Source organism: Lactuca sativa, chromosome 5 (assembly GCF_002870075.4).
Source record: "Lactuca sativa cultivar Salinas chromosome 5, Lsat_Salinas_v11, whole genome shotgun sequence".
In the NCBI taxonomy this organism is placed as follows: domain Eukaryota; kingdom Viridiplantae; phylum Streptophyta; class Magnoliopsida; order Asterales; family Asteraceae; genus Lactuca; species Lactuca sativa.
The window spans coordinates 135,073,139-135,145,227 of NC_056627.2; the positions used below are offsets into that span (position 1 = coordinate 135,073,139).

Genomic DNA, 72,089 nt, shown 5'->3' on the forward strand with positions numbered 1-72,089 from the left:
CCCAAGTGTGATGCCTCAAACAAGTCACAAACACCATGAAAAAGTGGAAGATAATGAGAGAGAGGTTAGGCACACCAAAAATCGGCTATACTCTTCATGGAATACACAAGTCACAATTTTAGGGTTTAGGGAATACATATATAGTGTAGAATTCCAAGAGTCATATGCAAACCCTAATCCTTACACTTAGGCATATAATCCAATAACTCATATGGACTAACTCTTCATGGACTCTCACATAAACTTAGTCCATCATGGATCAATATCCCAAACCATATGTATCACTGATTTACATAATCAGTCCCCGTTAATTTAATTAGTCTCTTCTGATCACTAAATTAATTGTTGATCAATACTAATTAAATAATATGATTTATCAATTAATATATTATACTTATAATATATTAATAAATCACAATTAACCTCTTTCTCAAATATCCATCCTATCAAATTGTCCTGGTGAAGGCAAGCCAAAATGGACCATGTTACCCTCGGGTCAAGTACATACCAATTATAGTTATGGGCTTAGACACCTAATCCGAAAGTCTCCTACTTGGATAAGTCTAATAACTATAACTGCAAGTACGACTTAAAAACCGACTAGCAATCGTAGCTCTCAAAAAGGCGATGTCGAACTCTGACACGTCCATTAGATAAAGGATCATATATTCCTCCATTCTACAAGATATCGTATGAACTGAGACATGGATTATAATCATTCTCTCTATTCATGTGTTGTTTCCCGATTTCCGATTTATGATGACTGAATAACTGAACAAATCAAATCAGTCCAGGCTTGGCCAAGCGCTTAAGGTGTGATCACTAAATCATCGAGGGGCCCATAGATATTGCTTTTATCCCTTTTACAGTAAAAGGAACGGATAAACTTCGACTCATATGCTTGCTCTATTTAGTCATCAAATCACACACAATAATGCATTTTATAACACCAAGTTACTAGTGTGTTTACATATCATCAATGTGCAACCGACTTGTAAACTGCAACTATATGTCTCCGTTTCAACAATATAAGATATTATCGTCTCACTAATCACTTGTGATAAAATCCATGAAGTGATTCAGATGAGTGTGGGTTTAATCCAATACTCAAATCTTATTACAGGAATAATCATGAACACTACAACAAACTTTGCTATGTCTAAACACTTTATACAATCTACAGACGAATTCATGACAGTCTTACCTCATTACCTACTTTCAAAGTATGATTGACTGTGGATGTTTGAGTAATCTTATTATTCAAGAAGTCAAAACATGTGAAGTGAAACACAAGAATAATTGAATTTAATATGGTTCAAAACTTTTGAATATAAATAGAACACATTTTATTTAATCACCGTATTGATTACACATTATTCATTGTATAATGTTTCGATTAATCAACTTAATACTTGAATTAAAACAATAGTTATCCCATGCTCCAAGCATGCACACTGTGTTTATATATGGTCCTTACATTGTGAAATAGATCAATTGAAAACATTTCAATGATGCTCATTTCACAATTCCAAATCCTTATTACTTAGTGTAAGAATACCTAATTCTTGTCACTATAAGAGTGTGTTAGATTCTAAACTATCATGTAATGTATCTTTTGTAATGTCGAGGTACCAAAGTCACATAGACTTTACCAATGATATTTCAAAACTTTCCATTGCAGATTGATAACAAAATAATTCCAAGGAAGCGAAGTCTGAAATTCAAAGTACATTCCTTTGAACATCCTTCTTGCATAAAGGTTTCTAACCTACACATAGATTCTTAATATCCAAGTCCCATTATGAAACATATGACAATGCATTATTAATAGAATTCTATCTATTCATAATAACGTCAATATGGTCAATCCATTACTATACTTCCAACTGTCCTTAAGCAACCAATACTTACCGAACCTTAGATTGTCATTGACAGTTGTTTAACCACTTTAGTCATTTCCGGTTCTAGTCCTTTTCCCTCTTAATGCCCTAGGTATTTGGAAAATTATAACACGTGAATATTATAACATATGCAATCGATCCTATATCCAAAGCATATGGGACACGATTCATAATGTCTTACATAAAGACATGATACTTAACTAGTCTTTTGCTATAATATTTCCATATATAGAATTTCCAATGTTTAACCACTTCAACATGGTATTCATATATGCTCATGACTAAGCTTGATTAATACTTCAATCTAAACTTTTAGATTCGAAATGAAGTATAGGTATCCTCTCCCTTACTAAAGCGAAACGACTTTTCAACATTTGCAACTTTGCAAATTAGAACTTTGTTTCATATAAATAGTATTGCTAATTTGCAACACTTACCATAATAATTATGCTCCCACTAGGATAAAAATTATTTTGTTACTAGCATAACATTTATGCTCCCACTAGCTTTGACATTTATCCAAAATCAGCCGGACTTCAAGAAATCAGTACTTTATTGACTCTCTTACCAAAGTTCAGATTTCTGATACGAGATGATTTGATAAGCCTTTATCTAAGCTCATACACCTTTTATTAGAAAGCCCATATGTGTGTCTAAACTATTTAAGAATTTACAACAATAAGTTCCATATGTTCAAGCTATTTATCACTTCTCACAAATTCGAACTATGAAGAGGGAAGTCGTAATCATAATCGAATTTGAGAACGAAATTAACACAACTGATATCTCCTTAAAATCTACTTAGTGAAAGCGTTTCCTCACAATCATTTTCATGAATTAGAGAGAAACCTTATGTAACTAAGATTTTATGGTGTATGCATTCCTATCCATGCGAAACTGTCATTTACAGCCATTATCATTAGATAAGGTCAATGGCAGATTCAAACTGATATGGACTGAAACTGTTCAATCTTAATTTCTTGCCACTTGGCAGCACAACGGCCTACCATCTCTTCCAAGTTGTTTAGCAACTCACCTATACCGGTCAATGAACTTTCACTGATCAAGGCGCTTTGCCTTATGTAAACAGTTGATAACACATATAACTCACATGCATAGTCAAATTTTAACTGGAACGGGCATAGAAACAAGAATATGTCAACATGATAGGTTATGAACCTCAAGTCGTGTGCTAGTAATAAATAATAGGCTTACTTCTGATTAGTTCCTGAAACTTTTCAAGACCTTTACGGCTCCCACTGACCTCTTGACATATACGATTCTCTTGTCAAGAAACATTTCTTGACAAACAAATATTCAAGAGTTAGTGCGGATTCTTATCAAGAATGTCACTTTATATAATTTGTCTCAGTTGGTCTTTGTCTTATCCAAGACATCACAACTACCAATCTTAAATGTGTATGAGTAAGAAAACTTTTCTACACCATGTTTTATGATGTGTTATAAACCCACTTACAATATGTCACTCAAGACACAATCTTGGAGTATAACTCTATAAGACTTGATTTTGGAACGAAGTATGACTAACCTTCTTGATTTAACCATGTCAACAATTTCCGATACCTCTTCTTAGTCATGTGTGACAACCCGTAAATTTCTATCTTGTAAAGTCAACCCAATCAACCAAAAGTCAGACTTATTCTTATTGCCTTTTAGCCTTGTTAAAGGTCATTTTAATGAGTTCTAAGCCTAGTACACTTAAGGATTGAGTGTTATGAAGTATTAGCTCGAGATCAGAAGGCTACACTCGATCCAGAAAACCCAACACAAGAGGTTCACGACCGTAAACTCTGTTCATGGTCGTGAACACTCTTGTAGCCGTGAACCACCCTCCATATATAAGAGATTGCTTCATTTTTTCTTCATTTCTCCAAACTCCAACCGTGAACTACCCATTCTCTCTTAAGTATCATCCAAGAAAAGCTCTCATTTCACTCCAAAAACGTAAGTGTCTCATCCTTATTCTTGATCATGCTTAGGAACCCCTTTGTTCTAGCCTTGATTCATCACTCTTTGTCACCATCTTCAATATTTTCAAGATCTTGAAGGGTTTACAGCCATAAACCCTTCATAAGGGCCGTAAACCCTTCATACGATCTTTGGCCGTAAACCCTCCTAAGGTAGTGAACTCTTAGAGTTTGGTCGCGAGCTCCTTGGGACTAATCACATGTGATCCTAATACTCAAATGAGAGTGTTTCCTAGTTCCTAAGGTTGTTTCCCTTACATGTTAGTTGTTTTAAACACTAATTATATACATATATGTATCAATATATGTCATTTAGGACTTGTTTGTGCCTCGGGACTTCATTCGTGGAATTTCTCATCCTTACTCGAATCTTTAAGTTGAATCACCCACATAAGGTGAGTTCATACCCCTATAACCAATCTTTAAAATGTTTTAGATGCTTTTAAGGAGGGGGAGGGGGAATACAAGTTGAACACAATGATATTGTGTAAATATTTACCTGTGATAACCATCACATTAAATGATTTCTTATGCTTTTTTAAGTGATCAAATTAATTCAAAAACTCTTTTAAGTTATGTTACTTTATTGTTTATAAAACTCTATTTTTAAAGTACAAGCGTAACTCAGTAAATAATCGAGTCTTTTCTACAAATCAGGGAAAGTACAAAACAAACATATTAGTAAACTATAATAGGTATAGTTTAGGGGTTCAGAACATCCTATAACTAGAACAGGGAGGAACATACTAAAAAAGAACAGGAAGGAACATACGAACAAGAACAAGAAGGAACATATGATAACAAGAACAAGATAACAATAATGTGAAACCACTACTTCACGACATAACAATATACTTGTTTATGTCGCGTTTTGTAACCAGATTCTCCTGGAGAGCGAGAGCGGACATGTGTGTATAGATCGATACAGGACTGACTATCCCGCATCCCGACTGTTCGCTACAGTTTGGCCGGCAGGCCAAGGGGTGACAAATGTCACATCAGTTTCAATGCCAGCAGTTTGTCGTGTTAAACACTTGTCAATCAGTATGGTTATAACCACCTCACATTTTAACCTTAATTAACAAATTGGTTTTAAGGTAGTTACTGCTTCAGTAGTTACTTTATACAAAATTAATGTACACTTTCATTTTCCCATTACATTCATATAGTAATCTTCTCACATAAGAGGTAATGCAAACTATTTTCTAGTAAAGATAGTCTTAAACTAGGGAAAACATACATCATTACAAAAGACACACAAAACAATCGAGTGTTAGTACATTCAGTTAGAAGGGTACCCATAATGCTAACTTTATGATTCCTTAGTGGATACATTTGGGATATATATTAATCGGATCCGACAGACAGTAGGATGGGTGCTTTTCGTTTCATTTCCTGTTCCTTGTTTGGATGTGGGCTTAGAGCAGATTCACACAGTCTACTATCTATTCGATCTTAGCTATATATATATATATATATATATATATATATATATATATATATATATATATATATATATAGATCCTGTATACACCAAGTAATCATAAGGAGTATCAGGTATGGGTCAGGTCATTGCAAACAAATTCAATATACCGTTTTCTAGTACAAAACATACTTTTCAGATAGAACATTTAGTAGGCTAAACTAGAAACTTATCAGTAAAAGGTTTAATTCATTTTATTAAATTAGTATAACTTAAAGGACGTCTAGTGGTTAATTCTATAATTCCTTAGTTTATACATCAAGGTTATATATAATTAATATCTGATAGGCAGTTGGATGTGTTCTTTCCGCCGTACTTCCTGTTCCTTGTTTGGTTGTGGGCTTAGGGCATATTCACCCATTTAACTGTCCGTTCGATATTAGATTATATATAGCTAGTATTAACTAATTTATTATAGAAGGAACTATTGTGGTTACCATTTTTACTAAAGGAAATATATGATTTTCTTAAAGAATGTTTTCATCAAATATAAAGAACTATTAAAGTTAACTCCATAAGTACCAAATGAATACGCTAGAGTTGTATATAATGAAGATCTAACAAACAATGGGATGTGTACTTTCCGCCTTACTTCTTGTTCATTGTTTGGTTGTGGGCTTAGGGAAGATTCACACAATCGATTTTTTGTTTACTCTAGATTGTATATAACTTGTATCCATTTAGTACGCATAAAGGAATTGTAGAGTCATTTTCACTTATCATTCATCACATCAGAACATATAGGATTTTCTAAAGGAACAGGCGAACTTTTCCAAAGAACTTACAGTTTACTTTTCATCACTAAAATACTTATGAACTCACCATCTTAAATGTTGATATACTCTTTCAAAATAACTTGTATTCTTAGGAAACTAGTAGACAGGTACGCGCACCGGATTCAAAAGATGGAGTATAGTAGCTTCATGTCTTGTTTTGTTATTTACTTTTGGAGTCAATATTTTGTGAATCACATACTTTTTAAACACTTTAATATTAATGGAATGGTTGTTTGTTACTATGATTACTATGATGCATGTGTTGTGATACTACATATTACATCCTCCGCCCTCGAATGTTTCCGCTGTTCCGGTTTGGGGGTGTGACAGATTGGTATCAAAGCATTGTTTATAGTGAACTAAGTATATCAACATATAAAAGATATACAACTATAAATACAATGGGGCCGAAGTGCTTTGACTAAAACTATATTTTAAAATATAACAATATTTTATAAAAAAAAATACATACATGCTTATACATATATACATATTAGAACAAGTCTCACAAGAAGAACAGAACATAAGTATTTAAAGGTTGGACACTGTGGTCAAACCTGGGTAGTTATGTAATCATATATGGGATCAATATAGCCTGATCAACTATATTTATTTGAGATATGACCAACATGTGTTTGGGAGTGATGTGGTGTTGCAACAATCTTAAAACTTACCTAACTCTATTCAAGGGATTTCTAGATCAGAACATAAAGTTAAAATACTATAGGAGTATTTTATGATACTATAAGACAACAACAAGTTTAAAACATACCAAGTTCATTACATTAAAATACTATAGGAGTATTTTAGGCACTATATAAATAACTTATGTGATAATTTAAAGACCCTTCTGGTAGGTCTATAATTCTGGAGTGTGTACTTCCAAGGTTTTAAATAATTGAGATTTTATGGACTTAGAATTTGTGATCTGTGCTTTACTTCCTGTTCCTTGTTTGGTTGTGGTTTTAGAGTAGGATCACTTATTCAGATGTCTATTATATCTTAAATTATATACAACTTGTACACACTGCATTGACCCAGAAAGGATCACCCCATAATGTTTCACTTAATCTCATAGATTCTTTAGACACTTCCATTCTCGTACGACAAACCCAGATAGATGTAACCACTCCATCATAGCAGTCAGCAGAGGAGTCAAGGAGGAACAAAAATATTCAAGAGGAGTTTTCTAGGGAAGGATCAGTCGAAGAAACTAAAACTTCCTATGCGTCACACAAATAAATAATAACCTTAGTTGACTTAGTGAGCTAGTGAATACACTACTCACACTATGTGTTAGGATTATTCCTATTTCATGCAGTCGGTAACGGATATTCATAAACTTTATTTTATATAGACTTCCTTTATGAATTTTTTCCAGAACCCTATGAAAGTCACAACTAGATACATTCAGAACTAGGGTAACTTAGTCATTCAACTTTCGGCTTATAACCTCTGCTATAGACTTAATTCCATTTCATCTTTGTATTCTTTTTAGCAAAATATGCCTCACGGTAGACCTATAAGGCGTGTAGTCAATAGCACAACATGGAATCCACCACCAAAATTCGATCCTGTTGCGCAAGTAGTACCAGCGGATCTGGTAGCGGTAACCACTTAACTAACCCAGAGTTACCCACGGACACCTAAGGGAGTGTTCGTATAAGGACTTCATGAACTACAAACCCAAATCCTTTAATGGAAATGGGGTAGTCATTTCTCTGATGCGATGGTTCGAGAAAACAGAGTCGGTCTTCGAAATCTGTTTGTGCCCAGAAGGGAGCAAAGTGAAGTTTGTTGCCTACACCTTCTTCGATAGGGCCCTAACATGGTGGAATAGCCATGTTAAGTCGCTGACCCTATCATTGGATAACTCGATAGGTTGGGAGAACCTAAAAGAGATGATGTTGGAAGAATACTGCCCAAGGGACGAAGTTCAAAAGCTGGAACAAGAACTATGGGAGCATACCATTGTCGACTCAGACATAGTGGCCTATACTGACAGGTTTAGCGACCTTGCAGCACTATGCCTCGGGATGGTTACCCCGAAGAGTAAGAAGATAGAAAAGTAGAGATGGGGGTTATCTCCCTCGGTTCAAGGGGATGTACTATCTTCTAACCCAACAACCTTCAATAGCGCCAAACGCCTAGCCCAGCGACTCATTGACCATGGAGTCCGCCATGGCATGGTGTCCCTGTTCCTGAGCCTTCAAAGGGAGGGGACTATAAACAAAAGTCGGGGAATAAGAGGAAGGAGCGAACAACACAGGAAACCCTGCAGGAGCAACAAATGGTTATTGTATACGCCGCCACAACACCTGCTACTCTAGCACCTGCCAGTCGATATGCTGGAACTCTCTAGAAGTGTGGAAAGTGTAACTGCCACCACACAAGAGTATGGGGCACACTGCCCGTTTCTACAGGGTGCCGGCACAACCGATCTCCCAATTCCCCGGAGAAGAAATAAACCATACCTGCTATGGCCGTGGTGAGACTAAGCATTATAAGAGGGACTACTCGATAACGAGGAACTCAGGCGCAGATGGACGAATTTTGATGATCACCGTAGGAGAAACTACCCCAGAATCACCAGCGAACAGTGGTATGTCTTCGAAATGAAAATTACTTTAAAATTTAATTTACATTTAATATAAGATTAAAAATTGGGGAAAATTTTAAAAGTAATTATAATAACTCACTCGTCTGAACAAGTCACAACATTCATAAGAGAACTAAAGATCCGTACAGGTGAGCTATGATGGCTAAGTATGTACATCAGGGTTGTGCATAGCTAAGATTTTGCAGGTTTAGAATGAGTGATTCTGCCTCATTTTCTGTTCCTTGTTTGGTTGTGGATTTAGGTTAGAGTCACTCAGTCGACCATCTTATTCATCTTAATTATACATAACTTGTATATGTCAGACGATCATAGAGGTACCGAGGAGGATCATAATAAAAAGTATCGGCACTAGTTATCAAAGCACTTCCACTGTTAGTACTCGCTCATTACGGTACGATTTATGGCAGTGGTAATATCAAGGAGAAAACTGAAAGCACTAGAAAGTCTACATAGAATACATTGTCGAGCACACTTAGGATACACCATCGTATAACAAACATTTCTTTCAAATCGGCCTAACATTTGTATCTGTAAAAAGTCCATTGTCATCAGTCGTCATGGATTGGTGTGGTCGTCACCATACCAAGTTCATTGTGTTTCGAAAACCCAATGCCTTAACCGACAAATTAATGAAACCCTCATCATTCGTAACGACAACCCGACCTAGACCTCGATATTGTCTCTTGTTTTCTAAACCCCGAAGTACTCATGCGAGGAGTACCTTGCCCTCCGAAAACTTGCCACCGTATACTCAGCAGACTTCTCGAACTACCACTCGTCCAACAGATCAAGTTCAAGCATAGAGTCTAAGGAAGAATACAACCCACCTATCACTATTAAGTGTATACGCGAGAGTGGTATGTAATTATGATTATGTAGATTTAGTATGTGTGTTTCCGCCCTATCTCTTGTTCCTTGTTTGGTTGTGGACCTGGGGCAGAGTCGCACATCTGACCATCTTACTCATCTTAATTATATACGACTTTTATACACGAGGTGATGATAGATGGACCAGGTATGAATCTTATCATGAGCGTAAGGGCAAAGTTGCCCAGGTCTACGAGTGGGTATTCTACCATTCAGAGGAGCACAACCCCAGTAGTACTGCTAAGAAAGCTAATTTCGGGACAAAATTCCATCTAACAGGGGGATCATGTGACAACCCGTAAATTTCTATCTTGTAAAGTCAATCCAATCAACCAAAAGTCATACTTATTTCTATTGCCTTTTAGCCTTGTTAAAGGTAATTTTAATGAGTTCTAAGCCTAGTACACTTAAGGATTGAGTGTTATGAAGTATTAGCTCGATATCAGAAGGCTGCACCCGATCCAGAAAACCCAACACAAGAGGTTCACGACCGTAAACCCTGTTCACGGCCATGAACACTCTTATAGCCGTGAACCACCCTCCATATATAAGAGATTGCTTCATTTTTTCTTCATTTCTCCAAACTCCAGCCGTGAACTACCCATTCTCTCTCAAGTATCATCCAAGAAAAGCTCTCATTTCACTCCAAAAACGTAAGTGTCTCATCCCTATTCTTGATCATGCTTAGGAACCCCTTTGTTTTATCCTTGATTCATCATTCTTTGTCACCATCTTCAAGATCTTGAAGGGTTTACAGGCGTAAGCCCTTCATAAGGGTCGTAAACCCTTCATAGGATCTTGGGCCGTAAACCCTCCCAAGGCCGTGAACTCTTCGAGTTTGGCCATGAACTCCTTGTGATCAATCACATGTGATCCTAACACTCCATTGAGAGTGTTTCCTAGTTCCTAAGGTTGTTTCCCTTACATGTTAGTTGTTTTAAACACTTAATTATATACATATATGTATCAATATGTCATTTAGGACTCATTTGTGCCTTGGGACTTCATTCGTGGAAATTCTCATCCTTACTTGAATCGTCAAATTGAATCACCCATATAAGGTGAGTTCATACCCCTATAATCAATCTTTTAAATGTTTTAAATGCTTTTAAGGAGGGGGAGGGGGAATACAAGTTGAACACAATGATATTGTGTAAATATTTACCTGTGATAACCATCACATTAAATGATTTCTTATGCTTTTGTAAGTGATCAAATTAATTCAAAAACTCTTTTAAGTTATGTTACTTTATTGTTTATAAAACTCTGTTTTTAAAGTAAAAGCATAACTCGGTAAATAATCGAGTCTTTTCTACAAATCAGGGAAAGTACAAAACAAACATATTAGTAAACTATAATAGGTATAGTTTAGGGGTTCATAACATCCTATAACTAGAACAGGGAGGAACATACTAAAAAAGAACAGGAAGGAACATACGATAACAAGAACAAGATAACAATAATGTGAAAGCACTACTTCACGGTATAGAAATATACTTGTTTATGTCGTGTTTTGTAACCAGAGTCTCTTGGAGAGAGAGCGGACATGTGTGTATAGATCTATACGGGACTGACAATCCCGCATCCCGACTGTTCGCTACAGTTTGGCCAGCAGGCCAAGGGGTGACAAATGTCATATCAGTTCCGAAGCCAGCAGGTCGTCGTGTTAAACACTCGTCAATCAGTATGGTTATAACCACCTCACATTTTAACCTTAGTTAACAAATTGGTTTTAAGGTAGTTAGTGCTTCATTAGTTACTTTATATAGCATTACTGTACACTTTCATTTTCCCATTACATTCATATAATGATCTTCTCACATAAATGGTAATGCAAACTATTTTTTAGTAAAGATAATCTTAAACTTGGGAAAACATACATCATTACAAAAGACACACATAACATTCGAGTGTTAGTACATTCAGTTAGAAGGGGACCTAAATGCTAACTTTATGATTCCTTAGTGGATACATCATGGATATATATTAATCGGATCCAATAGACAGTAGGATGTGTGCTTTTCACTTCATTTCCTGTTCCTTGTTTGGTTGTGGGCTTAGAGCAGATTCACCCAGTCTACTATCTATTCTTAGCTATATATATACATATATATATATATATATATATATATATATATATATATATATATATATATATATATATATATATATATATATATCCTGTATACACCAAGTAACCATAAGGAGTATCAAGTATGGGTCAGGTCATAGTAAACAAATTCAATATACCGTTTTCTAGTACAAAAACATACTTTTCAGATAGAACATTTAGTAGGCGAAACTAGAAAGTTATCAGTAAAAGGTTTAATTCATTTTATTAAATCAGTATAACTTTGTAGAGTCATTTTGTTGTAAAAGTCGAAGTGGCTATGTCTTTGTAATATTCGCATTTTAGTTATTTTACTAAGTCATTTATATGTGAAACCTTAATGTTTAGACTTAGTATATTTTTTGTACACTCAGGTTCCCTATAAATAGGGACTGAGGTTAGAAGTAGAGGACAACTTTTTGCAACTCAAATATCCTTCGGCTTATTTCATGTAATCAGTCTTTCTCAATACAAGATCTGATTAATATTTACTCTTCGTGTTCTTATTTCATAATGATTCAATTCATAATTGCATTCATAATCTCGATAACAATTCTCTACAATTGGTATCAGAGCAGGATTCAAACTGCATCGATCTGATTTTCGTGTTAGAATCATTTGCTTTTTGAGTTACAACTTTACTCAAAATTTTCCGCGCATTTTGGTTTTGAAAATCAAATTTGATCTTCAAATTTGAATTGATTATGTCTTTGAATTGTTTAGTCGAGTAATCGATCAGTGATTTGTGATCAATTCAATTGATCAATTCTCAATTTCATCAAGTTTTTCAAGCTTTCTGAAAATTTATGTGTTCATCAATGGCGAACTTCAACATGAATACAATGACTTCCTTCTCTCACTTGCTTGGTTCCTCAACCAAAATTCCGATGTTAATTCCAGAATATTATGATCAGTGGGCTGATAGATTGGAAGATTACTTAAATGGAATTGATGAAGAACTTTGGAATTGTATCGATGGAACAGTGCAAGCTCCTGCTAATGTTCAACCAATTGGTCCCTCTGCTGCATCTGCTAAAGTTGCTGATCAAGAAAAACGGTTGAAGAATAATGAAAAGAGGTGCATGAGGGAACTAAGAGGTGCTCTTCCTCCCGTGGTTTATAACTACATTCGTAGTTGTAAAACAGCAAAGGAGATCTGGAACACTCTAAAAGAGAAGTATCAAGGTAGCGAAAAGACGAAGATCAACTCTGTGAAGCAATGTCTAGTTGAACTGAAGGAATTCAGACAAAAGGATGCTGAAACTCTTGAAAATTACTATGATCGTCTGAATGAGCTTATGTTTCGTTGCAATAGGTATGGAATCACTAGGTCTCTCATGGAGTTCAATTTAACTTTCATTATGGGTCTTCGCAAGGAATGGCGAAGTATGAGCATGATGATTAAGAATCAACAGAGTTTTGATACAACTCATTTGAATGATCTCTACAATTAGCTGAAAACACATGAAATTGAAGTTTCAGAAATGTATGAAGAATCAAAACTGAGTATTGGAGGTCCTTTGGCTCTAGTTTCAAAGGTATCTGAAGTTGATGTGAATGAAAAAGATGATTCAGATAATGAAGGATTTCTGATGAATTCGGATGATGAAGCTGTGGTATTCTACTCAAACAATAGAGTTAAGAAAATTTTCAAGAAGCCATTTAATCCAAAAGGAAAGGATATTGATGCGAAGAGTGGAGTCACAAAAACTGGAGGAGAGGAGAGGAAGAAAATGGAGAAAGCTGAGGAAAAATCAAAAGATGCGAAAGAAGTAAAGAAGCTGAAGGGTGACTCAGGAATTTACTGTCACTATTGCAATGGTGCGAATCACTTCGCAGCTGATTGCATGTTGCGAAAGAAAGAAGAAAAGAAGGAGAAAATTAAAGATGAAGCATACTATTCTGAAAAGATTGAAGAGATACGTGCTAAGACCAAAGGAGTGTCTTTGGTTGCGAAAGGTGAAACTGATGATGAAAAGAGTGGTACGTATCAGATCTGGTCTTCAGGATCTGATGATGAGGAAATGAGGCATCCCACACATGGAGCCATGTTCGCAAGTTTTGAAGATTGCGAAGAGGAAATTTCAGGGAGGTGCTTCGTATCCAAATCTACGGACAAATCACCCATGACCACCCAGGTACGTCTTATACTTGAATCTTTTAATATTCCTTTATCTGCTTATGATGCTGAACTCACTTCATTTGATGATATTGTGGCTTATTTTGATTTTGTAATTGTGTCTGCTAGTACTGAAGCTCAAAAAATAAATATGCAACTAGGAGAGACACGAAGAGAATTAGAAATAAAAAGAAGCAGAATAGACAAACTTGAATTACAACTCAAAAATGTAAATTGTGATAGGGATAATCTTACAAATGATGTTAGGTTATTGCTTGCACAAAGGAACATATATTGTAATTCAGCCAAAATATTGTATGCAAAATTAACTGCTTTACATCATTCTTCGGATATTAGCAAAGAACAACATAGGAAACTTTTACCTTTTCTTGAATATGAACGTGAAAAAGTTGATGTTGTTTCTTATGATTGTGAAAGTACAATTGCTCAATTTAACAAAATACCTGATGATAGATATGCATATGGTATTGTCAAAATTAATGAATTCTTGAATGCTGATGAGTTGGTTGATATTGTCAATGAAAGTTTGACAAAGAGTGAACAAGTGAAAATTCTAAAGAAAATTGAAAGTTCAACTCTTGATTCTCAACTCAATTATGTTGATGTCAATGACAATTCAGATAATGTGAGTGAGATCAGTGAAATTGAAGAAGAAGAAGATTTTGATTGTTCTAAATTGTCAATCATTAATATCACATCTAAGATCAAAGGTAAAGAAATAATAGTTGATTCAATAGTTAAGGATGAAACTGATAAATCTTCAACTTCGCAACATTGTACCTTTGATAATGTGGAGGTTGAAAGCTGAAAAACTGATGAAAATGAGGAAAACAATGAAGGTGTGAAAGATTCACCTAAGACATATCCAAGAGTTGTTGTGAATCAAGTGTTTGATAATACAAAAGAATTTGACAAAATTCTAAATGAAAAAGGTGCACATTATTTGGAAACCAACACAATGGTCTATCCAAATTTTAAATGTACAGATGACATCATTTTTCCAAATCAAGTTTTTGTCACAACTGGAAATGTTGAGAACATTAAACCTGAATTCATCAAAATGGTTGAAAATGATAATCAAAAGTCATCAACCGCAGGGTTCTTTTCAAATCAAAATACCGAAGAAAAAAATTTAACGAAATTTTTTTATGTTTTTCAAGAGAAAAAGCCATCACAAAAATGGGTGGCTAAAGGTGAAAATTCAAACAAAGTTTTTGAAAAAATTGAGAAATCAAAGGCTGAAGTAAAATTAAATTCTCATGAATTTAAATTGATGGTTGGAAATTACTCAACATAAAATAATGTTTCAAAAAGAAAAGCAAGAAAGGCAATTTTCTGGCAAGTTGTGTCTAATGATAAGCCAAAAGTTGAAAACGAACAAATTTTGAAACCAAAATCATCAAACTTTCAAAGCAAAAACAAACAAAAAGATACAAGTTTTCACAGACCAATAAATTCTGTTGATAAAATTTCATTGGTTCGCAAATATGACAACAATCGAACATTTGAGACTTCACAAAAATTTGTGAACAATAAAAAGTTTCGAAATGTTGGAAAATTCACGAATACTTCATCACCTTTGAACAATTCTAATAAAGCTAAAGTGAAATTTTTACCAAAACAACCAAATTTTCCAAATCCTTCAAATTCACAACCAACCAAAGTTTCATACTCAAAAGGAAAATCTGATGTCCGTACAATCAATCGTTGGCTTGAAGGAAAAGGCAGAAAATATCAAAGTGCGAAGTTTTCAGAGCAACAAATCAAGAATGCATTTGACAAGTTCGCAAATAATTCTTCCACTGCTAGTTCATCATCTCATCATTCACAAGTTCCCGTTCAAAAATGGAAATCAATTATCAAAAATGCAAATGTTGTGAAGGATAAGATTACAATCAATGGAAATCCAAAACTATTGAATGACTATATTTCAATATCTAGATTTGATGATGTTGATATAACAGATTCTATCACAAACAAAGTGAAAATATGGTTTTTAAATTCAAAGAATTTGTTTCATTCTACTAATGATGGACCCAACAAGTCTTGGGTTCCTAAATTTTTCCAATAAATGCAGGCGATGTGTGACGAGAAATATGATACGAAATGGTATATTGATAGTGGTTGCTCTCATCATATGACTGAAAGAAAGGAAAACTTGCGAGATTATAGAAGCTTGGAAAATGCTGGAGTAGTCAAATTTGGGAATAATCACAAGTGTCAAGTGAAAGGCTATGGGAAAGTCACAAATGGACAATTCACTGTAAACAGAGTTGCTTATGTTGAAGGACTTCAACATAATTTGATAAGTGTGTCACAACTTGTTGTTGGTACTGGAAACCAAGTTGTATTTAATGAAGAAGGAAGTATCATTTCAAATGCGAAATCAAATGAAGTACTTCTCAAATCCAAAAGATATGGTGATATGTTTACACTGGACATCAAACCAATTGTGGGAAAACCTGTTGTATGTTTACTATCAAAAGCATCTAATGATGTCAGCTGGCTTTGGCATAGAAGATTGTCACACTTGAACTTTCGCAATATTAACAAACTTGTCACTGAAGATTTAGTTCGAGGGTTACCTGTACTAAAATTTGACAATGATTCTTTGTGTGCAGCTTGCGAACAAGGAAAACAACATAGAAAAGGTCATCCGATTGTGATCGATTCAAAAATCGTAGAACCATTGGAACTTCTTCACATTGACTTATGTGGACCGTCGACTGTTGCTACAATCAATAAAAAGCGGTACATTTTTGGTTATTGTAGATGATTTTTCTTGATTCACATGGGTATTTTTTCTCAGGTTAAAATCTGAAGTTGCTCAGATGATGATTGATTTTATCAAAAAGATTGAGCTTAGTCTGAAAAAGAATGTTCGCAAAATTAAAAGTGATAATGGTTCTGAGTTTAAAAATCAAATTCTTGATTCTTTTCTCACAAGCAAAGGCATTTCGCATAATTTCTCATCACCATATACTCCGCAACAAAATGGAGTTGTTGAAAGAAGAAATCGATCTCTATGCAAAGCAGCTAGAACCATGTTAACATATGCGGATCTTCCTCAATATCTATGGGCTGAAGCAGTTTCAACTACATGTTTTACTCAGAATCGATCTTTCATTCATCGAAGATTCAATATTACTCCATATGAAATAATCAATAATAGGAAACCTAATGTCAAATTCTTTCATGTTTTTGGTTGCAGGTGTTTTATCATGAATCTCAAAGACAATTTGTCCAAGTTTCAAGCTAAAGCTGATGAAGGCATATTCTTAGGATATTCGCACAATTCAGTGGCATACAGAGTGCTCAACAGAAGAACAAGAAAAATTGAAGAAACTTTCAATTTAACATTTGATGATTACTATCTTAAACAAACGGATAGTAAATTTGAAAATAAATCAATACTCGTTGATTCAAATACTCAAATTGATAATTCTGAAATAAATGATTTTGATTATGACTTAATTTTCGGAATTCCTGACAGGGCAATTGATGCGGAAAATAATGCTCCTGATAATCAAACATCAACATCTTGGAAACATACTGATGATTCGACAATTACTACAACGTCAACATCTTGCGAAAGTGTGCTTGATGTTCGTATGGAGGGGAGCGTTCACAAAATCAACAAGAATATCAAGTTGAGGGGGATCATTCGCATAATCAACAGGAACATCATTTTGAGGGGGAGCATGATGAAACACAGACAATTAATCTTGATGAAAATGATGAGTTTCATGAACTAAATGATAATTTTTCTGTTGCAGGATCTAAAAATGAAGATATATATGAAGATGCACCATTGGAATTTGATCCTAATTTTCCACCACGTCAGAAATGGACAAGAAATCATCCAAAAGATCAGGTAATTGGTAATCCACAAGATGGTGTGTTGACAAGTGCTCAAATTCGTGCGAAAAATGAGATACTGAATGCGAACCAAGAACTATGTATGTTTAATGTCTTTATTTCGAAAATAGAGCCAAAGACAGTGAAGGATGCTATGGAACACTCAGATTGGGTTGTTGCTATGCAATCTGAACTGGCTGAATTTGAACGAAACAAGGTTTGGAGATTAATTCCTAAACCTTCTAATGTTTCGATTGTCGGATTAAAATGGATTTTTAAAAATAAAACCGACAAAGATGACAATATTATTCGAAATAAAGCTAGACTAGTGGTTAAAGGGTATTCTCAACAAGAAGGAATAGACTATGAAGAAACATTTGCTCCTGTTGCGAGACTCAAAGCAATTCTCATATTTTTAGCATATGCAGCACACAAAGACTTTGATGTTTATCAAATGGATGTTAAGTGTGCTTTCTTAAATGGAGAACTTGAAGAAACAGTGTATGTTGAACAACCACCAGGATTTATAAACGAGGAACATCCTAATCATGTCTACATTCTTGAGAAAGTTGTTTATGGGTTAAAACAAGCACCGAGAGCCTGGTATGAAACTCTTACAAATTTCTTGAAACAATCTAAATTTAAACAAGGATCAGTTGACCCTACTTTGTTTCTCAAGAAAATTGGGAATCATCTTATGCTTGTTCAAATTTATGTTGATGATATTATTTTTGGCTCAATTGACCCAACATTGTCAATTGCATTTGAAAATCTAATGAAAAGTCAATTTGAAATGAGCATGATGGGAAAAATTAATAATTTTCTTGGATTGAATATAAGACAGAACAGGGATGGAATCTTAATCAATCAAGAAAAATATACGAAGAACTTGCTTGAAAAGTTTGGAATGACAAATAGCACGAAACTAAGAGTACCAATGACAGTGGGTACAATATTAACTCCTTCGTTAGATGCTCCTGATGTTGATTTAACATTATATCGAAGCATGATAGGGTCTTTATTGTACTTAACTGCAAGTAAACCTGATATTACGTTTTCGGTTTGTAATTATGCTAGATATCAAGCTAATCCCAGAGAACCTCATTTGACTGCAGTGAAAAATATTTTTCGCTATCTTAAGGGTACAATTTCGTTAGGACTTTGGTATCCTTCGAAATCTGGATTTTTCATTCAAGCTTTTTCAGATTCAGATCTAAGAGGATGTACTTTGGATAGGAAAAGTACAAGTGGTGGATGTCAATTGTTGGATGGAAAGTTGGTAAGTTGGCAATCAAAGAAACAAACTTGTGTTGCAATTTCAACTGTTGAGGATGAATACATTGCTGCTGCTGCTTGCACTTCGCAAATCATTTGGATTCAGAGTCAACTTCGTGATTATGCAATCAAGATGAAACAGATTCCCTTGTATTGTGATTCGCAAAGTGCAATTCGCATTTATCATAATCCAGTACAACATTCAAAGACAAAAAACATTGCTCTTCGATATCATTTTATCAAAGATCATGTGGAAGATGGGAATATTGAAATTCATTTTGTTAAAACAACTGAACAACTTGCTGATATTTTTACAAAACCTCTTGATGAAAAATCATTTGTTAGAATTTTAGCAGGGTTGGGGATGATTGATGCGAATTCAGTTCCAAAAACTCAAGCATGAAAGTCTCGTTCAGCAGTTATGAGTCAAACTTGTTCAGATGTTACTGTTCATCTAGAGGCTTTGCATGGCTTCGCATCCACATCTTTTCACATTTGCGATCATAACAACTAAGGTTAGGTTTACAATTCATTTTGTAGTTTTTAATTTTTGAAAAATCAAAAATCCAAAAAGATTTTAATTTTTTTTGTTTTTGAAAAATTAAAAATCCAAAAAGATTTTATTTTGTTATGTTTTTAATTTTGAAAAATTCAAAAATCACAAAAATATTTTTTTGTTGTTCTTTAAATATTGTGTGCTGAGAACTTAGTACAGGGCTTAATGCGAAGAGGTCATGCTTAGGTGTTTCTACGGGAAGGTATCAAATTTTTTTAAAACTAGTTAGGATGTCCCTAGAAGCATGCTGCTATATGTAGACCAAAAGCCTCAACAAGACTCTATGTGTGAGAAAAGAAAGCCTTAATGAAATTATCTCATGAAAATTTCTTCACAAAAGGCTTATATTCGCATAAGTCAAAAGAGCTACCTTACTCTTCTCAAATGAGTTAAGAGTTTTCTGTTTTGTCCATTATAACAGAGGTACACTTCGATTCTTAACCAATCTTTTTATACCAAACAATTCTTTCAATCCGAATTTTCGAAGAGATTTGTCCTTGAGGTCTTTGATCAAACCAATCAAAACCTAGACAAATCACAAGTCTGTGTTTATGATCTAACATCATGAGACCGTGATGGAAGTGAAACCCAAATATCATAAACCTTAAGGAATTGACGGGGAACATCGTTCCAGATTTTAACGAAACCTTTGTTTCAGTATCAAAATTTCGAAACTCCAAATCATATTCAATTCGTATGTGTGGTCTTGATCAAACATTCGCAACCCACGATGTTTGTTACCCAACAAGATCCAGTTAAAAAAATTTTGAATATGATTTCTGTGTGAGTTTTATTCACAAATCCTAGTCATGATAAATATTTTCAAAAGCCAACTTGTCACTGACTACACTAGTCAAACAAGTAATTTCATTTACAGTTTCTCACCTTATGTTAAGGCTGATATGTAATGAAATTTGAAATCAACCCAAAATATCTTTTAAAAGAAGCCCTTCGATACTTATCAACAAGTATTCGATTGTAATTCACGGGAAACTACACAAGCTTTTGATTGTCTCTATTGATGATTAACGAAGCAACCTTTGCCTGGGGTTTAACTGCATTCATGTCAAATTAAATTTTTGACATCACAGAATTCCAATTTTTTTTTTGTTTCTCATCTTATTTTGTTGACACAATGCACACACGAAATCCTTGAGGTTCTGAGTAAAACCAACTCAGGCTGATGATTTCGCAAATCTGGCATATGACTTCACTTTACATCCCAAAAGTGAAAGAGCCTTGCCTCCACGCGAAGGGTTTTAACGGTTCAGATTCTATAACGGGAAACTTGACAGGCTGTGTACTCAAGATGGTTGGTATTCTATCCGGTTTTCAAGGAGATGGGACAGTTACTTTTTACAGCATGCTTATCTTTTACAGTATTGATCTGATTTTCAAGGTGCCACATCGGATAACATTAAATGCATCCCGCTTTAATTTCAAATCAATTTTGGGTAACCTATAAAAAGGGGATCAAGAACACTATATACGGTTACGCGAACAAAATTCTCACAAACCTACAAAGATTCAAACTTCTTCATCTTCATCCTTTCTTTCAAACCCTAGAAATGGCAGGAACTCAATCCAACACTGATGAAGTTCTTTCTCAATCCCTGATGAAAATCCAAAGCACAAATTATCAGGTTGATCCGAATGTTTCTTCTTATCCCGAAGAATTGAAGATGCTTATCTTTGCTCTGAAACGATCCTCTCTGGCCATTGCAATGTTCAAATCTTTCTCAGTTCCGATGACTTGGTTGTCATTGGCTGCATCTTCTACTTCTCACAACTTCACCATAGATGTCATAACCTTCAACCTCATCAACAACAAACGGGTGAAACTCACGAAGAAGATGTTCGTTGAGTTTTTGGAAATTCCCAACAACCCTCCATTTTTCAAACCCGTTAATTCTCAAATCATCCATATGTTTAATGAAATGGGTCATCAACCAGAGCTTGAGAAGATAAGTGACTTTCAAAAGTCTGGGTTGCCGTGCATATGGAATTTCTTATTTGGAATTTTTCTCCGATGCCTAACAGGAAGAACAATTGGTCTGGATAGAGGGCGAATGGAAGTATATGCCATGGTTATGGGCTTGTACTACGATATCAGTGTCGATTATGCAACCTAGTTGTGGAAGGAATTTGTCAAGAGTCTAGAAAACACAAACTCTGAAAAAGGAATTTCGTGTGCGAGGTACTGGAGTTTGATTCTAGAAAAGGTGTATGGAAGAGAAGGGATTGCTGTCCATGAGGATGTTGAAGTTGCTGAATTCTCTTTATATCATTTTCCGAAGGTAGTAGAAGATGATGATGCAATTTTTACTCATGTTGCTCGCATTCCAGATGCAATGCTTCGCAAGGTCTCTCAAACTCACAAGGTCTTAGTGAGATATTTGAAAACAATTGATCAATCGGTGCAAACTGGAGTGTTATTAGAGGTTGTTGCATCATCAAAGAAGAAGAAATCTACAAAGAAGGATGCGAAAGGTCCGTCTTCGCAACAGGCTCCGAATGCAGATGTTCATATTGAAGAAACTTCATCTCAATCGAAGAAAGAAACAATACCTTCCAAGTCTGGGGTATTGAAAAAGATTCGCAAGACTGAGGTGAGCAGTAAAGGAGTTACAATTCGCAGTATTCCAGCTCCGGTCTCTCTAGGAAAGAAAAGGCAAAGAGTTGAAGACGTTGCAAAAAACATGCAACGTACTCTAACAAAAAGACGGAAGCTGGTGGTTCGAAATGAATCGTCTGATGAAGAGATAGTTCCAGAAACTCCACCGGTGACGTCTACGGTAAATGTTTCCTTACCCATCATTTCCGTTCAACCTACTTCGCAAATATCTACCACCACTCCACTCACAGAACCACTTGAAATAGTCACTACCGAATCAATTTCTGAGGAGGTACCTATTTCTGATACGGTTGTCAACGTATCTGATACGGGGGCACCTATCACAAGTGTTGATACAACAATGCCCATCAGCCTACCAATTACCTTTCCCATTTCCACTATCACTGTTTCCACCTCATTACCACCTTTTTCACTCCCAACATCTACACTCACCTCATCTTCGATATTTGACCATGTTTTGAAACACCATTTCACCACTCTATTTCCTTCGCAATCACCTGAAACTCCTCACCATACATAGCACATGTCCGATGATGAAACGGAAGGAGGAGGTTTCGGAGGAACCTTTGAGGTGTTACACTTTGACTCTGAAGAGGAGGAAATACCGGATCACATGCTTATGTCTGGTATACAGTTCAAGATTTTGAATCGCAAGTTGAATGTGATTATTCAATCACAAGCAGACTCAGGGTCTAAATCTTCTATGTCCGTGGTAGAAGTGGAATACTTGATCAAGGAGGCTGAAAAGCATATTCTTGAAAAAGTTGATCAAGTGGACAAAAATACAGAGCTTCGCATTCAAGCTCAAGGGAGTACATTTTCGGGTGTAGTAAAGGAGTTAAAAGCTGTCACAAAAGAACGACATGTTCTATTTGTACAAGATGTGAAGAAGGTAAGACAGGACGTAAATTTCAAGATTCATGAATTGAAGAATGAGATTGCGAAGGAGCTTAAGGATATTCATTCTCAACATATTGAAGTCCAGAAGCAGGTTGATGTGGTGGCTACTGAACTCAACAAGGTTGTTACTGTCCCTATTCTTGAAGCTAACCACAAAGAGACCAAAGAGAAATTTGATCAACTTCTTAAGATGGTAACTGAGCTCAAACAGGTGGTTTCGCAATCTTCACCACAACAAATCCTTACCCCTGAGTTCTTGTCTCTGAAGGTTAATACTTTAGAGCAAGCAATTCAGAAAGCATTAGCACCCATCGCAAATTTCACTTCTTTACTCCCAAAGAATGCCCCACCTGCTTTCACAGGGGTGCAAGGGGGAGAGACGGGTAAAGAAGATGCGAAGACGGTTGGGAAAGTTATTTCGACCCAACTCAAGACAACTCTTCCTACATTCACAATGCCTGTTTCCTCGACAATTTTGACCACGAGACCAATAGCCAAAGGTATATCCATTGGGTCAAAAGAAGGAGAGAGTTCAAGTGCGAAACCTCCAACTGATGACGTGGGAAAAGGGAAGGGCATTGCATACGAAAAGTCTAAGGAGGAGAAGAAAGCTGAAGCTGAAGCAGAGATTGAGCGAATAAGGAAGGTACAGAGCATTATGAGGCTCAGGGTTGGTGATCCTCCCACAATGAACAAAGGTGATCCTGAAAAGCTTTATTCATATGAAACAATTGAATCAAAGGTTGTGGGGGTAGAGATGTACGAATTTGAGAAGAAGCTTAAGGTGAGCTATGATATTGTTGATTCGGACAAATGCCAACTGGATTTTCTGATAAATGAGATGCTCTTCATTACTGCACAATATAAGATCAATGAGAAGTTTGACAATGTTGATGATTATATACACATGAAAATCAGATTTCATGTTGTATTGGCGAAGAATCCGGAGGAAGTGTGGTCTTTAATGAAAATAAAGAAAGTGCTAACTATCAAGAAAGACGCAATGTTCGAAGATATGCTACAAAATTTTCGATATTTTGTCATGCGAGCTGATGACAAACAATACGACTTCACCATTGCTGATTTTCCTCTGATGAATTGCTATGATCTAATTCAAGTAGCAATGATTTTGAAGCATATGGAGGATCACAAGCTCAAGGGCTCAGAGACAAAAGTGTTCAGAGTCGGCTTCGCACATATCAAAGTCTTCATTGATAGTTATTACGATTGCTTAGCAATGACTGATGAAGAATTAGCCACGAGCTTGGGGAGAAAGGTGACAGTTCCCTGGGAAACCACATTGACCCAGTAAGTATTATCAAAATATTCTGATGGGGAAATTGCCTTAAACCTTTTGGCATGGTGTTCTCAGGAAGGGATACAAAGGGTAAACCTAAGAAGTTTTTGTTCAAGGTCTCTGAGATAGAAAGATATACCTCTGCGCAATATACGAACTTTATTGTTCGTATGAACAATTGCAAGAGAAACAATAAAGGAGACAAGAAGGTGCTGAAGAAGGTGATCAACTGGTATTCCGAAGTGTGAAAGGCTATCCACTCAGCTGTTCAGAGGCTTATATCTGAATAGCTTCGACTGTTTACAAAGGGGGAGATTGTAGAGTCATTTTGTTGTAAAAGTCGAAGTGGCTATGTCTTTGTAATATTCGCATTTTAGTTATTTTACTAAGTCATTTATATGCGAAACCTTAATGTTTAGACTTAGTATATTTTTTGTACACTTAGGTTCCCTATAAATAGGGACTGAGGTTAGAAGTAGAGGACAACTTTTTGCAACTCAAATATCCTTCTGCTTATTTTGTGTAATCAGTCTTTCTCAATATAAGATCTGATTAATATTTACTCTTTGTGTTCTTATTTCATAATGATTCGATTCATAATTGCATTCATAATCTCGATAACAATTCTCTACAAACTTAAAGGACCTCTAGTGGTTAATTCTATAATACCTTAGTTTATACATCAAGGTTATATATAATTAATATCCGATAGGCAGTTGGATTTTATTAAATCAGTATAACTTAAAGGACCTCTAGTGGTTAATTCTATAATACCTTAGTTTATACATGAAGGTTATATATAATTAATATCCGATAGGCAGTTGGATGTGTGCTTTCCGACTTACTTCCTGTTCCTTGTTTGGTTGTGGGCTTAGGGCATATTCACCCATTTAACTGTCCATTCAATATTAGATTATATATAGCTAGTATAAACTAAGTGATTAAAGAAGGAACTATTGTAGTTATCATTTTTACTAAAGGTAATATAAGATTTTCTTAAAGAATGTTTTCATCAAATATAAAGAACCATTACATTTAACTTTGTAAGTACCAAATGAATACACCAGGGTTGTATACAATGAAGATCTAACAAATAATGGGATGTGCGCTTTCCGCCTTACTTCCTACTCCTTGTTTGGTTGTGGTCTTAGGGCAGATTCACACAATCGATTGTCTTTTTACTCTGGATTCCATATATGTCACAACTAGAAATTTTGTGTCTTGTAATCACTACACTCAAGAAAAATGTAGAATCAAAAACTTAAGAGCATGTATGATGCTTACTCTATGACAAGAAAATTTCAATCCAATACACCATACAAGTACTGCAAATAGTCAACAAGCAATTGGAAACCCTAGAAGTCCTTGTTTAGGTCCATTTTGGACTAGGACTTTCTTATTGGACTCAATGGACCAATAAGCTTCCAATTTGACTATCATGGGCTTAGAACCTTTAAATGAGCTCTAATTGGAACCACTTTCATTTATTTCAACATTTTGGGCCATATTGGGCCTAGAATGGAATAAATTAAATATTATGAACCATTATGAACCATAATTAACCAAAACTAGCCTAACAAAGTATAAAAATCACACTTATATTTTATAGGGCCAACAATCATCAAACCTAACTCTAATATGTGCTTAGGGGCATTAAAGCCCAATACTCTCTTTTTTCTTTCAAAATCTCAGCCCAAAGCCCAAATCCAAGGGTGAAGAGTTGACTTATGGATTGCCACCTCATTATTATCTCTTGGTTCTCCATGCAACATATCTCATTCTTCCATGCATCTTATCCCATATATTCATGCATACATCACTTCAAGATCTCTCTTCTTCTCCCTCTCTCTCATTCTCGGCCGAACACACACACATACACTCACAAAAATTCATTTCATCCTCTCTAAGTTTTGAAGAACATCTCCTCCCTCCTTCTTCTAAATTTTCGAGATTTAAGGTCATTCCAAGGAGATTTTTCACAAGGACTACCATCCAAGGTAAGTTTATACTTAAATCTATGATCTAGGTTCCTTGATTTATCAAACATCTCATCTTAACTCATAAAAATTTATGGTCTAACTCCCTAGAACCATCTAAGTCCGAAAATCTCCTCAAGAAGTTGCTAGGGCCGAAAACAACATCAAACTTCTTCCCTTCTCCTCCAAAACCGAAACTACAACTCAAGGTGAGCTTCATACCCCCTATTTTTCGGTTTTTATAAGTTTTGGGTGGGGGGTGGGGGAGGAATACAAGCAAATGTGTAGATCTATGAGTATATGTATGCTTTGTATGATTTCTATGTTTATTTACATGTTCTTATGTGATTGTGGTGTTGAAACTAGTCAAAAAGTCCTCAAAATCGAGATTTGTATTAGGATGTATGAATCAAGTATTAAACATATTATTACCCACAAATCATTTCTAGAAAAATAACCAAGTTGGTTAAGATGAACTCCTTGGGCTAAAAATCCCATTTTTGGACTCAAAATGTTAAAAATATAAGGTTAAAGGGCCCAAAATGACAAAATACAAATTCTGATGGATGAAATGAGTCAAAACAGTTTCAATAATGTATTTTTCTGGAAATATTCTCTTTGAAGGATTAAAAGTGAAATTTTTAAGCATAATGGGCCAAAAATGAATTTTTCGGCCCAATAAAGCCCAATATGCGAGATTTTCAAATTAGAGGGGATGAAAATGTATTTTTCTGTAAAACAGGGGACTACTAGTGCTCCAAGTCCATTTCAAGGGTTAAAAATGCTTCTAATATTTAAAAGGGACCAAAGATGCAAAAATTTTCTACTTTGGGCCAAAAGTGTAAAAATTGCGAAAACAAGGGTTTCAGCCGAGAAAAATTTCATTTGATGGACTAAAACTGTTTTTCAAATAACTTTGAGCTGAAAAATAACTTTTCTACAAGTTTTGATACTAAAGTGTCAAGAAAAATGGTTTGAGGACTAAAATAGAAATTTTTTTTTACAAAGGGTTAAAAGTGTAAATTATCCAAAAGAAAGGGGCTGCAAAAATGAAATATTCTAATGTTTTAAACAATAAATCCGACATGATGAAATACTAGCACCTCGACTATCGGCGAATTATAATACACCTTCAACACCAAAAATCGTTATCAAACAAATTGATTCGGTCTCGAATCAATAATGAATCCGAAATTACTAACACGACGAAACTTCAATACACACGCGGAAATTTCAGGAAGTCAATACACACGTGGGAATACACCAGACGTCGATACACCGTCTTTGGGCCCGAAAGTTTCAAATCGTGTTTGTTGGGCCTAGCTAGCCCAATGACATGATCTTTAGGCCCGAAGGAAACTCGCTTACATGTAGTTGGGTCTTATATGACCTAATTTCGTGTAAAAGGACTTTTACAGGCTTTGTGCTGTTGGACCCCAAGGGCCCTCTGGTGCTGCTAGTAAAGTCGAGAATTCACCAAATGCGAGTCGGGCTAAGGGCCCTTTGCATTCACAATAGCCTTGAACGACTTACGGAAGATATCGGGGCTTCGCACCCTCTTTTCCTCCTCGGTTGTGGGGCTACGAGAAGTCCGGGTGATTGGATTAAGTGAATAGTGCGAGCGACGCCTAAGGGATCGTTTGTATGGTTGTAAACTAGTCATTTTCATTAATGTGTGTTTATAACAATTCACAATCCACAATTAATCCAACGTCACCGGGACTCAACGAATACACCCATCGTAACGAAATAACAAGATATAAATCATTTGATGTAAAGTATCAGGAAAACATCGGGTTTTCCTAGGGTTTTCAATTAATACACCTACGAGTTACATACCGAGTTTTACAAATTGTACTTTTACATTTATAGAAACCAACAAGCATACTTACGGATCTTCACACTTTTTATACTATGCTCTTTTCAGAAAATATCGGATTTTCTGGTGATTTTCAAAACAATACAAACCACTATATTTCAAACATTACTTATGAACTCACCAACATTTCATATGTTGACCGTTTTCAAAATACTTGTATTCTCAGGTAACAGGTAAATCGAAAAGGAAATATGTATTCAGTAACGTCTTGTTGTTGTTTTAAATAGTATCGAACAATGTACTTTTTGGGCATGTAATATTATGGATCAATGTACCGAATGTAAACGCTACCAGTTGTAATATTCCAATGCTTGGTAATGTATGATGTTATGTTTCATGTATATTCATTGTGATGGTATTCAATTGAGTCACAATAGCCCTCGGACGTTTCCGCCGCCTGGTTTGGGGGTGTGACAGGTTGGTATCAGAGCTCTGTTTATAGTGAACTAGCATATCTAACCATACATTGATATGCAACTATAAACCAAAAGAGGGACTAACATAACTCTGAACAAAACAAGTATAATACAACAATAAAACACCTTTGCTTGCATTAGGAATAAGGAACATAACGTCGAACCAAACAAAATAATGCTAGTATATCGGTTAATTCAGGACTGTTCTTAGTGGTACCAAGGAGTGGATGTAGCCTGATCAACTACATTCTCTCCAAAGTATAACTAACACACGTTCTGATGAGATCATGATAACTAGGGAACCTAAAAACTATACCCCTTTATCACCAAAAAGAGAACGCCTGCTTAGTCTGTACAATAGTTGTAGCATCCTAGGAATAATGTTAGCATATTTACATACTCACGCAGACAGCATGGTTGGTTTTCATCACCCTGGAGACCCTTATTTCCCTAATCAGGGGAATAACTGATGGTTAGAGAAAGAGCCTGAGGAAGACCCCGAAGAGGAATCTAACGGGGAACCGGAGGCTGGAGTCGAAGGCGAGCCTGCCGAACCAGAAGAAGACGAAGGGAACTTTGAGGAGGAACCCGATGACAGTGAAGGGGGTGATTCGGACACGGAGTCCGAAGTCATCAACCCCCCTTACCCGATCAGGGTGCCTGCTTACCGTGTGGGCCCCACTGGTCCTACCCCTCCCTGGGGTATTGATCTTTGGAGATGGAGCAGACAGCAGGGACAGCGACCCCCGTTCGGCATGTCGCACGAATTCTTTGACCTGAGGGACGGAGGACTGGCCGACCGAGCCCTACCTATCATGGTGAGACGATTACGGAACACCGGCGATCTTGCTCAGGGCACTGTTGATCAGGTACGCCAGCTGTGGACTAGGGTCGAACGTGCGGAACAGGAGACACGTGACGTCCTTCAGGAGTTTCACATGAGGCTGGTAAGGTGGGAGTCTCGACTCCATGACGCAGAACGACTGGTGGCTTGTCTTCAGGGAGCATCCACATCCTCGGCACCACCTCCGGACGCAGCTCATCGCGGTTAGGGATAGACTTATCTTAGTAGGTCATTAGGAACTATGCTATGTACCCCGACTCTATGTTTAAGTGACTACACTACTCATAGATCCGTTATGCTATCGAACTAGTGTCACTCATGTATGCTCTTACGAGCAACTTTTTCATATATCAAATGCGGATAATATTAGTATATTACAAATTGCTATGTGTTGAGAATCTATGATTGTATGTTAAATGGTAGGAGTGTTTAAGTTCGTACCTTGCACCTAGCCAGTAGGGTCACAACCTCCCAGAAACCCCAAACACTCAACATCTTTCCGTTTCATGACAGAAAGATGCCTCACCGACCTACTCGCGGAAACCCTGGACCAACCCCACCCGAAGTTGACTCCACTGCATTCCAGGCGGCCGTGTCCGCTGCGGTCACCGCAGCTATGGCACAACTTCACCAAAGGAATAACGGAGGAGGCAACGGGCAAGGGGCCGGGAGTTCGAACAACGGGATGAATCAAGGACCCACCAAAACATGTACCTACAAGGACTTCACAAACGCCAAACCACAAACTTTTAACGGTACTGGAGGGGTGATCACTCTGAAGCGATGGATCGAGAAGGTGGAATCGGTATTCGAGATATGCGATTGTCCTGAGGAGATGAAAGTGAAGTTCGCAGCCTGCACTTTTGTCGATCAAGCGCTCACTTGGTGGAACGGACACGTGGAAGCCATGACACTCCTTGTAGCCAACTCCATGTCGTGGTCGGAAATGAAAGAAATGTTGATGGTTGAATACTGTCCACGAGGTGAGATTCAGAAAATGGAGCAAGAGCTGTGGAACCTCACTGTGCAGAATGCGAATATCGATGCCTACATATCGAGATTTAGTGAACTATCTCTGTTGTGCCCGGGTATGATCGCCTCGGAAGGAAAGAAGATTGAGCGATTCATCTGGGGACTAACATCACCAATCCAAGGAAACGTGATAGCTGCAAACCCCGAAACCTTTGACAGTGCAAAAAGATTGGCGAAGAAGCTGTATGACCATAACAACAAAAAGGGTGAGAAGCCAGCGGAGACTGAAGGCAAGAAGGTAGGTGATGGCAAGAAAGGGAAGAACAACAAGAGGAAGGGGCGTCAGGGCCCCGAGACCTCTAAAAAGCAGCAGACAGTGGCAGTTAATGCTGTCACCGCACCGGTTCCAGCCACACCACATGCTCCAGCCTCAGCTGCTTCAAATGCTCCCAGACCTTATTCCGGTAATCTTCCCAAGTGCAACAAATGCGGTTTCCATCACAATGGAGAATGCAAGGAGTTGCAGTGCACCAGTTGTAATCGAAGGGGACACACGGCGAGGTACTGCAGGACCTACCCTCCCCATAACCAACAACAGGGAAACAGCAACAACAACAACAACATATAAATATTGCCTAGACTTAAAAGCAATTAAGTAAAAAGGCTACTTGAATAATAAAAAAACAAGGAAAATGACATATTAGTCAAACAATGTTTTCGAAATTTATTGAATCAGTCCCTAAAGTTTTAAGTTTTTTTGGGTGCTTCATGGAGCATTAAGTTGATTTTGTCGAATCTAAAAGATCATTTTGAACATTCTGAAGGGGTAACCTAGTTACCCATTGACACATAAACACTGGGGGTGGACGTATAAGTTGTAGCTTAAAGTCCTCTTCATCCCATCCAAGCGACCTCCAAAAAACCCACACGTGTTGTCTATCACTCTGTATAATACCCATACCTCCGACGATAATTGTCGTATGGGTTTACCTCCATCCATGTATTTGACTTGTCATCAATTCCTCTATAGTCCGAGAAAGTCCAAGAAAGAAGAACCATAACCGTTGGACACTTACGACTTCGTTAGAGATATCGTTGTAGAACCACATGTAAGTTTCTTGTTTCCAATCTCAAGTTCAATTACTATTATAAAAAGACATTTTTTGATATGAAAAATTGATTTCAAGTGAAGAGACTTTACTTGAATTTGTTGAGAAGCTAGTCAAGACGATAGAATGGTGCATTTGTGCTTGAAACTATGAGGGATATAAATGTGGCTTCAATGGTTATGGAAGATATGAGTGATGCCACCATTGATTACCTGTTATTTGATCGATTAAAGAGACTCCGTTGTTCAACATCTTTGGAAAAGGAATCACATGACTGCAAGGTAATTCTTAAATACAAGAAGAACCATAGGTGGAGAAAACCAAAAGGAGGGGCGGAGGAAAAGCATAAGCATGGGATGGGTTTATTTGGAATTTTCTTTAATTTTTTATGTTAAAAAAGTCACATCATCAAGTATGACTAGACAGGTCAACAAACAAAAGTGTTTATGTGATATATTAGACCGGTTGTATTAGGTTAGGTGACCAAATCAACATGTCAAAACTTATTTTATTCCCTCATAAAACACTAAAAAAAATAGGAAGACAAATTTCAAAAACATTGTTGGGCTAATATATTATTTTCCCAAAAAATAATACCAAAGCTACTTGAATTGGTAATAAATATTTTAGATGGTTATATTTTATTAAACTTTTAATAAAAACGTTTCATTAGAAACACTATGCCATTAATAAAATTGATTTTGGTGCAAGTTACGCTTTTTAGGATGATTGGATTATTAGTCCTCATCTCCAAATGTAAAATTTAATCTTACTCTAACGTCATTGTTATTATTTATTTATTTATTTACAAACATACAAAAGAAACGAGTAAAACTAATAAACTGAATATCAGATCATGTACAATTTAGTTCAAGAATATGATAAGGCAACTAAACATCTTTCTTTAATATTGGTCCCATTGGGACATCAAGTACACTGTGCATTTAGTTTTTAAGTATATTCACATGGAAATGTCGCTTGTTGTCATTTCAAAAATCTTTGTCTGACTTGTCACTAGAAAACCATTTTTTTCATCTCTTACTATTAATATCTTACCAACACCAATAATAAGGGGGGTTACACTTTACATACCTTTTAATCTTCGTATGATTACGGACCTAGAGGAGTGTTCGAGGTCACCCAGACTCCCTCAAATTTTCATATCAAGTGTAAGTTTTGTTGGATTTATTTTATATATAAGATTAATGGTCGTTAAGATTCAGATCTTGATCTTAAGATTTTAAGATCCTACAAGCGAAAAACAATCTAGATCATATTAAGATTTATCTGAGGCAAGATCTATGATCTTAAGATCCTGACTAGGATATTAAGATCTTATCACGATCTAATCCCACCTCTTAGTTTTTTATATAGTCGTACCTCAAAAATTCATTTATTCAACTTAAAATAAAACGTCGCGAGTTGCAAGAAGTCTCATAGAGTATCACCACTTCACCGGTTCTTCTCGAATTAGACAAAGTACATTCGTGAGTCATGATATTCCATTTGTGATCTTATGCCTTTAGTTATACATGATCCAAATGATCTTGTTACTTTTTTTAGTTAATATGTTTTCTTCCTAATCTTTACGGTATTCAGCAAAGAAAATTATGGTTCATGATTAAGAAATTCAATTTGATTCCACAATCGACATCTTAATCAAAATCAAGTTATAGTGTCTACATCACACCAAAGACCTTGCAAGGAAATTTGAATATGAATTCATTTTGGTAGAATCTTTGGATATTATGATCACGATCTTACAAAATGTAAAACAATATTAGATAAAATTCCGATCTTGATAACTGTGGATGTAAACCCTTAAAAAATATTTGCAACCCTAAAAAAAATTATGGGACCCCTGATTTTTTTTCTAGGTTTTCCCATGTTTGCATGTAGAGGTAAGGAGATAAGAATCTACAAGTCTCATATTCAAGTTTTGACACCACCTTCCTTGCTATAAGGACTAGTAGACTGCATGATTTATCTCCTACATCACCACATGTTAGTGTGGATGTTGAGTTGGGGAGTCCACTTTGCACTTTGACCTCATTGCCACTATTGAAACTTAGCCATGGAGTTCCAATTTTTGCAATGCCAAGTCTGCAACTGTGGTGCACTTATAATGTAACGTATGCGATGCTCGAGCAACAAGATTGTGGTGCATGAGAAGGAGGTTTGTGGTGCTCGTACCAATATGCATATTTCAAATGGCAACGTTTTGGGATTGGCCCACAAATAGTATTAGTGCAACTCTTGTCATTATAAATGAATCTCATTGTACATTTGTAACCCTAAGAAAAAATTGTGTGTATGACGATTGTATTTCTACAAGTCTAATAAAAATCCTTCTTGTGTGTTCGTGGAATGGCACAATCACTCTGATCCTGTAAATCACATTGATTACATGTGTTCTTATTTTTCTTTATATCTTTTTGTTGTGTGTTTTTCAATTCATTATTCCTAGTGGTAGTGACATGAAAATCCATAAGTGGTATCCCACCTTCAAGCACAAACATCACATTCCTTGCTTTAAGCATCTTGTGATTTACTTTTTTTTTTATATAAGTTAATATAAATTTTTGCAATTTTGTTCCTAAAAATAGTCATTTACTTAGAGCAGGACAAAAAAATTGTTTATGAAACCTTAAATAAAAACCAAATTTGTAAGAGAATATGTTTCATCACCAAAAACTATGAAAATCGGCTATACTCAAAAACCAAAAACAAAATTTATGCGTGGTTTTATAATCTTCATTTAATAAAACTTATTAATTAATAAAAAATCTTAACAATCTTTTATTCCAATCAAACACACATTTCTTTATTTTATTATAAAATACAAAAGGAAAAAACTTACTATTCTTCAAAAATACAAAAAACCTTAGGTTACTTACCAAGTTTGGTAGCATACCTGACCCAAAACTTATTGGGTTATAAATAGCAAAAAAAAATCATTATGTTATCATAAAATTTTGATTTTGACACTGAGTATTTTTTTTCTCAATTATATCACTATATTTATAATTTTGTTGTAATTTCAACCAAATGACCGCTTCTCCATGTTCTCCCAGCAACCACTTTTTGCGAATTGCAATAAAGTCACTAAGTTTATCAAAATTTCGATTTTGACATCGAGTTTCAAATTGCAAGAAAGTCACTATATTACAACAAAATTTCGTTTTGACACCGAATTTTTATTTTCTCAATTATTATCATTACATTTACAATTTTGTTGCAATCTCAATCAGTTGAACGATTCAGGAAATGTTATTTTGGTTTAAAAGCTCGGTTTGTAATGAAGGTAGGTCTAACGGTTCAAACTCACTTACAAGTCACCAAAAAGGGCATGGTCACTCTTTCAGAAGATGTTATTGTGGTTTAGAAGCTCAATTTGTACAACAAATAAATGAAGACCCCTAGAAGGTCAATTTAGTGGCTCAAACTCACTAAGCATCTCCTAGATCGACCTTGTAGGGGTCTTTATTTACAAATCAAGTTTCTAAACCACAATAACATCTCCTGTAATGTTGACTACGCCCTTTTACTAACTATTAAGTGATTTTGAACCACTAGATTGACCTTCAAAAGCCATTTGTGAAGAAATACTCTGACGAGAATTAAACATTAAATATTATAATTAAAAGTGTCACCTAAAAGGGTGAGTACACACTCACCCTTGCACTTACTTTTAAGTGAGTTTAAACTACTGGATCGACCTAAATAGAAAGTCAACGAAAAGAATTAAACATTATAACAAATGACGTTTGTGTCGAACCCAATTTCACATATCTTTTTAGGTCAATGGTTTAAACACTTAAAAGTCGTGCTCACCCTTTTAGGTGACATTTTTTTATTATAATATTTAATGTTTAATTCTCTTTAGAGTATTTCTTCACAAATGACGTCTGAAGATCAATCTAATGATTCAAACTTACTTAAAAGTCGGTGAAGTGTTTGCTCACCCTTTCAGGAAATGTTATTGTGGTTTAGAAACTCGATTTGTACAGCAAGTAAACGAAGACCCCTATAAGGTCGATCCATGAGATGCTTAGTAAGTTTGAACCACTAAATCGACCTTGTAGGGGTCTTCATTTATTTGTTGTACAAATCAAACTTCTAATCAAAATGTAATGACATAATGTAGACAAAAAACTCGGTGTCAAAATCGAAATTTGTGGTAATATAATAATTTTCTTGCAATTTGAAACTTAGTGTCAAAATAAAAAATTTTGGTAAACTTAATGACTTTATTGCAATTCAGAAAAAAATGATTACCGATAGAACAAAGAGAACCGGTCATTTGGTTAATATTGCAACAAAACTGTAAATACAATGACATAATTAATAAAAAAAATAATATTAACTCAATGTCAAAATCGAAATTCTATGGTAATATAGTGACTTTTTTGCTATTTGGCCTTATAAAATTATCAAAGTGACTTAACCGTTATTTGCTAATAATTTTGATTCATGCAATAAAGTAATAATAATAATAATAATAATAATAATAATAATAATAATAGAAGTCCATAAATAGAAGTTCTTATTGACTGAATCATTAAGACCCATAATAATACTCTTGTCTCTTCAAGAATACAACCAAATAATTAAAAAGTCAAAAGAATGCACCTCAAAACTACATTGCTATTTCTTACCCTAAATTAAAATAAACCAAAACATCAACACACCCATCCCTCTATTTCCAGTTTTTTTTCCTCTTAAATAATGTTATAGCCTCCAACTTCATTAACCCAAAGACTCATCTTCCTTGCATCAATCACTCAAGCTTCCATTAACCACAATCGATTCACTTTCCACCGATGATATCAAACCATTATTCTTGAAACAATGTTTCTCTTTGCCAGGTGTCAAATCCCCATTGGCCTGTTCCTTTTCACCAAGGGCATTCTCGTCTTTCTTGGTATTATTTAGAATTTTCCGAGGTCGTTTCCCAAAGAATCCTGGGGATATGAGCGGTTTCAATTTTGAAGAATTTGTCTTCAACAGTTTCCCGGAATCGTCCTCCGGAATGGAATCGGATTTTCCGGGATCGCATTCCAAAGTTACGGATTCCATTCCGTTTCCATTGACATGAACAGAATCAGGATTTTTTTCTATATCGGTTTCGTTAGGGCAAACAACTTGTGACTGTTGGGTATCTTCAACCGGAAAAGTGGCGGTCCGGTCACCGGAATCCTTACAGTTTCCGGCAAGATCTCCGGCATCCACTGAAACAGGGGAATTGGGGTTTGAATCTGATGTATCGATGTCCATGGTAGGTTCGGATGAGTTTTGAGACATGGAAATTGGTGACAAAGGATTATTAGAATTATTGTTAGTAAGATCAACGGATTCTGCAGCCAATGAGCATTTGACAGGTGTCTTTTGTTGGGAGGAATTCGATGTTTCAAGCTCTTCTTTTCTAGAAGTTTCCTCGATTGGATTTAAGCACGATTCTCTCGCAGAGACCCTGAAAAAGACTGGTGCTTTAGTGGACTGAAATGACAGTAAATGACCATTTTACCCTTCTGTATGGAATTAATGTTGAATACGAAATTATTGTCTATTTTATGACTGTTACAAAATGTCAATTCTAAATTACAAAAAATATAAAAAAAAAAAAAAAAATTAAGTAAAAGTTAACTGAATCTGAATTCAATTAACTTAATCACAAAATCTCACATTACAATTAAAGTTTCGACTTTTCCTAGAAAGATGCAATGTTGACTTGACAATTGACATATAACTAAAATCAATTTCCAATAATATCTTGTAATAATTGCTAATGGGCAAAATGGTAAATTCTCAGACCCTATCTTATCAAGCCAGAGTTTTCATATATTTTAACATGCTTCACTTTCTAGTTTTTAGATAGAGACTTCAGAGTGGCTTATACGTCATAAAGTCAGGCTAAAAGTGTGTTTGGAATACTTTTTAAGTTATTTCCATATTTCCATAAACTCGTTTTTTCTCAAGTAGAGCAGTAAATATTACAGAATATAATTATTGAAATAAAAGGGCAAAAAAGTAAATTAGACAAATACTAAAGCTGGAAAACACTACCTGCTATACAGAAGCATATAGGCCCCTTGAGAGAGCACTTCATCCAGTTCAACTGTATCCACCTGAAAGAAATATCCATAAGAAAATTTAAAGTCAATTGAGACTTTTGATACATCATTACATTTCATGATCATGTTTAGTTGTTTTGTAATAAAAAAAAAAGGATTTTCAAATGAAAATTTTATATTATGTCATGTGTGAATATAAAGTATAGTTTTAACTCTCCTATATAAATTATTGAACTATTATTAATGAATCTTTTACTTACAAAATAAAAAAAAAAAAAACTGAACATAGTAAAAACATTATGTTCCTTCCTCAACTCCATGATACCAAACACTACTTTATGTATATATATATATATATATATATATATATATATATATATATATATATATATATATATATATATATAGAGAGAGAGAGAGAGAGAGAGAGGACCTTGCAATCATCAATTCTATACCAATTTCCAGAAAAGTCCTTGGTATAACAAATGTAATGACCAAAATATGATGCATTGAGCATATCAACATGAACAACAACTGCATATAGTCTGTATTTATCATTTCCATCTGCAGCTTCACTCATGTAAGGACTAAGATCCAAAGTCTCAGGGAATGTCACCCTCTTATTAAGTTTCCCAAATCTTCCACTCTGAACAAAAAAAAAAAAAAAAAAAAATCAATATCATTACAGAAGTGTATTTGCAAAAAAAGGTAACTCCAATTTCACAAACCTGAAACCTCTTTAATGCAATTGTAAGAATATTTGGAGGCATATGAATGCTTAGGCGTTTCCATGCTAACACATACTCATTACATCTGCAAAAAAAAAAAGAAAGAAATGAGTCCAAAAAGAAAATAAAATTGATAATAGAAAAAAAAAAAAAAAAGGAAATTACCCATCACATTTGTACATATTATCTCCTTCAAGCCATTCTTTTGCTGTAAATTGGTCTAAGCATTCCTCAAGAGATGCAGCATCTCCTTGAATTTCAACAGTCAAATCCATCATATTCTCAAACTGGTTTGACACGTTATTGCATTTTGTACATATCACCTTAGAAAACATCACAGATATATGTTAGCCTTTAAAAATATAAAAAAAGGGAATTAATGGAAATAATAATATAAAGATGATACCTGAGATTGGAGGCGACCCCCAAATATATGTTGAATAAGAGTTGTCTCTTGAGAAGTAGGATGCACTGCTCTTTCACCACCATATTCATCAAGGCAAACTGATTGCATTGTATCAATTACAAACCTAAAATATGTTAAAAAGTTTTGTAATCACTCATCATATTATCATAAAAAAAGAGTTGAACTTTTTCAAAGTTATGTAATAAGCATAGGAACCTCATGAACTCATGGGCATCCTCCTGTTTTCCATAGCCAAGATTTCCACCAATATTAGGCAATCTTGATAAAATATTGATTGGTGAAAAAGCATGGTGACTTTGGCTAGCTCTTTCCACATGATCTTGAAGTTCACACAAGAAACACCAATCATTTCTCCTGCCTGATAAACAAAGGTGTCAAAAGTTTTCTGATAAATTATTGTGTGTTTCTGTGTGTGTGTGTGTGTGTGTGTGTGAGAGAGAGAGAGAGAGAGAGAGAGAGAGTAGCAATTACATTCCCTACGATGGCCTTTCTCCAACAAATAGGCAGCAAGTGGTCGAGTGTATGCTAAGCATTGTAATACTACATTGGCAAAGCAGCTGTGTAAAGAAATACAACTATTAGATAAATGGGTTGACCTTAAAGTTGACCAAATAACATGAACAGAAGAAAACAAATGGAAGCACCTGTTTCCACAATTGAGAAGCCCACAAGGGGGGAAGCCTTGTTTCTTCCAGTTGAATAGCTCCACGAATTTGTCATAGGGGAAAAGAATCTGAAAGCAAAAAGTTTAACTGAATATTAGCTATGATATGATAAAATCAAAGAAAACAAACATCAATTTTGGACCTTTTTTATTTGGGTAGAATTCCCTGTGCTAGAAACTAGTGTAATCCCAGTAGGGTTTCTCCTTCCTTGCAAACTTGATTTGCTAGACAGACGAATTTCTTCACATTTTTCTTTGTGCCCAGAGAACCAATGAGATCTTTGACATGATTCTGAGCTGAAAGATGATAAAAAAGAGATTAAGACTAAAGCAAAAAGGAAGAAAAGAAGAAAATACAAAACAATTGAAAGGTTTTGGAGCACTAAAAGAGGTAATCAGCCACTAGGAACCTGCCATAGCCTATAATTATCAAGGAATTACTTCATAACATAGATATACGATAGGGAATGTACACTAAAGATTAAATTTTTTGCTTGATTAATTCAACAGAATTGAACGACCTAAAATAAGAACAAGAACAGTATACCCAATAACATATCATCATAATTCAACAAAATAGATAGAAACATAAAGACGAATTAGCGTCAATGATGGAGAATGTTGTATAATAATGAATAAAGAAACCAATATCAACAGTGCGTATGTACCAGTATCGGACCCCTTTGCATCGGGAACAATATTTCTTCGTCAAGCTACCGCAGACAACGCATGAATCACTGATTGCAACAATACCCGGCATCGACGAAGACGACGAAGGGGATACAATAGAGTCGGATGAAGCGGTGGGAGAAGAAGATTGAGAATGGGAATCGAAACGGGCGTCGTCGTCTCCGTCAACAACGAAGTACTTGGCAGCAGTGTTCTTCACTAGGTAAATCAATCCAAAGAGAACAGCGAAAGCTGTGATGCCGAACTTAAGATACCAATTGAGATCCAGAGAATTATATTCATGCATCGACGACGATTCTGCTGATTCTTATTTGAATTATTAGGGTTTTTCATCGATGATTCATTAGAAATTGTGGCCAAGAAACAGCACACCCTTGTACTAGTAGTCTACTGGTGATCGAATTCGACACGAATCAGGAAACTTTGAGGGGTTTCCTTCTCACGATCGTTCGTTTTGTCGAATAAGCTCTTGAGATTTCTTCCGATAATCATGGAATGGCTGCATTGCCAAACCCAAAGGGAAAACAAACTAGAAAATAAAATAATGGCGACGACGTCGTAACAATCCTACCAATTATGTTGATTAAATATCGGAAGGGGAATAACATTTATTCGGGGATAAACAATCGAAAGTAAAATCTATTAATAGTAAAAAAGATAATAATTGAACGACATCAAACCACTCACCTACAACATAATGATCTTATTTTGAATCAAGACAAATGGTATTTTTTTTTTAATTTAATAGAGATTGAAATAGAATTTTTTTTTCTAAAAGAAATTAAATACCTATTTATATTTTATTTCTAACTCTCCAGTTATCTATGTTAAATAGTGAATATTATTATTTTCATTAAATATGATACATATTTAACATTTAACATGAGAAAAAAATGTGTAAGAATAAAATATAAAAGGATATTTAATTTCTCTTCTTCTAATCATCGAAATCTTTTTGTTTTCATTTTTCTTTGAGGATTTAATAGTATAAACGGTTTTGATTATGTATATTCTATTTGTCATGACAATTTTGGTTTTTCTTCCGATTAATTCTTCTACTCTTCTGCACCCGATCTTTAAGTTCACATCGAGACATAAACTTATTCTCTTGAAAACTCTTCGTAAGGATTCTACAATTTTATTATATTTTGCATTATAATCATTCCTAATTTTCCTCACATTATATATTGAAACTCTTACCTTTAGTGTTATTGTGTTATGTTTACCTTCTACGTTCCCACCATTTTCAATGCCAACATAAGAATGGTAAAATACAAAAATTTGTGGATGTTAATGCTTGAATATGAGAAGTAAATTATAGAGTATCTCATCCTTGTAACTAAGATATGGATGATGGGACATAAAAAATGTTACACTTATGCTCACCTACCAATCGGTCTAAAAGACATCATTTGTTGTATCAATTTATATATCTTGTATGTTAATCTCAGTTGTGGTGTTAACTTCCGCTTTCAAACTCAATGGTAGCTTAGTGTTACAACCTTAAAGTCAGGGTGTGGTCTAAAAGGGGAATCCCAAACAACAGTTAAGGTGTGTTTGGTACAGATAAATGGAATTAAAGTGGAGAATGGAAATGGAGAGAAAGAGAATTAAGATGGAGAAAAAGAAATGATTCTATTATTTAGTACAACAAAGAATTCACTAGAGAAATATATATGAGAATCATTCCCCTTGTTTGGTTTGGTTATAGTAAGCAAGGAAATGGAAATGATTTTTTTTAGTGAGTTTATCATTTTCAAACAATTTTCATTTACAATGATGACATTACAATTTACATATTAATTTATCACATTATGTAATTCTTATATTTGTATTTTTTTTTTATTTTCTCAATTACTTTTTTACAATTAATTTTTTATATCGTCTTTAACACTTTTACCAATCATATAATGTCAATCATGCTAACATATATTACTAGTCTAAGGCAAGAACATATTTATTAAGATTTTTTTTTGATAAAAATGTTCATCTCAATACAATATTGACTTAAAAAAAAGATATCCAAAAGCTCATCAATATATTCAAAACATCAAATTTTGAAACTTTTTGTTAAATATACAAATATATAATGTTTGTTGTAACAACATTTAATAAAGTTTACAATTTTCAAAACAATGACATTGGCCAAACATCACCAAAGAAAGCTCATCCACTCGGGAAACAACAATTATCTAACAAAACAATATATTTATGTTCTTTCTTGTAAAACCTTCTTTTGATATGTCATCTGCTAATCAAACTAGGCATAATCCAACAAAAGGTTAAGTTGGGCATGACAGAAGAATAATCCAACAAAGTTAATTCACAAGCTAATAATCCTAACAATTTTTCGAATGCTTTTAAAAAAATGTATAGTTTTATCCCAATAAACCGGATCACATAAATTGAGATTGAGATAATAGAGAAAGAGAACAGATGCATTGAATACCAAATATGGTCTAGGAACTTACCTAATGGAAAAACCCAGAAGATGACAGAGGCCAACTGGTATGGTGGAGTCAACCGTGCTGACGACGACCAGGGAAAATGGGAGGGTAAATAGAAGACTAAGGATATAAGAGTGTCACACCCCACTAAAGCGGAAACGCAAGATATGACAACGATAAAGGTTTCATTGCAAAAGATAAAGATACATCGTCATAGTAATAGTTAAAAGTTTACAACCCATAATTTAAACAAAACAAAATACAAGTTTCCCAAAATAACATTGTTCAAAAGTTAACTTCACAAAATAACTTCCACGTGATGCAGCATGCTCTATGATGATGAATCTTTATATCCACTTACTAATTATTTCCTGAAAAAACATGTAAAACGAGCATCAACTATGAAAATAGTTGGTGAGTTCACAGGTTTATTAAATCAAGATTTGGTATAAAATTTTCCATAAATACAAGTACATTGCTTTAATGAGAAACAAAGTTCATTGCTATAAATAGAAACAAAGTTCATTGCTATAAATAATAAACAAGTTTATATGTATATGAATAAATAATGAGTTCACAACCAAGCCTATGACTGATGCCCTATCAAGATCTGTGCTTATCATTCCATAGATGAATATGGTATCATGCACTCTAGCAATCGGGCGAGTGAGGAGTTGTCAATTCCTAATAATGCTATCCATAATGACCATTGACTCAAAGAGTTAATGGTTGGATTAAAGTGTAAGAGAAGGGACTTAAGACGATAAGCCCTCATGTTTCAAGTTGCATAGATATACATAGCAAAATATAGCAATCAAGTTGGATACAAATCAGTTTAAATACGATGAACAATAAACAGTTTTTCGGACATGATTTTCCACCCCAAATAGGGGTGCAAACGAGCCGAGCCGAGCCCGAGCCTGACCAGGCTCGGCTCGGGCTCGTTTAAGTTCTAAGAGGCTCGAGCTCAAGCTCATCTCGATTCGAGCTTCTTGTACTGAGCTCGGATCGAGCTTGTAAATAATTATACAAGCTCAACTAAGGCTCGGACTCGGCTCTTTTTTTGTTTGACTTGCCTAAATAAGCTTAAGCTCGACTCGAGCTCGTTAAGAAGCTCATTTACTAATACCCTAAATTCCTAATCCACAAATATGTTTTTATTTTAATATATAAAAAATAAGAAATTATATTATATAAAGGCTCGTTTAGGCTCCCGAGCCTAATCGAGCTTAGTGACATAGGCTTGAGCTCGAGCTCGTTTAATAAACGAGCTTAATATTAAGCTCGAACTCAGCTCAGGCTCGTCTAAAATCGGTTTTGAGTCTAGCTTTTATCTATCCGATCCCGAGTAGCTCACGAGTAGCTTGGCTCGTTTGCACCCCTTACCCCAAAACATAAAAAACGAAAATAGGGGGAGTCGTGAATACTCACAATGCTTCAAGTAGCTACAATTGGTGCCTCGAAATACACCAACGCCTTACTACCAAGATCCTACCACATCAAACACATGCTAGTGAGTTTCTATGTCAAAATCTAATGCTAATATACTAAATTCTACATATAGAGAAATGCCAATTTTTTGTTCTAATATTGGTTTTATATTGAATGAGTAACAATTGTTCTGAAATGGTGATATTTTATAACTCATGTGATTAAGATAATTTTGGATATTATTTTTCAGATTTTTGTAATATTAATTGAGGGTATTTCAACACATTTAAATGTGTTTTAAACTCCTAAAATCCAAAAATATTATCAAACAGTTTCCAAAATTCATCAAATTTTACATTTTCGTTCCAATTACAGTAGAGGTCTTCCAGAATATTTCTCTTGAATTTTGGATGTTATTATTTATTTTTCCAAATTTCAAAGCCTTCATACCAACATAAATTTGTGAAAAATAGTATCCAGATGATAAAAATTCCGAAAATTTTTATAATACTGCCATTAAACATACTTAAACTGGGAAAAATATAAAAATGAGTTTCTAAACAGTTTAACACTATTTTATGATTTTTGTGCATTTATTATAACAAAAATGGAAATAAATAGAAGACAGTGTCCAAAATTTCCCAAACTTTTTGTAAAACTGTTATTATGCATATAGAAACTATGAATAATATAAAAGACATTTTTAAAAATCCTTTTTGCTATTTTCTTTGTTTTATTCTCTTGAATAATCAATAATTGGTGAATAATTATCAAACAGTTAAAGTAAATTACCAATATTTTTGTAAACTTCATTTACAGTGTACATAATATGAGAAAAATACCAATGGTGTTTTTATATAATTTAATCTGATTTTGTGGATTTAAGTGTATTTATCTTAGAAAATAGAAGAAAAATAGCATACTAAATAGAAAAATCATCCAAATTTTTATTTAGAGTTATAATATATTATAAGATCGTCTGGTGAATTTTCATGAATTTTGGATGAGTAGAACTATTTTTACCATTATTTGTCCATTATAAATAGAAAAATAAGGGAAAAACAGGTATGTATTATGAAAAATTCTGAAAATATTTTCTGAGTATTCCACATGAGGTAGGATCTGCGAAAAATCTTAGATAGTCTTTTCACATTCCTTAAAGTGGTTTTATGATTTATTTGAATTAAACAAAAAGAAAATTCAAAATCATACCAAACAGTAACCAAAATCGATGAAACTCGGTGAGATGACATAATTTACTTTAGGGGTCATCAACGAACTTACATAGAATATATAGACCTCATAAAGTATTTTGAATGATTTATGGCCTTGTTTTCTTGTAACAATTATAATAAATTAAAGAAATGATAAAAAACTCTTGGGATTTTCCAGATCCTCATATCATCTTACTGGGAATCTGAGGAAATTTTATTTCGAATAGAAAAGGACATCTAGAATTTTTTATAAATAAAATCATTTACATGCACTAATAACAGTGCACTTTGATCATCAAGCTCTTTAACTTGATGTTCATCACATGCATCATGGTTTGAAGACCATGCATGGACATATTTTGTTCATAGTGATGTTTTCAAAGGAAAAACTTGAATGAATAAGGTAGATGAACCTTTAAAACTTGTAAAAATTCATATTTTAAGGTTTGACATAGGTTTTGGTCCTTGGATTTCACCATTAAACAACATGCATGTTATTTTTAGGTGAAAACCTACCACCGTCATCATCAAACTCGAATTTCATGGATATGTTCATGTATGTTCATAAAGAATGGTGTAAAAGAAGGAGAAGTGCAAGAAAATCCTTTAAAACAAGAAGGAAAGTAAAGGAAGATGAATGATTTTTCATGATTACCTTGAAGAACAACCCTAGAAGATGAATATTTGAAGGTTGAGAGATGTTCTTGGCTGTAGAATTTCGTGGCTTTGAGAGAGAAAGAGTGTGTTTGAGTGTGGTAAAGAGTGGAGTGTGAGAGAGAGAGTGTGAAGAGAAGTTGGAGTGTAAGAGAAGATAAAATGATTGAGATTTTGAGGGAAAAGAGGTGTCTTGGAGAGGGTGGACGAATTTGTAAGTGAGAGAGGCTCCCCCTCTCTTAAAATTAATTTTATAAACTTCTTATTTCAATCATTATATAAACTTCTAAGTTTTATAAAAATGCCCCTTTATTTAAATCTTGCTACATTAAAAATCATAGTTTTTAGCTCATAAAATATGATTAATGTTATAATTAAATATTTATATCTTTGATTATATCCTCTAATTTAATTATTTAAAGTTGATATAATGAGGTTCATAACAAAGCTTATAGAGTTTTTAGGTTTTAAAGTTTATAAATTTGGATTTTTGGGATCTTTAGGGTTTTTGGAACATTGTTTGATAGTCACCATCATATTGAAATGAAATTAGAAGGTTTTAATTTATTTTTAGGGTTTTATACCCTTTTTCAATTGTAGCAAATGTTTGGTGTTCGTTCTAATTCGAGCATTGGCATTTCCTACAGTAGCTAGACAACTTACTAAAATCGTAAGAGTCAAGTATATTAGTCCTAGATTTTTGTTGGATCCTAGTTTCTACAAGATTATGACCTAATTTATACTACTAGCCTATAACATGATGTGAATATATGGTTTATAAAAAGATGCATGAGTCCGAGAATGTCCTGATTTTGACAGTTGTCACAGTATCCCCTACTCAAAAAGAATTTCGTCCCGAAATTCAATTTACGTCATCATTTGTCATCGCATGTGTCACACCCCAAAACCACGAACGACGGAAACGTTCAGGGGTGGAGGACGTCGTGTACAGTATCACAATAGTGTAATATAATAAACAAGCAACAACATCATTCATTGCATTATAAGTAAAGTTTAATACATATGTGTTCTTTCATTGTAATAAGACACCAAAAATATACAATCAAAATAAAATACAAGACTTGTCTGCTCCGTCTTCTCAAAACCTGGCCATCGTACCTGTCTACTGTTGACCTGAGAATACAAGTTATTTTGAAAGAGAGTATCAGCTTTAAAGCTGGTGAATTCATAAGTATTTAAGTGTCATTGTCTTGCTTATGAAAATATGTTATGAAGGCCATGTAAACCTTTAAATGAAAATGTTGATGTAAGTATGAAAAACCCTAGAAAATCCCTTATTTTCTATAAGTATGAAGTGTAGTCTTCTACCAAGACCCGAATGTTTTGTTATGACTATGTAGTCTTCTACCAAGACCCGAATGTTCTATAAGTATGAAGTGTAGTCTTCTACCAAGACCCGAATGTTCTATAAGTATGAAGTGTAGTCTTTTACCAAGACCCGAATGTTTTGTTATGACTATGTAGTCTTCTACCAAGACCCGAATGTTTTGTAAGTAATATGATAACTTTTCCTTTCTATTGACTAGTACGTGAGTACTTAGTCTAACTCCTCGTTTATGTGAAAGTATCACAAAATAAAGTAAACAGGAAAAATATAATCATGTAAGTGTTATTGTCTTGGGTTACCAGGACAAACACAACATCGCCGAAGCGAAAGATAGACCCTATGGACATCCGAAGAGTGTCCCCTCATCATCTGTAGCGGCAGCAGGGTGGAGGGAGGGTTAGTCCCAACATCAATCTCCTAATATCGATCGTTAACCTAATGATCCTCCGAAGATTCACATCTCATCCACTATTGCAACAGTTGGACAGAGGGATGGTTAGTCCCGTCACTGACTACTAAGTAAGTAACAACCTTAAACATCCGTAGACATTCATCGACCACTGGTGCTAATCAGTGGGGTTCGGAATGGTAAGTCCCGCCGAATCATCCCATTGAACTGGGACAGGAAAGATAATTTACACAGTAATTACTAATAAATCATCCTCGTAGTTCTAAGTACAAGTATCCAGGTAAGTAAATACAGGACAATGCACCTAAGTAACAGTGTTCCTATATGGTATTCATGTAATGTGTTCATGTAAGCGTGATCATGTATCATGTAAGTATATGTAAACGTACTCAGATATCATGTAATCAACTGTAAATGTACTCATGTATTAGGTAATGTACTGGTATAGACTCATGAATGAACTGACTCTTGTGTGATTCCTTGTAATAGGAATAATGTTTTGTTTCTTCTAACTATCCCTATGATAATTAACTAGAAAGTAAGTGGTTGTTCAAGTAGATTTATGCACCCTCGATACACCAGGGTGTGGGAAACTGAACGAAGGATGAAAACTATAATCTCTAACATATAAATGAACATATGCGCATAAGTATAGTTTGATTCAAGAAGGTAAAATAATGGTTTTGCAAGATATCTAGGAGTTTTGAACAATAATTAAGAGTGACGTGATGTCATTTTAATAAACATTTCAAAACTAATACTTTCGTTATCAAAGTATTTTAAGATAGAAAACCATTTCATGTGACACCTTTTGAAATATGTGAAATCTACTGAGTGAAAACACAGTTATAAAATACATAAGATTGATTTAATAACATACTGTTTTCTACTTGTATTCCCCCCTATTAAAGCATTTAAAATTATTTAAAACATTGATTAAGGGGTATGAACTCACCTGTAGTTGGTGATTGGGATGAACTGAACGATATAGGATGGCTAGGTGTCAAGCGAGGACTTGTACACACACTACGATCCTAATGAACATATAATCACACATATATGCACTCAATTAGTCTCAAATCACTAATTGATAATGTTAAGACATCCTAGACATAATAAACACTTTATATAAGTGTTTTAAGCCCTAAGGATTGCATCTAAGCTATTGTGGGACAAGATACTTGTGTTTAGGGTTCCAAAGGACCCCATATATGAGTTTACTCCTCATATACTAACACACATAGAGTTTACGGTTGTAAACTCTTGAGTTTACAGCGGTAAACTCCCAACCATGGGTGTTTTGTGTGTTTTGAAGTTCCAAATGATTCCTAGAATTATTCCAACTTGGTGGTTAAATTCTTGGAAGGGTTTAAGGTCTAGAAACACTCCAATTAAGAGTTTACGGCCCCAAGGCCATTTCCCTTGGAGTTTACGGTTGTAAAATCTCTTGGGGTGTTGTTTTTGTTGTTTTCAAGCCTCATGCATAAGTGGGATAATTTCTAGGCATGTGTTTAAAGCTAATGAGGACTCTAGGCACACTTTGGTGCCATTGTTTGGTGTTTACGGCCTAGGAGCATTAACAAGGCCGTAAACTCACTTCAAGAGGTGATTTTGATGTGGTTTTGTCCTTCCATTAAGTGGGAAACAATTCCATGTAAAGGTCTAGGACTTTAGGTGTCTTAAAAACACCCTTTGGTCCATTTCTATGGAGTTTACGGCCTAAGATACACTTGGGCCATAAACTCTCATTTGTTTGTGTTCTTTGATTGTTTTCTTGTCCTTAATACACCTACAATTGAGTCTAAGGCAGTAGCATAACACAAGGAACAATCTAGGCTCGGTTTCAGGAGTTTATCGCCCAAGAACACCTTGGGGAGTAAACTCCTAGATCTAGTGATTTAGCCTTCTAAATCATGTTATTAACACATATAAAGCTTTCTAACACTACTAGAAAGAGGTACTCACAATTTGGGATAAAAACCCGAAGATCCGTGAGAGAGAAAATGGCTTTTCTCTAGTTGGAAATGTGAATAATGAATGAATTTGGTTCAGAATTCTATTTATAGTCTTGAGATATTTTTGGCAGAAAATATTTTTATTCCTGTAATGATCTCTAATATAATAGAGTGTTGGAATAACAGTGTTGCACAAAACCCTAGTGCACCCACTCTCCTGATATTTCCTGAAGTGTAAACCCTGAATTACTCAAACTTACGCGAAAAGTCTGAAAATTAACTGTGACTGCTATAACTTCTATTGAAGTGATATAGTTTATAAAGAATGGAAATTTCGGGTTGTCACAGCATGGAAAAAAGTTGTGGATATTTTTCCTTCATGAAGTCCTCAGGCTCCTAGGTGTAATCTGGCCCGCGTTTCGAGTTCCATCAAACTTTTACAATCAGAATCTTACTCTCCTTGAGTTGTTTCACCTCTCCGTCAAGGATTTCTATTGGCTCTTCAACGAAATTCAGCTTATCATTGATCTTGATTTCCTCCAGAGGTACTATCAATGCTTTGTCGGCTAAACATTTCTTACGATTGCAGACGTGGAATGTGTCGTGAATGGTGTTTAACTCTTGGGGTAATTGGAGTTTTCCCACTTCTTGATTGCCTCAATCTTAGCTGGATCTACATGAATTCCTTTTTCGCCGACCACATGACCAAGGAAATGTACTTCCCGAATCCAAAATTCACACTTAGTGAACTTGGCATACAATTTCTGCTCCTTCAATAGCTCCAACACTAGCATCAGATGCCGTTTGTTATCTTATTTGGTTTGCAAGTAAACAAGTATGTCATCAATAAATACGATTACAAACTTGTCCAAGTATGGTCTATAGACCGTGTTCATCAAATCCATTAAAACAGCTGGTGCGTTCGTTAGTCCAAAAGGCATGACTAAGAACTCATAATGTCCATAACGGGTTCTAAACGCTGTTTTATGAATGTCTTCTTCGCCAACTCTTAGTTGATGATATCTTGATCGGAGGTCGATCTTTGAAAAGTATGAAGTGCCCCGCAACTAATCGAACAAGTCATCAATTCGAGGAAGAGGATATCGATTCTTGATTGTCAACTTGTTCAGTTCTCAGTAATCAATACACATTTGGAATGACCCGTCTTTCCTTTTGACTAACAACACCGGGGCTCCCCAAGGTGAAGAACTTGGTCATATAAACCCCCTTTGTAGAAGTTCTTGTAGTTGCCCGGACAATTCTTGCATCTCGGATGGCGCGAGGCGATATGGTGCTTTTGCTACTGGTGCCGCTCCGGGAATTAAGTTGATCCGAAATTCGACTTGTCTGTGTGGGGGTAGACCGGGTAATTCCTCCGGGAACACTTCGGTATAGTCTTGAACCACCGGGATCTCTTTGATTTGCTTAGCTTCAGGTTCTCTTTCTACCACATCGCTCATGAATGCAATACGATCCTTCTTCAGGTACTTGTGAATCTTCATGCTTGACATAATTTTTAAACTTCTTCCTGGCTTCTCACCGTGTATGATAAGGGTTTCTTCATTGAGGAGAGGTACCCTAATGACTTTCTCATAACAACCAATATCCGCTCTATTCTTGGATAACCAATCTATTCCTACTATTACATCAAAACTACCTAGCTCTATGGGAATTAGGTCAATGCTAAGGATTTTATCAGCTAAGTTCAAAGTACAAGATGAAATTATTTCATTAGCCCTAATTTCATACCCATCAGCAAGTTCAATAGCATAAGTATTCCTCGTCTTTCTCGATTTCAAGTCAATTAATGGTCTAAATGCTAAAGAAACGAAACTCTTATCTACTCCCGCATCGAATATTACAGATACAAAGTGGTTGTTTAGGAGGAACGTACCTGTAATCACTTCTGGGTTTTCACGAGCTTCTTCTGCACCAATCACAAAGGCTACACCTCTCGGGCACCTTGATTTTGTTGGAAATTTTGCCTAGCTTGGTCTTGTCCGTTGTTACCAGGCTATCACACCCCTGAACCAGACGGCGGAAATGTCCGAGGGCTCGCGTGACACAAATTGAATAGCATCACAATGATTATACATGAAACATAACATAAACTTCACCATGCATTAATACATTACAACTGGCATTGTTCACATCAAGTACATTGTTTAAACATTACATAATCATAACATAAATTGTTTGGTAGTTTTCAAAAGCATAACACCCTAACATACTTGGTATCACTCCTCAACTTATCTGTTACCTGAGAATACAAGTTATTTTGAAAAACATCAACATATGGAATGTTGGTGAGTTCATAAGCAGGGTTGTTTTGAAAATGTTTTGTGTAGGTTATAAAACCCAGAAAATCCGATATTTTATGAAAAGACAATTATTTATACCAAAGTGTGAAGATCCATAGGTTTATGCATGAATGATTTCAAGGCGTGTATAAATGAGAAGTTTGCATTATAGTTATTGAAAAGTACAAATGAATGGTGTTGATTTCCTCGAAAAACCGGATGTTTTCCGATCATAATATAATTTAATTTGTTTTTTTTTCAAATTGTTATACCATCACAACGAATGATTTTGATTTTCCTTGATTACTCGGATAGTATTGGATTTATTTATGTGAGTCGTTATAACCATGCATGATAATGACTAGTTCGTCTGTCTTGGCATTCTAGCGAACGCCAGAATTGATCTTAAGATTTTGCCATTCCTAGACTGGCCGAGTCTAACTGTAGCGAACAACTAAGGTGTGGGGGAGTCACCCCCGTATAGATCTATACACAAACTCTTGCTCTCCCTCAAGGAGACTTTGATTATAACTACAGACTACAAACGACCCATAAAGGTGCCGCCCGTTATTACTCACTGAATCCAAAATGAATTTGATTACCATTGATTAACGACCTGTATATGTTTATTGAATTGAAGGTAAGCCTAACAAACGAGGAGAAGAGGATTACAAGGTCCTGCTAATACCGTGTATCATTTAAGGCTATTGGGTATATGAAGGACACGTGGGCCCATTTCGCATTTGATTTATTTGGACCTTACTAGCAATGCTAATGGGCCACTGAGGCCCAATAGCACATGAAAGCCATTGAGGGTCCCTTAAGCATGTAATTGCGTCACAGGAGGCCCAATAAACATTTATTATTATCATTGGGCCCTAAAGTTATGGTAATGGGTCACGAAGGCCCAATAAGCATGATTAGAAACTTTCAAGCCCAAAGATTTGAATATTTACTTGTTTTAGGTATTGTATAATTGTCAGAAAGATTGATTGAATGATTGTTAGATTTGTAACGGCACGAGGCCGGTCGGTTGTTTATAACGATATTTGGAATTATATGTATATTCATCTTTCTATTTTCATAAGTTGTAATTTGGTGTTTTTGACCCAATATCTTAATAATAAAATAACTGACTCAAAATATTGGTTTGACCTTTTCAGCCCTTCTTTAATAAAAATGACAATTTTAGTCCCTTATTTTTAAAAAGAGACATTTTAGGCCCTTAAACCATTTTCTTGACATTTTTGACCCATACACTTGTTTAAGTGATGTTTTTAGCTCAAAATTTACTCTTTGGCATTTTCAGCCCCCCCCCCCTAGTAAAGAGTATTTCAGTTAAAGTCCAAACTTTTCACAACTTTTACAATTTTGGCCCAAATTTCGAAATTCTTACATTTTTTATCATTTTTGGAAAAATATCATTTTTAACCCCTGTAACAGTTTTTTACCCTTTTTACCCTCTGTTTTGAGAAATTCACCATTTCAATCCCTTGAAAACAATATTTTCGCAATCTTTGGGTCTATGGGCCGAAAAGCCCAAAAATTGGCCCATTAGGCTACAAATTACATTTCTAGTCCTTTAAAGAGTATAATATTCATAAGAACATTTATTTTTACTGTTTTGACTCTTTTGGTCTTTAAGAAAACCGTGAATGACAACTTTCATCCCAACTTTTGTTTATTTGACAAATATAGCCCAAAAATGGGTTTTATGTTGGAGTATGTTTATTATCACCTTAGAGGGTAATTTTTCTTGACTTGTTTAGTGTAACATATCTTACATCATGTTTATCTTCCTCCTAGAGCCATAGATCTCGACATTTCTTTCATTTTTTGTTACATATTTACCACATAATCACATGAAATCACACATAACATACACATACACATAGATCTACACATTTTACCTATATTCTCCCCCATAAAACTTATGAAAACTGAAAAGAGAGGGGTATGAACTCACCTTTTCTTGTTGATCACGGTTTTGAAGAAGAAATGGAAGAAAGTGGGGTAATTTTCGGCCCTAGCAACACTTTGATGATGATCTTGAGCTTGAGGTGATTCTAAGAGTATGATTACCACAATTGTTTAAGAGAAGGGATCTCATCATGTGAAAAGAGTTATAAAATCATCGGATATGTGTAACTTACCATGAAGTGATGATAATCTCTTAAAATCCTCTTGATGCACAAGTAAAATTTCGAGACTTTTGGAGTGGGAAGGAGGAGAATTTTGAGATAGTTTAGAAGAGTTCTAGTGTTGTGTGTGTGTGGTTTGGCTCTCGACCGATCTTAAGAAGAGAAGAGGGAAAGAAGAGAGAGAGGTGAAAGGATGGAGTGCATGGAAGTATGTGATGGTGCATGGAAATGCATAATGTAATAAGGAGGTGGCTAACCCTCCTTATTCCTTTGATTTCTATTTTTTTCCATTTGGGCCGAGAAAAGGGAGAAGAAAAGAATAGTTTGGGCCTTTGTGTTCTTGAGTCCATATTATGGGCCCATTTTGATGATTTTCAGCCCATTTGGTATTTGGAGATGGTTCACGGCCCAATATTCATCAAAGTATGAGTTTTATGGCCCATTAGGGCTAATTAGATTTGTCATGGCCCAATAAGGCCCATTAAAGATAACTAGTCCATTCTAGGCTTATGAGGCCCAAAATGTTAAGTTTCATGCAAATGTGTCCAATTAGGGCCCATTTAAGAGTTCTAAGCCCAAAATAGTCAAATTGGAGGCTTATTGGTCCATTAGGCCTAATAAGAAAATCCTAGTCCAAAATGGACTTAAACCGGGATTTTTAGGGTTTCCAACTTTTGTTGACTATTTGAATGTTTGTTTAGGGTATTTGATGGAATTTTGTTGTCATTGAACAAACACCATACATGTTTTCAAGTTTTAGCTACACTGTCATTCTTTGTTAAGTGTTTACAACATACCAGAATTCCTAGTTGTGACACAACCCCCCTGTTTAGTTTAGGACAAGCATTACGAAGGTGATCAATACTTCCACACTCGTAACATGCCATTTTTCCATCCTTATTCAACTTACAATACTTTGGGTAATGGCCTGTCTGGTTACATTTTTGGCACACTTATCGCATTTTGGATACAACCCCTTGTACTTGCCTCGTTCCTGAGTCCTCACCGACTCTTGTTCCTGTGTTTTCACCATGAAATTCCTTGTGGTTTTCCACTTCCTTCTTGAACCACCATCATCTTTCTTTTCTCCTTGATTTTCTAACTTTCTTTTTCTACTATAGTTTTCCTTTATTGAGGCTCCTGTTCGAATCACATCATTAGTCATTCGATTTGTTAGATTTACTGCACTTTGAATGGAGGTTGGGTCTGCTGCTATAACCATTCCCCGAATTTCACGCGCTAAACCCCAAAGGTAGCGGTCAATCCGTTTTTCCTCAGGAGTGACCATGTGAGGTACCAGTTTTGCTAGCTCATGAAATCGGACTGTGTACTTCTTTATTTGTGTTCCAACCGTAGAATGGTTCCAAAACTCATATTCAAGCTTCTGAATTTCATTCTTGGGACAATACTCCTCTATCAGCAGCTTCTTCAAGTCTTCCCAAGTTAGCTGATATGCCGTTGTATGGCCTCGGGTTTTCACTAGGGTATTCCACCAGGTCAATGCCCTATCTTGAAGTAGACAAGTGGCATACTCCACTTTGTTGTGTTCGAGGCATTTGCTAATGTGAAGGATCGACTCCATGCTGTCAATCGATTTCAGCAACCCGGCCGCACCTTCCTTTCCATGGAATTCCTTAGGTTTGCAAGCCATAAAAGACTTATAGCTACATTCTCTTTCATTGGTTCCCTGATTTCCTCCTCTAGTTCCTTGGTTAGCATTAAGACCCTCATTTACTTGAGTAACAATGTTTGGGATTGCTGCCATGAGTTGTTGTGCTACCAATTGAGCAACACCGGGTGTTTCGTTTTGTGGGCGCCTGCGAGTAGGCCTTCCTGCCATGGTTCTAAGACACAAGACATAAAAAATACATATAAATATATAAAATAATGTATAATGTCTGATTCACCACCATTTTTAAAACCATATGTGTTGTCAAATTAACGGTTTGCATTATTACTATGTATATAGATTTGAGAAAAGAAAGAAAGAATAAAAATCTTTTTATTCAACAACTGACTAAATAAAATCTAGAGTTTGATCTCATAGTAAAGTTTTCAAACATAAAATTATCTTTTTAATGACCATACAAAATAGTTTTAATACCAAAACGATACATCATTCCCAAAATAAAGTTTTAATGTTTCTCCCAAAAGACACCCAACATGGGTTTTCATTACATGACAAAATACAATAAAATACTCAAATCAGAAACAAATACTAATCGTTATCCCAACAAGAAACATCCACATCATGATCAGTAACAGCCCTCCGAACACATAACATGCAGTTATCGCACGACCTACCACTCACCTGGCAGTTCTAGCAGTATCCTTAGCCTCCATCATATGCTGAAATAGGATGCCCATTCCTGCCAGCACCTCCTGATACCCATTTATCACTGCGAGACTCTGTCATAGGTCTGTTGCCATCCATTGCATTCTTCGGGACTCCTCCGGGGTCATACCTGCCTACTTGATAGGTATCCCAATGACTCGATGTGGTGGGGGTTCTCTCGGTCCTGTCATATTGGGTCTAACCCTACTGGGTCCTGCTATATTGAATGATACCCCCATGGGACTAAAGACGTTCTTCCTAGAAGTGTGTCAGATACGACGCCTGGAGGGTGGCGGCTGTGGTAACACCAATACAGGCGATGCCCCACGTTGCCGACCCAGGGCGTTATCACTGCTGATCTCCATCGAGTCTCCTGTGTCTTCTGAGGGGTATTCTTCCACAGATGCGGGAGGATCATGTCGAGGGATAACGGTGACATAGCCGGACTCATCAGCCGGGGTTAGCGTGAGAGGATGATGATGTCGACATAGTGGACTGAGACATAGTTTTAATGAGTTATGAAATAAATAACAATGAATGCCTATAATATGCAATGCTTACATACACTAAAATTTACCTTTTAATTTTTGAAATAAAGTTTTCATGAAAATTTGGTTGAACATGTTCCCATAATAATTAGCTCAAGCTTTATATAAATTTTTTCTTAATTAAATATAGGTGATCAGACTATGTTTAATAGAGGTCCGATAATACAACTACCGACCTAATTACATTAGTAGTGTTGAAAAATGTTCTTATGTAACCTTGTATGTGACCATAACTGAAATAAGATGAACTGTTTTTATACAATCTAACAAATATTATCAGTTATTTCAGGTTGCATGAATGCGTGATAAAACGGAAAATACGAAAGCACGCGCATAGACGAGAAAATTAGCTGTGTGACTAAAAAGTTTCACCAATATATATATATATATATATATATATATATATATATATATATATATATACGTATGTATATATATGTATTATATATATGTATGTGTTATATATATATATGTATTATATATATAGATATGTATATGTGTTGAATAAGTCAAACAAAGGAGGAAGTCAAGAAAAGTCAAGGATGAAGAAGCCTAAAACCTTCCCACGTTCTTTGCTCCTAGCTCTACATCAACTTGCATCTTTCAACTTACACTCAAGTGTACTACTACTAGATATTTGTTTCTCATATATATACATGTGTATGTAGTGTATGTTTAGTGTTAGTGAGAATATAAGAGACTAAGAGAGATTCATATGTTATAGTGAATTTTCCTTTGTAAAACCACACCCTCTCAATCTTCATCCCTGGAGATAACCAAGAACATCAAGATCAACAACAACCAAAAATGAAGAACATCATCAACTATCTTCATCTTCTTCATTCAAACTCAAGGTGTTCATCTTCAACCCATCAAACATCATCATCTTCATAAACTTTCACCACCTTATATCAACCTCATTCCAACCTCCAAACAACCTCAAAATACTCTCCTAACACCCTCCAAATACCATCCTTAAACCTCCTCCAAAAAAACCCCTTTCAAATAACCACAACCATCACCACTTGCTGTTTTTCGACAGCAGAATCTTCAAGTCAGAAACGAAGACAACTGGGCTCGGTACAAGCACAAAAAGACTAGGGAGATTTTCACCATCAATTCTTCAGGACCTTACCTACATCTAGAAATTTTCGTGGACGATTTTGACCACGGGAAACCCCAAAGAGACGCGAGAGAGAATTGGCTATCCAGAGAGATTTCTGTTTTTGAGTTCAGAATCTTCATGTTAGAAAACAAAAAAGCGAGAACAACACAGCCAAAATACTACTAGGGAGATTTTCACCATCAATTCTTCAGGACATTACCTACATCTAGAAATTTTCGTGGACGATTTTGACCAAGGGAAACCCCAAAGAGACACGAGAGAGAATTGGCTATCCAGAGAGATTTACTCCGAAAATCTACATCCATCACCACCCAAAGCTCCTTCAACTTCACCATCTTTGCTGCCTTACACCACCAAAATTACAACCTTATTCCACCTCCTAACACCCTCCAAATACTCACTCCAACCTCATCAAATCTCCTCAAAACACCCGATACCCGTATACAAATACATGACTCGTGTACTTTGCACTGTTTTGTAAACAATCCATTTTACATGAAAATGAACTTTTTACTACTTATCAAATACCGGATTGATCTTTGAACAAATATCGACCAGTCGTTCCAAGAGTCCCAATATCGACCGGTCCTTCCAAGAGAACAAATATCGACCAGTCGTTCCACGAGTCCAGTTCAGTCAATTTATTGACGAACCTACTTGATATATATTTATATACTTATATATATATATATATATATATATATATATATATATATATATTTTATTATAGCTTTATGTCATTTAAATACAGTCATTTATATTATTTATAGCTTTACGTCATTTAAATATAGTCATTTATATTATTATAGCTTTCAGTCATTTATAGCTTTCATATTTATATTTATTCCGCAATTATTATTCTTTATATATATTTACATCTTATATCTTAAACTTATATATCTATCACACAGTGACCGGTAACCGAGCCTTTTGTCGCAGTGATCAGATTTTTATATTTCCAACAATCGGTATCTGAGCTGATATATAAAAGGAATAATATCCAACAATTGGTATCAGAGCTTGTGTGATTTACCTTGAAATTTTTGTAGAAAAACTTTTGGTTATAGCGTTTATAAACCTTCCATAAGCTTTTCTTTAAAAATTTCATTTTAATATCACTTGTTCAAAATCCTTTCAAAAAATGTCTTTGGCAAATTACTCCAACATGAACTCTGTCTCCATTGCAAATAGCTTAGGATCTGGTTCACGGGCACCCATACTTATTCCTGAAGAGTATAATTCGTGGGTTGGCCGTATGAATCTTCATCTTAATGCTATAAATGAAGATGTCTGGAAGTGTGTAGAAGGAACATATGTTACTCCAGAAAATATGGCTACTCTTGCTACAAATCAAGCCACTCAAGTTGAAATTACAAAAAAGTTGGAACTCCAAGCCAAAAAGGAACTTGTTTCTGGAATACCTCACAGTATTCTAAGTCAAATGGATGACATTATACTGTTAACCGCAAATCAAATTTGGGAGAATTTGAAAAATCGTTTTTGTGGAAATAAAAGAATCATCGGAAACAAAAGAACATCTGTTTTGAATGAATTTGATAATTTCAAAATGCTTTCATCAGAAACCATCCATGATGCTCATGATAGGTTCAATTTGATTATGGTTAAAATGAACAATTTGGGTATCAAAAAGACACAACACGAGATAAATCTCAAGTTTTTAAACAATCTGTTCGAAAGCTGGAAAATGGTTAAACTCATTATTCAGGGAAATCCAGCTATTCATACCGAATCTTTGTACAATTTGTATGGAGAACTTCAATCGTATGAATCCTCGATTGACCCACCAACCATTGCAGCTTTTGGAGGACCACTTGCACTTGTGTCCACAACTTCTCAAAACCAAACACCTTTCAATGATCAAAACTTTAATCATTTTAATCAGACTACATCTTTTCAAAACCAAGCCTTCCAGTCTGATTCAAATGATGAAGCAGATTATCAACAACTGTGTGCGTTGGTTGCAAACACAAATCTCCAGAGATTTATCCCAAATCATGGTCAATCAAATTTTAGACCAAATTTTCAACCAAGACCATCTTTTGGACAAAATAACTCAAGTTTTCAACCAAGACCATCTTTTGGTCAAAACAACTCAGGTTTTCAACCTAGACCTTACTTTGGACAAAATTCTCAAAGACCTTCTTTCCAAAATAACTCAAACCAAGGTTTTCAAAACCAGGGATTTCAAAACGATCCCAACTCAGGTCATAATCACAATCCAAACAATAGTTTTCAAAATCAAAATAGAGGTTTCCAAAATCAAGGTTACAACAATCAAAACAATGGTTTTCAAAACAACCAAAATTTTAGATTCCAACAAAACCATTCTCAACCTTCCCAACAAGCCCAAACTCAAACACCTGAAAGACTTCCGATTAAAAGTCAAAAGGATGATAGTGATGAAGAAGTGATCATTTGTCACAACTGCAAAGGAACAAATCACTATGCCAGAGAATGTCGAGCCAAAAACAAAACCAAAATCAAAGACTCAGCATACTATGCTCAAAGAGCCGATGAATTGAAGAAACTGGAAAACCAAGAAAAGCAAAGAGCATTGATGGCAATCCATGAACCAAGTGTGGAATACTGGCCAACTTCTGATGATGAAGCTGAACACGAACCAACACAATCAAACTTCTGCTTCGTAGCTGGTGTTGAAATACCTTCAAGAGCTCCAAACGTCATAGAACAGGTATGGTCTATGATCTCTGAACTTGGTTTTTCCAAAACAATTTTTGAGTCCCACATAACCAAAATTGAGACTAGTCTGGAAGTTGATCTCAAAACATATCATGACACAATGGTCAATTATGATATTTGCAAATCTGAGTTACAAACCTTGCAACTCAAATTTGGAGAATTAACAAGAACGAAAAGCAAATTGGAAAGAGACGTTGAAAGAAAATCAGAAGATTATAATCACGTCTTGGAACAATTAAATCAGTCCCTAATTCAGAAAAGGGATTTGGAACTAAAAAATCAGTCAGTCATTTCTTCTGAAATAAAAGATGTTTTAGAAATGGAAATCCTTCAGTTGAAACAAGACTTTCAAGAATCAACTGACAAATACAATGTTTTAAATGAAAAGCTGACTGATTCTTTAAAACAAATCAATTCTCTTGAAACCGAGAATAAAAGACTGATATGGAATATGGATTCTATCAAAGTTGCCAGAAAACTAAGTGATGATATTTTCACCAAGGAAAACACCTTGGGAACTGGCAAAATTGATACGAATTATAGACCAGGAATTGGAAGAGAATCCTTTGAAATTGAACAAGCAAAACAGAAAAACATGTCGAATTGTGAAAACTCTGAATCTACTCTACATAATCTTTTCACATCTGTTAATGAGGAAGATTCAGATGACGAAACAGTTATCAACTGTAGTCCAGATGATACTGCTTTCAGTGTTTCCAAAAAGTCTTTCAAAAGAGTTGTAAATTCTGAAACAGACTCTGCAAGTTCTTTAACTCACCAAATCAAAAATACTGATGGAACCACTAAACTCAAAAACTTTTTGAATGGAGAAAATTCCTCTTATAAGGATGGTAGTACTTCTATACCAACTGCTTTTCCTACAATGACTTCATCAATTGTTGGAAAAACTAGTCTGGGACAAAAATACTCCAAGAAACAACAAACAAGCAAAAAATCCATTCAAGTCACCAAAACCCCACTAATCAAACCAAACCTTTTTGAAAAACAACCAAAGAAACCAAACGTCATACCTCATAAACAGGTTTCCAAACAAAAACCAAAATCTTTTCAAAAACCTTTTGAAAACCGCTTTCAAGATATTACTTTTAATCATTCAAGGAACTTTCAAAAACCATCACATCCGAAAGTTTCAAACCATCATCCTCAAAAAGCTTTTCAAAACCGCCCATCACATCCCAGATATGAAGAAAACTTTTCAAACAAACCTTCACATCTAGGATATCTTTCACCAAATCACAGATCTTATCAACCCACAGGTTTTCAAAAACAAATCGCATTTTGGGTAAAATTGATAGATCAAATCAAACCTCAACCATTTCATCGTTATAAACCAAACCATTACAATAATGTGAAGTCAAATGATAAAAGAAATTCATTAAGAAAAGCACCCAAAATAACAACTGACAAACCAGGACCCATTCAGATTTGGGTACCTAAAGTTTCTGTCTGATTGTAGGTACTTAATGCTGGAGAACCCAATGATGATACATGGTATATTGATAGTGGCTGCTCCAAGCATATGACAGGAAACCGGAACTACTTACGTGACTTCAAACCTATACAAACCAATCAAGATGTTACCTTCGGCAACAACATGAAAGCAAAAATCAAAGGTTATGGAAACATAACAAATGGTAATTTTACCATAAAGAAAGTTGCCTTCGTCGATGACCTGAAACACAACCTCATCAGTGTTTCTCAACTGTGTGATAACAATCTTGAAGTTCTTTTCACCAAACAACGAAGCTTGATCATGGACGCCAAAACCAAAGATGTTATAGTTGATTCTGACCGTGCCGGAAATATGTATCCACTTGACATGGATCTTATCTATGGTAAACCCGATATATGTCTGCTATCTAAAGCCCCAGCAGATATTAGTTGGTTATGGCACCGCCGCCTTTCCCATCTAAACTTTGGGTACATCAACAAATTAATCGGCGATGATCTTGTTCGAGGGCTACCACTTCTAAAGCTTGATAACGAAACTCTTTGTGCCGCATGTGAAAAAGGAAAACTTTCCAAATCCACTCACAAAAGCATCTCAGAATCTAGTGTGTCCGAACCACTAGAGTTGTTGCACATAGACCTTTGTGGCCCTGCCAAAACCCAAACCATTCAAGGGAAGAAGTACATTCTTGTTGTCGTTGATGGTTTCTCGCGCTTTACTTGGGTCTTTTTCTTAAAACTAAAATCAGAAGCACCTGAAGAGATGATCAACTTCATCAAACAAATCGAGCTGAAGTTGAAACGACCTGTTCGAAGAATCCGAAGTGATAATGGTTTAGAGTTCAAAAACAATACTCTAGATTCATTTCTCAAAGACAAAGGAATTGAACACAACTTCTCAGCCCCATACACTCCACAACAGAACGGTGTTGTCGAAAGAAGGAACCGAACTCTATGTGAAGCTGCAAGATCAATGCTTATCTTCGCTGATCTGCCACAATACTTCTGGGCAGAAGCAATAGCCACAGCTTGCTATACTCAAAATCGTTCCTTAATCCATAAACATCTTCATAAAACACCATATGAAGTCATTAACAACCGAAAACCAAACATCAAATTTTTCCATATTTTCGGTTGTCGATGCTTCGTAAAGAATAATAAAGATCACCTTTCAAAATTTGAATCAAGGTCGGACGAAGGAATTTTCCTTGGTTACTCTTTTTCTTCAGCTGCTTATCGAGTACTGAATAAACGTACTAGAGTAATTGAAGAAAGTACCGATGTTCATTTCGATGAATTTTATGTTAGGAAATTGGATCGTGAACATTTTGGTTCAAAAATGATTGAAAATATTTTTCAAAATCCAATTCAACAAACACCTTCTCCTGACATAGACATTGAAATCGATCTTGATTTGCTTTTTGAACAACCAAAAACCGCTTACAATTCTGAACTTCTAACTACTTTAATTGACCCTACAGGAATACCCAGTGAAGTAATTCCACAAACAAACCAAAATGATGCAAATCAATTCGAGGGGGAACCACCAACACATACTTCCTCTTTGGAACAAACACCAAATCCTCCTTTAAACACCCGAACCCCAAATAGCCAAAACAATCCCGATGCATCATTTATGGGGGAACCTTCAAACCTATTCCAAGATGAAACGCCCGGAGAAGAACAATGGGATACTGAAACTCCAATTATTATAGCGGAAGAGAATCGCTTAATAAAGTGGACCAGAAATCATCCAACAGACCAAATCATCGGAGATCCCAACATAGGCATTCAGACTAGAGGCGCATCCACAAATGAATGTTTATTTGGAGCCTTCTTATCCACGACCGAACCCAAAACCATACATTCTGCTATAAAAGATCCAGATTGGGTAAAAGCTATGCAAGAAGAGCTAGCAGAATTTGAAAGAAACGACGTATGGAATCTTGTTCCTACTCCACCCGATGTTACTGTTATAGGTTCAAGATGGGTATACAGAAACAAGACTGACGATCAAGGAATCATTTGTCGAAACAAGGCACGTCTTGTAGTCAAAGGATATTCACAACAAGAGGGAATCGACTACGATGAAACATATGCTCCAGTTGCCCGAATTGAAGCAATTCGCATCTTTGTTGCATATGCTGCACATAAGAATTTCAAAGTATTCCAAATGGATGTTAAATGTGCATTCCTACATGGAGAGATAGATCGCGAAGTATACATCCAACAACCACCAGGTTTCGAAGATCCCAAATTTCCAGATCACAGCTTTAAATTGCAGAAAGCTGTCTACGGCTTGAAACAAGCACCTCGAGCTTGGTATGCCACGTTGTCAACCTTTCTCGAAGAATCAGGTTTTAAAAGAGGTTCAATTGATCAAACACTCTTTCGTAAAATCTTTAATAAACATCTGTTAATCGTACAAATATATGTTGATGACATTATTTTCGGTTCTACTGATGAATCTTTAAGTGTTAAGTTTGCAGATCTAATGAAGAGCAAATTTGAAATGAGCATGATTGGGGAGATGACTACTTTTCTCGGACTTCAAATCAAACAGTCAATTGATGGCATTTTCATCAACCAAGAGAATTATGTCAAAAACCTACTCACTCGTTTTTCAATGGAAAAATCCAATACCGCAAAAACCCCAATGGCTTTTGGATACAAAATTGATGCAGACTTAAATGGCAAACCCGTTGACCAGAAAAGATATCGTGGAATGATCGGATCACTCTTGTACCTCATTGCCAGCAGACCTGACATCATGTTTTCTACATGTGTTTGTGCTAGATACCAAGCAAATCCTATGGAATCCCATGTAGTTGCTGTGAAACGCATCTTCAAATACCTTAAAGGCACTCCCAAACTTGGCCTTTGGTATCCAGCTAAATCCGATTTTCAGCTGAACGCTTTCACCGACTCAGACTACGGAGGATGCATGCTAGATAGGAAGAGTACATCTGGTAGCTGTCAATTCCTAGGAGGTAGACTAGTGAGTTGGACTTCAAAGAAACAGACGTGTGTATCCACATCAACAGCAGAAGCTGAATATGTCGCTGCCGCCAGCTGTTGTTCACAAGTCATATGGATGCAAACTCAACTGCGTGACTATGGCTTCAAAATCTCACAAATTCCCATATTTTGTGACTCAACTAGTGCAATTGCCATTTCTCACAATCCCGTTCACCATTCCATGACAAAGCACATCGACATTCGATATCACTTTATCAAAGACAACATTCAAAAGGGTCATATCGAACTACACTTCATCAACTCCGAAGATCAAATTGCCGATGTCTTCACTAAGGCTCTCGATGAAACGAAGTTTCAATACTTCCTAGGCCGTCTAGGAATGTTAAATCCAGATAACATCCATCCTTAAACTTTTACTTTTTGTTTGTACAAAAGTGTGTTTACTTTCATTCAAAAAGAAAATTCAAAAACATTTGAAAACTGCTTTCTTTTCAAAAAAAACCAAAAACATTGAAATAACCAATATTTCCAAAAACATTCAGAAAAACAAATCTTCAAAAATATTATAAAAGACTTGCCATAATAAGCTTTTATAGAACCTTGTGATTAATCGTCTTTTGACTTAATTTTCAGATGCTTATGCTCGATGAAGATATTAAGTCATATTGATTCTCAATTGGAGTGAAGGTTCAAATCTCCTACTTTTCATAATGTACATAACTTTATTTCCTTCAATTTTATTTCATTATTGATGATTTCAAAAAGGGACATAAGGTTAGGAGGTTCAGATGAAAACAAAAACCCATGTGAGAATTTGTGCCTCATCAATCTGAATCATTGTGGAATTCATTTCTTGTGAGCTTAGGTGTGTCACTATTGCTTATAAGGTATATCCGATTATACCTTGTCACGGTCTCATTTTTGCTTAGATATCAAAATGACCAGGGACGATACATTCATTTCATACATACTAGACAAACTGTCTTTTATGCCACTAATCCCTACCTAGATATAAGCCAACCAAAAATGATGTCTTGAGATCCCGTGATCCATCAACAAGAAAAGACGAAACAAGATAAAAAGGAATCAACAAGAAAGCCAAATCATTCACCGAAGAAATACCAAACAAAACAAAAAAAACTCTACATTTGGTATTTTCAAACAAAGTTCAATCAAATGGTTATTTCAAAGCAAACATCAAAAGATCTCGTGATCTGTTTTTAACCATTTTTCACAAAAAGGGATATCTTAATCCCGCAAGATAGATACTCTCAAAAATCCCAATTTTCTCAAATGTAGCAAATTCTCGATGCTAAAACAAAATATCCTTTTACAACAAAAAGGATATTGATCAACAAAAAGGATACCATCAAAGAAAAAGCTGCAACAACAAAGGATTTCCCGGGATACTGTAGCCTTCATCAATGAAAGTTCTTAGTTGCAAACTGCACTATGAAAATTGCTAAACCCCTCTACATGTATTTCCCGACGGAGAGAGAGAGAAAGTTAATGGCATGAATGAAGAAACCCGCTGAGTAATGCCGAAACCAGTCTTATGTGATTGATTATCTAATAATGAGACTAAGTGACCTTTCAAGAAAAGCATAGTTGAACACCTCCAATATGAGTGTGAGTCGTCAGAGAGAGATATCACTCATTTTTAGTGATCATTAACTTGTTCTGCTGCCAGAACAACTAAACACCCAAGTGAAGTGTGAGCTATACCTATGAGCGTTCATCTGAATCGACCTGTTAAACCACTTGTCGTCATTAATAATGCTATAAAATCTTAAGAAATTTCTTTAGATACATATATGGCTACCCTTTGATAACCGAACCTGAGACTTTGATTCGGAAACAAATTTCTGAAAATCTTTTACATAAGATATGTTAAACCAAGTCACAAACTTTCAAATCAATTGCTATGGTTTTATATATATCTTATCTATTGACAAATCTTTTATCTCGAATCTTCAAAAGTTAAACTGTCAATATGATTATATCATACCTGTCCTTATTTCAGCAATGATCACATAGGGGGAAATTGTTGAAAAATGTTCTTATGTAACCTTGTATGTGACCATAACTGAAATAAGATGAACTGTTTTTATACAATCTAACAAATATTATCAGTTATTTCAGGTTGCATGAATGCGTGATAAAACGGAAAATACGAAAGCACGCGCATAGACGAGAAAATTAGCTGTGTGACTAAAAAGTTTCACCAATATATATATATATATATATATATATATATATATATATATATATATACGTATGTATATATATGTATTATATATATGTATGTGTTATATATATATATGTATTATATATATAGATATGTATATGTGTTGAATAAGTCAAACAAAGGAGGAAGTCAAGAAAAGTCAAGGATGAAGAAGCCTAAAACCTTCCCACGTTCTTTGCTCCTAGCTCTACATCAACTTGCATCTTTCAACTTACACTCAAGTGTACTACTACTAGATATTTGTTTCTCATATATATACATGTGTATGTAGTGTATGTTTAGTGTTAGTGAGAATATAAGAGACTAAGAGAGATTCATATGTTATAGTGAATTTTCCTTTGTAAAACCACACCCTCTCAATCTTCATCCCTGGAGATAACCAAGAACATCAAGATCAACAACAACCAAAAATGAAGAACATCATCAACTATCTTCATCTTCTTCATTCAAACTCAAGGTGTTCATCTTCAACCCATCAAACATCATCATCTTCATAAACTTTCACCACCTTATATCAACCTCATTCCAACCTCCAAACAACCTCAAAATACTCTCCTAACACCCTCCAAATACCATCCTTAAACCTCCTCCAAAAAAACCCCTTTCAAATAACCACAACCATCACCACTTGCTGTTTTTCGACAGCAGAATCTTCAAGTCAGAAACGAAGACAACTGGGCTCGGTACAAGCACAAAAAGACTAGGGAGATTTTCACCATCAATTCTTCAGGACCTTACCTACATCTAGAAATTTTCGTGGACGATTTTGACCACGGGAAACCCCAAAGAGACGCGAGAGAGAATTGGCTATCCAGAGAGATTTCTGTTTTTGAGTTCAGAATCTTCATGTTAGAAAACAAAAAAGCGAGAACAACACAGCCAAAATACTACTAGGGAGATTTTCACCATCAATTCTTCAGGACATTACCTACATCTAGAAATTTTCGTGGACGATTTTGACCAAGGGAAACCCCAAAGAGACACGAGAGAGAATTGGCTATCCAGAGAGATTTACTCCGAAAATCTACATCCATCACCACCCAAAGCTCCTTCAACTTCACCATCTTTGCTGCCTTACACCACCAAAATTACAACCTTATTCCACCTCCTAACACCCTCCAAATACTCACTCCAACCTCATCAAATCTCCTCAAAACACCCGATACCCGTATACAAATACATGACTCGTGTACTTTGCACTGTTTTGTAAACAATCCATTTTACATGAAAATGAACTTTTTACTACTTATCAAATACCGGATTGATCTTTGAACAAATATCGACCAGTCGTTCCAAGAGTCCCAATATCGACCGGTCCTTCCAAGAGAACAAATATCGACCAGTCGTTCCACGAGTCCAGTTCAGTCAATTTATTGACGAACCTACTTGATATATATTTATATACTTATATATATATATATATATATATATATATATTTTATTATAGCTTTATGTCATTTAAATACAGTCATTTATATTATTTATAGCTTTACGTCATTTAAATATAGTCATTTATATTATTATAGCTTTCAGTCATTTATAGCTTTCATATTTATATTTATTCCGCAATTATTATTCTTTATATATATTTACATCTTATATCTTAAACTTATATATCTATCACACAGTGACCGGTAACCGAGCCTTTTGTCGCAGTGATCAGATTTTTATATTTCCAACAATCGGTATCTGAGCTGATATATAAAAGGAATAATATCCAACAATTGGTATCAGAGCTTGTGTGATTTACCTTGAAATTTTTGTAGAAAAACTTTTGGTTATAGCGTTTATAAACCTTCCATAAGCTTTTCTTTAAAAATTTCATTTTAATATCACTTGTTCAAAATCCTTTCAAAAAATGTCTTTGGCAAATTACTCCAACATGAACTCTGTCTCCATTGCAAATAGCTTAGGATCTGGTTCACGGGCACCCATACTTATTCCTGAAGAGTATAATTCGTGGGTTGGCCGTATGAATCTTCATCTTAATGCTATAAATGAAGATGTCTGGAAGTGTGTAGAAGGAACATATGTTACTCCAGAAAATATGGCTACTCTTGCTACAAATCAAGCCACTCAAGTTGAAATTACAAAAAAGTTGGAACTCCAAGCCAAAAAGGAACTTGTTTCTGGAATACCTCACAGTATTCTAAGTCAAATGGATGACATTATACTGTTAACCGCAAATCAAATTTGGGAGAATTTGAAAAATCGTTTTTGTGGAAATAAAAGAATCATCGGAAACAAAAGAACATCTGTTTTGAATGAATTTGATAATTTCAAAATGCTTTCATCAGAAACCATCCATGATGCTCATGATAGGTTCAATTTGATTATGGTTAAAATGAACAATTTGGGTATCAAAAAGACACAACACGAGATAAATCTCAAGTTTTTAAACAATCTGTTCGAAAGCTGGAAAATGGTTAAACTCATTATTCAGGGAAATCCAGCTATTCATACCGAATCTTTGTACAATTTGTATGGAGAACTTCAATCGTATGAATCCTCGATTGACCCACCAACCATTGCAGCTTTTGGAGGACCACTTGCACTTGTGTCCACAACTTCTCAAAACCAAACACCTTTCAATGATCAAAACTTTAATCATTTTAATCAGACTACATCTTTTCAAAACCAAGCCTTCCAGTCTGATTCAAATGATGAAGCAGATTATCAACAACTGTGTGCGTTGGTTGCAAACACAAATCTCCAGAGATTTATCCCAAATCATGGTCAATCAAATTTTAGACCAAATTTTCAACCAAGACCATCTTTTGGACAAAATAACTCAAGTTTTCAACCAAGACCATCTTTTGGTCAAAACAACTCAGGTTTTCAACCTAGACCTTACTTTGGACAAAATTCTCAAAGACCTTCTTTCCAAAATAACTCAAACCAAGGTTTTCAAAACCAGGGATTTCAAAACGATCCCAACTCAGGTCATAATCACAATCCAAACAATAGTTTTCAAAATCAAAATAGAGGTTTCCAAAATCAAGGTTACAACAATCAAAACAATGGTTTTCAAAACAACCAAAATTTTAGATTCCAACAAAACCATTCTCAACCTTCCCAACAAGCCCAAACTCAAACACCTGAAAGACTTCCGATTAAAAGTCAAAAGGATGATAGTGATGAAGAAGTGATCATTTGTCACAACTGCAAAGGAACAAATCACTATGCCAGAGAATGTCGAGCCAAAAACAAAACCAAAATCAAAGACTCAGCATACTATGCTCAAAGAGCCGATGAATTGAAGAAACTGGAAAACCAAGAAAAGCAAAGAGCATTGATGGCAATCCATGAACCAAGTGTGGAATACTGGCCAACTTCTGATGATGAAGCTGAACACGAACCAACACAATCAAACTTCTGCTTCGTAGCTGGTGTTGAAATACCTTCAAGAGCTCCAAACGTCATAGAACAGGTATGGTCTATGATCTCTGAACTTGGTTTTTCCAAAACAATTTTTGAGTCCCACATAACCAAAATTGAGACTAGTCTGGAAGTTGATCTCAAAACATATCATGACACAATGGTCAATTATGATATTTGCAAATCTGAGTTACAAACCTTGCAACTCAAATTTGGAGAATTAACAAGAACGAAAAGCAAATTGGAAAGAGACGTTGAAAGAAAATCAGAAGATTATAATCACGTCTTGGAACAATTAAATCAGTCCCTAATTCAGAAAAGGGATTTGGAACTAAAAAATCAGTCAGTCATTTCTTCTGAAATAAAAGATGTTTTAGAAATGGAAATCCTTCAGTTGAAACAAGACTTTCAAGAATCAACTGACAAATACAATGTTTTAAATGAAAAGCTGACTGATTCTTTAAAACAAATCAATTCTCTTGAAACCGAGAATAAAAGACTGATATGGAATATGGATTCTATCAAAGTTGCCAGAAAACTAAGTGATGATATTTTCACCAAGGAAAACACCTTGGGAACTGGCAAAATTGATACGAATTATAGACCAGGAATTGGAAGAGAATCCTTTGAAATTGAACAAGCAAAACAGAAAAACATGTCGAATTGTGAAAACTCTGAATCTACTCTACATAATCTTTTCACATCTGTTAATGAGGAAGATTCAGATGACGAAACAGTTATCAACTGTAGTCCAGATGATACTGCTTTCAGTGTTTCCAAAAAGTCTTTCAAAAGAGTTGTAAATTCTGAAACAGACTCTGCAAGTTCTTTAACTCACCAAATCAAAAATACTGATGGAACCACTAAACTCAAAAACTTTTTGAATGGAGAAAATTCCTCTTATAAGGATGGTAGTACTTCTATACCAACTGCTTTTCCTACAATGACTTCATCAATTGTTGGAAAAACTAGTCTGGGACAAAAATACTCCAAGAAACAACAAACAAGCAAAAAATCCATTCAAGTCACCAAAACCCCACTAATCAAACCAAACCTTTTTGAAAAACAACCAAAGAAACCAAACGTCATACCTCATAAACAGGTTTCCAAACAAAAACCAAAATCTTTTCAAAAACCTTTTGAAAACCGCTTTCAAGATATTACTTTTAATCATTCAAGGAACTTTCAAAAACCATCACA

General features: G+C 35.2%; 1 protein-coding gene and 1 long non-coding RNA gene across 2 annotated transcripts; one reads left to right on the top strand and one right to left on the bottom strand.

Annotated features, from left to right (window-relative positions):
* The first annotated feature begins 32,615 nt into the window (after positions 1–32,615).
* Positions 32,616–33,963, top strand: LOC122198025 (uncharacterized). Its single transcript, XR_006191831.1, has 2 exons — positions 32,616–32,771; positions 33,480–33,963. It is a non-coding gene; the product is annotated as an uncharacterized LOC122198025 (long non-coding RNA).
* Positions 33,964–36,131: 2,168 nt separating this feature from the next.
* Positions 36,132–40,753, bottom strand: LOC111881977 (ubiquitin carboxyl-terminal hydrolase 18). Its single transcript, XM_023878350.3, has 11 exons — positions 40,164–40,753; positions 39,639–39,792; positions 39,476–39,564; positions 39,303–39,388; positions 39,027–39,189; positions 38,811–38,934; positions 38,570–38,727; positions 38,405–38,489; positions 38,110–38,322; positions 37,669–37,730; positions 36,132–37,075 (listed from the first exon to the last, which is right to left on the bottom strand). Exons 1-11 carry the CDS (start codon positions 40,469–40,471, stop codon positions 36,379–36,381), a joined length of 2,139 nt encoding a protein of 712 aa, XP_023734118.1. The 5' UTR covers positions 40,472–40,753; the 3' UTR covers positions 36,132–36,378.
* Positions 40,754–72,089: the final 31,336 nt, after the last annotated feature.

Bases quoted from the DNA above. Each gene is read 5' to 3' on its own strand.
- LOC111881977 (XM_023878350.3), bottom strand. From the start codon at position 40,471: ATGCATGAATATAATTCTCTGGATCTCAATTGGTATCTTAAGTTCGGC. The intron at 38,935-39,026 runs GTTCCTATGCTT...AACATATTTTAG, and splicing joins GATGCCCATGAGTTCATGAG to GTTTGTAATTGATACAATGC. The intron at 38,323-38,404 runs GTTTGTGAAATT...TTTTTTGTTCAG, and splicing joins TTGCATTAAAGAGGTTTCAG to AGTGGAAGATTTGGGAAACT.